General features: G+C 41.4%; 3 protein-coding genes across 3 annotated transcripts in view; 1 reads left to right on the top strand and 2 right to left on the bottom strand.

Moving 5' to 3' along the window:
• The window catches only part of LOC139656302 (mitogen-activated protein kinase kinase kinase kinase 3-like), a 52041-nt gene extending 13852 nt beyond the window's left edge, over positions 1 to 38189 (bottom strand). Inside the window, exons 1-17 of the mRNA XM_071533836.1 lie at positions 38001 to 38189; positions 21400 to 21457; positions 20554 to 20644; positions 20099 to 20163; positions 19753 to 19808; positions 18512 to 18559; positions 18131 to 18173; positions 17753 to 17825; positions 17037 to 17168; positions 15716 to 15778; positions 15446 to 15527; positions 14339 to 14455; positions 10521 to 10599; positions 9078 to 9136; positions 6192 to 6254; positions 3540 to 3592; positions 2504 to 2542 (exon numbers count right to left, since the gene is read on the bottom strand). Of these exons, the coding sequence (XP_071389937.1) occupies positions 2504 to 2542; positions 3540 to 3592; positions 6192 to 6254; positions 9078 to 9136; positions 10521 to 10599; positions 14339 to 14455; positions 15446 to 15527; positions 15716 to 15778; positions 17037 to 17168; positions 17753 to 17825; positions 18131 to 18173; positions 18512 to 18559; positions 19753 to 19808; positions 20099 to 20163; positions 20554 to 20644; positions 21400 to 21457; positions 38001 to 38099 (1220 nt within the window). The 5' untranslated portion in view covers positions 38100 to 38189. The remainder of the gene's footprint in view (positions 1 to 2503; positions 2543 to 3539; positions 3593 to 6191; positions 6255 to 9077; positions 9137 to 10520; positions 10600 to 14338; positions 14456 to 15445; positions 15528 to 15715; positions 15779 to 17036; positions 17169 to 17752; positions 17826 to 18130; positions 18174 to 18511; positions 18560 to 19752; positions 19809 to 20098; positions 20164 to 20553; positions 20645 to 21399; positions 21458 to 38000) is intronic.
• A 1661-nt stretch (positions 38190 to 39850) lies between these two features.
• Positions 39851 to 52141, bottom strand: thumpd2 (THUMP domain containing 2). The gene is made up of 12 exons (XM_071533840.1): positions 51993 to 52141; positions 50518 to 50656; positions 48695 to 49336; positions 48411 to 48559; positions 46351 to 46428; positions 45982 to 46034; positions 44344 to 44431; positions 43740 to 43811; positions 43270 to 43384; positions 41465 to 41585; positions 40789 to 40921; positions 39851 to 40740 (listed from the first exon to the last, which is right to left on the bottom strand). The coding sequence occupies exons 1-12, from the start codon at positions 52101 to 52103 to the stop codon at positions 40573 to 40575; spliced, it is 1869 nt and encodes a 622-aa protein (XP_071389941.1). The 5' UTR covers positions 52104 to 52141; the 3' UTR covers positions 39851 to 40572.
• A 7223-nt stretch (positions 52142 to 59364) lies between these two features.
• LOC139656304 (uncharacterized) lies at positions 59365 to 67160 on the top strand. The gene is made up of 7 exons (XM_071533839.1): positions 59365 to 59448; positions 59941 to 60202; positions 63573 to 63752; positions 64142 to 64308; positions 65460 to 65609; positions 65757 to 65917; positions 66126 to 67160. The coding sequence occupies exons 2-7, from the start codon at positions 60017 to 60019 to the stop codon at positions 66524 to 66526; spliced, it is 1245 nt and encodes a 414-aa protein (XP_071389940.1). The 5' UTR covers positions 59365 to 59448; positions 59941 to 60016; the 3' UTR covers positions 66527 to 67160.
• The last annotated feature ends 4929 nt before the right edge of the window (positions 67161 to 72089 follow it).

Here is a 72089-nt window from a genome sequence, read left to right as displayed (position 1 = left end):
AAAAACACATGACTTTACTGTTCAAAGCTTTGTAGCTGCAAATCACTACATAGATGCAACTGGAAACTCTGGCATCAGAATACAGTGACCCATTAACCAAGTTGCTCACAGTGTGGACGCAGGGTAAGGGCGGTGATACATAGGACAACTTTTTTGTTCAATCTAGAGCAACAAAATACAATTCAAAATTGTGGCAACAAAATGTTCCCAGGTGGTTACTTATTTATTTATTTTAACCTTTATTTTACCAGGAAGTACCATTGAGAACTAATTCTCTTTTACAAGGGACACCTGGCCAAGAGGCAGCACTGATAATAAAATATATGTATTTTTTTTTATTCAACTTTTTATAGTAACAATGCGGAGGCAACTCCTTGATGTCTCTAAAAGACGGCCCATGTATCACTAGGTTCAGGCACAAGAACTGCAAGCTTCAGACGGTCAGCTGATGGGTTTAATCAACATGCCGCCGACTGCTTCTGTCCGCCTTGCCAGACTCAGCTGTCCTGTTTAAACCCATCAAGTCCTTACAGATCTACACAGATGCGTAGGCAGTAGAGTTGAGGATTCACTTCCAATTCAATCAATTCAAATTTAACTTTACTGCAATTCACATAACAACAGATGTATGAAAATCCACTCACTGAGGTGACTAAATTGAAAGTGAATAAACACTTATGGGCAGTTGCTAAGCTAAGGGTGGGTGGAGTTATCCTAGGCTAGCGGGGCTTTCCATTCCATGTAAAACAAACTAACCCTTCCCTTGTATCCTCTTCACACTGTACAACTCTGATGTGATGAGCAAGGAAACTAGGAAAGGCTCTGGACAGACAGTAAACTACCAGACCCGGGTGTAATAGTATTTGGAAATAATTGTTAGCGTTTGTTTTATTCTCCTCGGGGAACCAGAAGGGTGGAGTTTACCATGTCGGGACAATTCAGATAAGACTGAGCTGTCAATCGCAGAAAAGAAAACTAAAACGACTTTCACATACTTTCCAGTGACGGTCTTAATTTTCTGGGACTCACTGCATGGCAAACCCCAACCTTATGCCCCCTCTATAAACTAAAACAAACCACAAAATATTTTTTTTTGCAAATACTATTTTACCCAGGTCTGTTACGAACTGGGCCCGTGCCTTTAAGTTAAGTCTATGTTATTGTTGACTCATCTATAACAGTGGTTCTCAACGTGGGGTCTGGGGACCACCAGGGGTCCTTGAGGGGGTTCCAGGGGGTCCCCAGCAAATTTAAGAATTGTTAAACTTCAGCATTATTTCATTTACAAGAAGTTAACACAATTAGAGAATGTAGAAGAATGACTGTTTTGATCATAGTTTCTATGTTATCTCTCTACCTACAATACAGACAGTCATGGAATTCTGGACAAAATCATATCTAACAATAAAAATATTCTCAGATTTGGGTCTGAGAGACTCTCATCAAATGGGGGTCCGTGGCTCTAATATGGACTAAACTAGGGGTCCTTGATCTGAAAAAGGTTGAGAATCACTGATCTATAACATAACATGGGATTTGACAGATCAACTTTAGCTTTTGAAACAGGAGTGAACAGGTAGAGAAAACCTCATGGAATGGAACAAGACCCCCGCTCTCTCCCTGCTGTTTCCTCTGTGCACCAGAGGAGGGAGACACTGAGACAAACAGGTGTAAATACAACTTTAACTAGAGGGAGAAACTACATTAACAGTGCAGATAACTTACTTATAATGTGCTAACCTGAGTGTTATTATAAGGGTATGGTAAAAATAGCAGAACTGGTTTGTAAACTTTACTAGCTTATTAACTTTCACATTATATTATCTAGATCACAGGATTAAACAAAATTGGTCTGACAATTTCATTTGTATTTAATTAAACAAAGAAAGTAAAATTTAGCCGCTAGTGACTGATAGTGGATCTGTTTACAAGACAACTTTATACCCACTGTGAGCAGACTTCAAAACTCTCTCCATCAGCTACATTACTATGTAGGCCATATAATGAAACTAAACAGATTTGTCATTCAATATCGATTCAAGGAAAATAGCAAAGCACAAAAACAGTCATCATCATTTCATCTATGGGACGAAAAATTTCTTCATCGAGCTGCCAATATAATTGGTAAGGGCACCTATCGCAGCGTTGGCTAAAAAATTGAGTGCACGTGCATGTGTGTATGTGTGTGCACGCGCAAGTATGTGTGTGTGTGTGTGTGTGTGTGTGTGTGTAAGCCATGCTTTGCAGGAAGCTCCTAAGAAGCGCAGTGTGTTTTCCTGATGTCAAAGCGTCAAGCAGCTGAAGAAAGAAAATAAAACCCAGCAGAATCCAAAAGGCTGAGAGCAGCGTGACGTTACAGCCCTTAGCGTTAGTCGCACGTGATTGGCCGGATTAGTCCTGCCGTTAACCATGATTGGCTGATGGGTGGGCGTGGTTAGAGCGTCAGCGAATCAAAGGGGGGGGGCCCCGGGTGGATCGGGGAAGTGGGAGGGGCCTGACTCACCTCTGCTGTAGCTCCTCCTCCACCGATTTGAGAAGACTCCTGTTTGGGACGAGTGGAGAGAACGAGGGAGAGGGAGGTGAGAAAAGGACAGAGAGCAAAAGAAAAACTGTACGGTTTGATTTAAAATACTTTGGAAATAAAAAATGGCTTATTCCTCATCAGTGCAAAACACCACAGATTTGTGCTAAACACTCATGCAGAGATGAAAACACACTAACCAGGGATTCGTAACTAGGCTTGGGCCAATATTTATATTTTGTGAATATCGTGATTTCTTTTAAACTTATAAACCTATAATCTTCTAGTGGTAAGATAGTAAAAAAAACAAAATAATAATAGTGGTAGTGAAAAATTTGTCATCTTACTTATTGTGTATCGCGATATTTTGGTGGGACAGTATCGCAAATTTACATTTAATTTTTTTTTACTAATACCCAAAAAACCAAACCCTCATCCAGAAAAAAAACCTTCAAATATCATCTCCTGGAAAGACACATAGACACAATTCATCCTCAACAGGAATCTAGGTCCTGAGGTTGAAAAAAAAACCATGCTTCACAAATCCTGTTAGTCCTTGACAGAATGTGGAGGACATTCTGCCGCCCTGATCTGAACCTGAGCCTTCTGCTGACACAGCACATTTCACTTATGCCTCTCTCTCTCTCTCTCTCTCTCTCTCTCACACACGCACAGCTTACAGAGCATCTTCAAGCTGCAGCTCCATTATGAATAAATCATCAAACCTACAGTATGAGATCTCTCTCACTGTCTCTCTCTCTCTGTTTATATAACTAAAACACTTGCAAGTCTACAGGAAAGAAGGGAAAGAAAGAACGCAGATATATGGTGACAAAATATAAACTTTGGAGAGAGAAAGAGAGGGCAAACAAAGAGAAAGTAATAGAGAGGGTGAGAGACAAACAGCAAGAGAGAGAGAGAGAGAAAGCAATAGAAGAGAAAGATGAGTGAGAGAGAAAGGGATAGAGATGGAGATGAAGAGAGAGAGAGAGAGAGAGAGAGAGAGAGAGAGACTTACTTGTTTCCTCCCAGTAGACTAGGTGAATCGTGACCGTACTCCAACTGCAAGTCCTACAAACCAGACAAATGATGTGATTACTGTTACAGAATACTTCATACCTGGTTCATTTAAAAAAGGTGCTATGTGTTTGATTTCTCCACTGACACACGCCGGGCTGAAGATCAATAAAACCAATAAAACCTTTCAAATAACAGCTACAGCTGAGACCTTGCTGAGTTGCCAAATTACCGGTGGGTAAGGATGGGACGATATGGCGAAATTCAACATACCGTAATACAAAAATGTGACAATACGTATCACGGGGCAAAAAAATTAATCGCGATATTAGTTTGATTTTATTCTGGTGTAGTAATCATTAATGAGACGGCTTGCCCATCACAACTTCACAAGCTCTCCATCCAAATTATATTATTTGCACTTTGTAATGACATTTTTAAATTGTTGTTTACATTCTACCAAGACAATGCCATCGCTAGAAAGATTTGTGGCTCAGAAATAAATATAATTCTGCACACTCAGACGTTGCTGTCACCGAACTTTTATTTATTACAGCATATCGTGGTTGTATTGAATCGTGAACCCACTATGGCGCATCGACTGTTTCGTGAGATAAGCACATCGTCCCATCCCTACTGGTGGGGCCGCTATTGCAGCAGCCATGGTCATGTTTTTAGTAGCCTGATAAAATCGCAACACCCTGTTAAAAATCACCACGTAGCAACCTGAACATACTGTAAATATTACACATCATCACACACATGAACACACACAGTATACAGTCAGCATAAGCCGAGCTCTACGCCCATAGATTTGACTCATGCTGCGTTCAAACTGTGGCCAAAAAAACAAGACAAACCGGTTGGCATCTCAGGATGTTAGTCAGCCACAACGTGATACTGCCTTCTCGTCTCCATGGTGATTTTGGTAAACAAGAGGTTTGACCAATAAATGCATGCCGATACAGTAAAAGCTCATTTTCAATACTTTGTTTCATTTCAAAATGTCTTACAGATTAGATTTGTCAGAAATGATTAGATATGATTCCCAATGTAAATAAAAAGGAAGCCAAACAATTTTGGTAAAAAGCAAAGGAGCCAAGCTGTGGTACAAGCTCTTGCTGATTTTCTACATTATCTTCACGGGAAGAGAAGGGGAGAAATGAAGAGCAGGTAGACAAACGTATGTGGCTGCATCCGTTCTGACAGATGTTTCAACCTCTGGTTTGTTGGCAGAAGGAAGAAGTTGGGAGAATTCAACTTCTGCAGGCATGGTAGACGCCATGTTGAGTTTACTGTCATTCTCATATTGAGATGAATGAACATCCGGCTTGCCGTCTACCGCATGCCGCCACAATGTGAATGCAGCATCACACCACAAGTTTTTATGGAGATAACTGATGCACACGTGTGCAGGAGCAAGCACACATACTGTAAACACACAGAAATACACACACATTATACACACACACACACACACGAACATACGAATAAGGCCTTGTTGCTTTGGTCAACTATGCAAAGAGGTTAGAGGACATAAAAACCAACATCAGTAAAGTAGAGAGAAACACTCTGTAGAGAGAAACATGAGGGATGTCAAATTAAAAAAAAAGAAAAATCAACAAACATCAGATACAAGATGGAAAACATTAAGAAGGTGTGTGCATTTATTAATTTGAGTGTATACAGCAGGGTTCAAACACCTGTATCAGTAAGCATCTGTCCTGCTGAAGTGTCCTTGAGCAAGGCACTGAATCCCTACCAGCTCCAGAGGTGCTGCTCCAGCTGAGCTTGACCTTTGACCTCTTGTTGGTAGGGGGTCAAAGGTCCCCTACCAACAAGAGGTCAAAGGGGGGTATTTCCTCTCCAGGGAGAATCAAAAATATTTGATACTCAATACCAATAACACTCTCTGTCACCATGTCATTTACATTTTTGTCCACAGACAGTGGTTGTGTCTGTGTGTGTGTGTGTGTGTGTGCGTGTGTGTGTGTGTGTGTGTGTGTGTGTGTGTGTGTGTGTGTGTGTACATCTGAGGTCATTGTGTTGCTGGCTGATTCAGCAAGGTTACTGAATGTCTTTCTCTCTTCTATCCAATTCGTCCTTCACCTGCTCTGCCTGCTAAAAGCTTGTAGGTGTCTGCAACACTTTATGTAAACCTGAAAACAACAACAACTCGTATCGCCACGACAACTAAAACAACACCAGTCAGTCAAAGGCGGGGGGAGGAAAAAAGGAACAAAATAAAAAGTCACAGACCAAAGATTGGTATATAATCATGGACGAAAACTGCAAAAGAATGAAAAAACAGACAAAAAAAACGACCACGGAACGATTAGACATCGAACAGCCAAAAGCATTAGCAGGGTGGAAAACGAGTGAAAGCAAGGGAAGAGAGAGGAAGAGACAGAAGAGGATGTGGAGCGAGAGAGAGAGAGAGACAGAGAGAGAGAGAGAGAGAGAGAGAGAGAGAGAGAGAAAGAGATTGAGAGAAAAAGAGGACAGACAAATGGAGATAGAGGCAGAGAGAGAGACAGAGAGAAAGAAAGAAAGAAAGAAAGAAAGAAAGAAAGAAAGAAAGAAAGAAAGAAAGAGAGAGAGCGAGAGAGAGAGAGAGAGAGAGAGAGAGAGAGAGAAGGAGAGAGAGTACTACCAGGTTAGATCTTGCTGTATAGTAGAGCTCCTCAACACAGTCCAGATAGGGTTCAGATTGACACTGGTCAGCAAGACAGAGTGAGAGAGACCTGAGTTAATACATGAACCTGAACGGACGGACGGAGGGAGGGATGGAGGGAGAGAGGGAGGGAGGGAGAGAGGGATGGGAAGATGGAAGGAAGAAAGAGGAATGATGGATGATAGATGCATTTAGTCCATAAAGGGATCTGAATTGGATCCATGGGTCAGCAAGAAAGAGAGACAAATATCGTATTGAAATATTAACCTGAAGGGGGGGGGGGGGGGGGGTCCAGGGATAGAATCGGTTTGGATGGGGGTTAAAATCAGCAAAACAGAGGAGGAAAAGGCCTTAGGTTAATATATTAAATGTGCCATGTGTAGCATTTTAAATACCAATCATTGTCAAATGAATTGTGATACCTTGCTATAATTACTGTAAACAAATGAGAGCATGGTGGAGATGATTGGTCGCCTCTATCTCACACCAGTGATACTGTTAGTGCTAGTGTTTCTCAAAATTACTTAAGACTACATTTCCCATAAACCCTGTTCTCTCTGCAAGGAGGGAGTTGCTACTTGTCTCCCCGGCAAGTGCTCTGGATGCATCTGTCTTTGTCTGTTTGTCTTCACTGAAGAGGATGGATCAACATGTTGGAAGTGGTTTTTCCATCGACCATCTGCCAGAAACTCTGAAAGCTTTAGCTCCGTTTGCTCTGGAAGAACAGAACCTCTTCCTGTTTTGTGCCGTAAAGCGATCCAGCAGATTTCCCTCCAAATCCCACCAGGTGGAGAAACAATGGAGGATGCAGAGTAGAGGCTGATAGAGGCTGTCTATCAAAGTTAAAGGGGTAATGATTTACTGATGTTCGAATGCTACATGTAGCACCTTTAACCTGGGTGGACGGATGTATGGAGGGAGGGAGGGACAGAGAGAGCTCAGAATCACACTGGTCAGCAAGAAAGAGAGAAACTCCATATTAATATATTATCTTACAGGAGGAAGGAGAAAGTGAAGGAAGGATGGATGGATTTGGGTCACATATGGTCTAGAGTCACATTGGTTAACAAGACTGCATGTCAATATATAAACCTGAATTTGGGGGGGGGGGGGGGGGGGCTGCTGCATTCAACTGTGCAAAATCATGTGAATACAGTGAATTTGATTTTAGTGTGGATTTTCAGCCAGGAAGGACAGAGGAATACAATACGGAGGGAGGGGAAAAAAAAAAAAAGATTGAAGGAAGGACTGAGAGAAAGCGGGAGTGAGTGAGTGAAGGAAAGTAAGGGAGTGAAAGACTTGGGCCAAAACGTTGTGATCATGCATGAACCCTGCACCATCTCATTAGTCCACCAGCAACCACCGCCTCTTTCAAAACTTCTCAGGACGCTCCAATCCAGAGCAACTTCCAATGACAAGCAGCTAGGGTTCGACCGATAAGCTTTCATCAAGGCCAATATGATACGGATGTTTTTGGCTTAAAGGTGCCGATATATTGTGTAGCAAGGTTATTATCGTTAACGAAAACGAAAACTAGGTGTGAAAAAACATTTTCGTTAACTGAAATAAAAATAAAAACAAGGCTTTACAAAAAACGATAACTAACTGAAACTGTATTGTGTGTTTACAAAACTAACTAAAATAAACTAAAATTATAGAGAAAATGTCTTTAGTTTTCATCTTTGTCAGTTTATTTCATACATAAGCCTCGTATTTTGAATTTTTGAATTTCGCCCCCGACAAATACCCCATATTACAAAAAAAGACTAAAACTAACACTGAAACTAATAAAAACTAAACTAAAACTAAGCATTTTCAAAAAATAAAAACTAAACTAAACTAGCAAACCCGCTTTAAAAACGAATTAAAACTAAACTGAAATTGAAAACAAAAAGTCAAAACGAAATAAAAATAAAAACTAATGAAAAATTCAAAACTATAATAACCTTGTTGTGTAGATACTCTGAACATTTTCATGCCAAAAAAAAATCACAACGATTCAGTGTTTCCCCTGAGTTTCCTTCTTTCCAGGGTGGAAAAGCCCCTGAAACTTTAGACCATCATGGGACACTAAAACTCTCCATTTAAACCCGTATTAATGAAATTCTTCTACGGCCAGCAGCTCAGGTTTTACGGTCCTCTACAGTTTTCCTCTACATAGGATAACACTACTTACAGAAGCAAATATTGCAATCGTTTGGCTACAAAACACTTGGATTATGCTGCTCGATTTTGGTTAGAGAAATTTGACGGTCATTTTATGCCCTTTTTGAAGCTCTAAAACAACTAAACCCTGTTTATCTTTGAGAGAAACCTGTGATGGGATTGCTGGAGCTAACTCACTGTGTGTTTGCCGGTCCTGCGAACTTCAGTGGAGTTTCAACTGACAGGACTGAGTAGATAATGTCAGATTTTTTTTGTTTTGGGGTGAACTGTTCCTTTAAACCATCCCCTCCCCTTCATCTACATCTCCTTCATGACTCAAGTGGGTTTAACACATGAAATCAATATGGGATTAGCCTTTACCTGGATTCATACTGGGTTGTGAAACCCCTAAAGATCCTAAAAACCCTTGTGAAACTCACTGTCTAATTTCAAAACATTTTTAACAAATATCAAAATGGGTATCACATGGAAAATTAGAAAGAGAAGTCTACTTTTTTCCACATGTGGATTTGTTTTAATCCAACCAGGGTGAACTATGTGGATGGGCTTAATGTTTGGTTCAACACAGATTGATAAAACAATGTGGATTGGCTGGGGTGCTGCCAGTGAATGAGTGAGGATTAGACATGCTGGTACTGGTGTAGTGGCAGACACACACACACACACACACACACACACACACCGCAGCTAATAACTCACCGGCTCATGATGAGGTTCTGTCTCCTTTCTCAATGGAGGATCAAACTTCACCTGACCAACTGAGAGAGAGAGAGGAAAAGAGACAGAAAAAGAAAGGGAGACAAATGAGAGAAAAAGAGAAATACAGCAGGTGAGGGCTTAATAAACAGAAACACCACTCATACAGCTGGCTAGTCACATGGTGATCCTGACGTCATCCAGTTTCCTGAAGTGTTTTGGCCATTCATTCATTTCTTGTACCCAGATTTTAAAATAGCTGTGTTCCATACGGTTCTTCTCATTCAGTCAATCAGAGAATTTACAGCACAAGAGTAACAGATAACTAAATTGGATTTGCAGTCTTGTATGAATCATCGAACAAGACTTTATAAATAACCTGAGCTTGGTAAAGGACTACAATTTCCATGGTGCTTTACGCCACAGCGCCGTTTTCGATTGACTAACTGGAGCTCTGTGATAGGGCTGGGCAATATATCGATATTATATCGATATCGTGATATGAGACTAGATATCGTCTTAGATTTTGGATATCGTAATATCGTGATATGGCATAAGTGTTGTCTTTTCCTGGTTTTAAAGGCTGCATTACAGTAAAGTGATGTCATTTTCTGAACTTACCAGACTGTTCTAGCTGTTCTATTATTTGCCTTTACCCACTTAGTCATTATATCCACATTACTGATGATTATTTATCAAAAATTCTCATTGTGTAAATATTTTGTGAAAGCACCAATAGTCATCCCTACAATATTGTCACAATATCGATATCGAGGTATTTGGTCAAAAATATTGTGATATTTGATTTTGTCCATATCGCCCAGCCCTACTCTGTGATAAAAATGGTTTTATGCCGGATTGCAACTAATTGTACGGCATTTTACAGAATCCCCAAGAGTGAACGGTTGAAATAAAGGTGGATCAGACTCATACGGGAAGATTTAATGTCTTTCAAACATGCAGGGTATTAGGATACTAGAGCTGTTACGCACCACATAGCTAGCTACCGTGTCAAATCAGCCCTGAGGAGAAAGTGGCAGCTGAACGAGCATAAGAGCTGTTCTGATCGTGTGATTGGTCGGGAGTTGGCGAGGCTTATGGGTATTGTAGTAGGTGCCATGGAAATGTATGTCTCTGACGATAAAAAAAATCTGATTTTCCAACACAGGGGTTGAAAAATTAGCAATCATTGATGATAGCGATCACATAATGGAGCCTTGTTTCACCCCTTATTAATATCAAGCCCACTTAATACAGATCGGCTGTAATCAACAACAGAATGAAGTTGGACGGGCGGCTAACATGGGGACAATCCCTTGTTGGCAGCATGTGATTAGCCAGCTCTACAACTGGCACATGGTTCTGCTCACATTCCTGGGTTTTTCTGGCTTTAAAGATGCAAATCTGGAATTTATTTGACCACGTTAACTTTGGGTAGAAACTCACAGTTAATCTCTGACAGCGTCTTTCCTTCCCTGGTGCTCCTGCTGGTGGAACGAATACGATGAGGAACAGAGACTGGAGACTGTCAGGAGAGAGAAAGACACACACACACACACACACACACACACACACACACACACACACAGTCAAACAGAAGTTCAAGGAATACACACAGAATAGTACTTTAGAGACAGACAATGGGTTTGGAGGGACACAGAGACGAAAAAAAAAAAAAATCAGTCTGCTATTTCCTGTTTGTGTGATTTGATGACACAGCAAAACAGCCACACTCTGCAACCAGACACCAAACCATGGCAACACAATCCAAGAAAACACAAAGCCTTTCCTAGCAACAACAACAGCAGAGTTTCACCTCTGACTGAGACCCTGTAAGCCTAAACACTGTATATCCCTTCACATAACATCATATATGGTATTTGGTGGATGATCTTGTCCAAAGTGCTTTATGATAAGTATATATATTTAAAACTAAGATTGGATTCCGGTACAGAAACAAATCCTGCTTCTGTTTTGAAAATGGGAAATCCATTGTACAATCTTCCATCATGTCAGTACTTCATTATGCAGATATTCCATATGAGCACACTTTTATCACAAATTTCATACTCATCACTGTGATTTATATGGAAAAGCCGGTTGATCTTCTTTAAGAACAAGAAGGGATTTGCACTGCATTACATTTATCTATAAAGCTCTACTTATTTATAAAGCTCCCGCAAATACCTTTCCACTCTGCATGCTTTTAAATGCAGTAACTACAAGACCAGATCACAGGACTGGTTCGTTTTTAGAAGCTCCACACACAAATACAGGACTTGGCAAGGTTGGATTTCATTACTATAAACCTTATAAATGGAATGATTTGCAAAGGGCTGAAATTTGATTCTAAAACATTAATTTCTAATGTCTTCTTTGATTCCTGTAATTGCTGATATGTTTGGTGTTTGAATGTTTCCCCAACGCGTGACTGCACTTTTTTTTTTTTCTCTCTCCTGAAAAAGACATTTCGATCTTAATGTGACTACCTGATTAAATAAAGGATTCTTGACGCCATGCTCTCCCCACTGAGCTAGACAAGGAAAGGAAACTCCAACCCTGTCTGTCTGTGTTAATGCCGCCTTGCTCTACCCATTAAAATAGACAGGATCACTTTAGCCAAAATATCTTTGGCTGATTGCTAGGTGTTTGATTTCCTTTGAGGGAAACACAGGATATACAGTCAGGTATGGCCCATTGTTTCATGCCCAGATGATCTGCATGTGTCTACAGTAGGTCATATCCAAATTAAACCACAGTCGTCTTTCCCAAACAAATTCAAATCATACTTGACTTAACCCGTTTTTGTCTGAGACCGACGTTGTTCCAGCAGCAAAGCTAAAAACACAGCAACCTCAAACCATGCATGTAGAGGGACTACATCCTTAAAATGCATATAACAAATCCACACATTTAGCATATCAGTGGGTCTGGATAGAATGAAACGCCACTTCTAAGCCTAATCAAGTCCATTCTGACAACACACAGGTCGTGGTTAGTAACTGTAAACGGCGGTGGATAAAGATGGCTTCCTAAACTGATGTCATTGGAATACACCGAGTCCAGCCCGTGCTTTGCTCTGGGGAGGGCAATGATGTCCAGCCACTGAGCAGCCATCTTTATGACCCCGCCCCTTTCTTTAATGGCTAGTTGGTCCCACAGAACTGATCCCTACTGATGCAGTTTAATAATCTCCTATGGCATGGCTAAGACGGTTGACAAAGAACTTGAATAATGTTGTCATGGAAGTGAATGCTGTTTTTTTGTGTGGTCAGTTGGAATATTCAGTATAACTACATAGAAATTAATAAAAAGAAATAACAGTAATAACATACAAAAACCCTTCTACAGCTGTGTTAACACCAGTGACAGAGTGTTCTGATCCACCGTGGATCTTCACCTGGACAAAACCTTCTCTGTGTAGTTTAGTTCCTCGACCATGCATGTGCAAGGCTGCATTAAATTAAAATGATAACGCCATCCGTTTTGCTACATAATGCAATCACAATCATTAATCACAAATATTGGTCTTAATGATGAACAAAAGTATTTTGCTGCACTTTTGTCACCTTGACTATTTTCAGCTACAGCAGGTGTTCCAGATGAAACGCTGAAATGTTTCAAACTGGCCGACTGCAGTAAGCATTCTGACTTCTTAAAATGTGTAAAGACTCATGGAATATACAACGCCTATGTTATACAATGCATATGTGTTTTATGTCTTATGTCTGTTATGTGTTTTTATATTCCACAGGTAACCAAAGGTAAATCTCCACATGTGTGGATTAGGCCTGCAACTAACGATTATTTTCATTGTTGATTAATCTGTCGATTATTTTCTCGATTAATCGATTAGTTGTTTGGTCTATAAAATGTCAGAAAATGGTGAAAAATGTGGATCAGTGTTTCCCAAAGCCCAAGATGACGTCCTCAAATGTCTTGTTTTGTCCACAACCCAAAGATATTCAGTTTACTGTCATAGAGGAGTAAAGAAACCAGAAAATATTCACATTTAAGAAGCTGGAATCAGAGAATTTTGACTTATTTTTCTTAAAAAATTACTCAAACCGATTAATCGATTATCAAAATAGTTGGCGATTAATTTAATAGTTGACAACTAATTGATTAATCGTTGTAGCTCTAGAGTGGATAATAAAGTTTCTAATCTAATCAGCATTCCATGATTATCAATTATGGAAACTAAAATCACGATACACAATTATACACAATTAACTCCACAGCCCCAAGTGTGTGTTTTGAATGTAAATATCAACAGAAAAGAATGGACATTCAATACAACTTCTACTGTCACGTTACACTATGCTATGATGCAAATCCATCAACTGTCTGAATCTCACATCCCAAGCCAACTTCAGCTTCCATGACAACATTAGCAAACACTGACTGGCTTCCAGCTGAACTGCAGCAGCCAAATGACTATTCAGGAACACTGGTTTGAATGGGAAGCCACTGTGTGTCTATTCAATTCTGTGGTCGGTCCGCCCAGCCAACAACAACAGGCAGCATGTTCTGGATTAGAAGGTCATCACTGCAGACACCGCAGCCCACACTGGTACCTTCCTACGCGCCGCGAAACGGGGCGCACGCCGAGCACCGGGGCTTATGGGTAGGAAATGACCCCTGTACTTAAACTGCGGAGGAGGAGGAGGAGGGAGGGTGTGAAGGATGGGAAGGGGCAAGAAAAGAAGGAAAAAAGGAAAGGGGAGAGTAGGAGGGAAAAGGCGGGAGAAAATGGGAAGTGTAGGGAGAAGGGAGAGAATAGGGAAGTGGAAGAAGAGGAAGAGGAGAGAGAGGAAGTGGAGGGGGAAGAAGGAGAAGATAGAAGGGAGATGAGTGAAAAGAGGGGGAAATGGAAAGAGAAGGAAAAGAGCGGGAGACAAGGAGGTGAAAAGAGGTGAAAGGAGAAGAGGGAGTGGTATAGAAGGAGGGAAAGGATAAAGTGCGGGAAGATGAGTCATAAGTGCAGAGAGGAAAGGAGTGATTGAGGATGAGGAGAAAAGGAGTGGATGAAGGGGGGGGGTGAAGAAGGGATTAAATAGATGAAGAGGAAAGGAAGAGACAGAGGGAGAGGAGAAGGGAAGGAAGAAGAGGTGAGAGAATAAAGGATTCAAAATAAACTCAAACCCACTGAGTGACCCTCTAAATGTGGGATCTCTGTATATCCAGAGAAAAAGGCGGTTACACTCTTGATGACTCTGCTGTGTTGAAAGGTGAAAGGTGAAAGGTGAAAGGTGAAAGGTCACCTCTGGTTCGGGGTCGTCGTCGTCGAAGTCGTTGTAGGTGCTGTGGTCGGGGTTGTTGGCTTTGTCCAGCAGCTCTATGGCCAGCGTCCTGCTGAGGGGCTGGGACACAAACGGGTGCTGGGAGACAGACAGGAGACACAGCCAATCAAAGGAGGTTTACAGATGAGTCAGAGCCTATCAGAGGAGGCTTAAGGAGGTATCAGTACCAAAACAGAGGAAGCTTAAAAATGTACCAGCCTATCGGAGGAGGTTTAAAGATATATCAGCCTTTCAGAGAAGGGTTTAAGATGCATCAGCCTATCAGAGGAGGTTTAAAGATATATCAGCCTTTCAGAGAAGGGTTTAAGATGCATCAGCCTATCAGAGGAGGTTTCAAGATGAATTAGTCTGTCAGAGGAGTTTTAAAAATGTATCAACTTATCAGAAGAGGTTTAAAAATATACCAGCCTATCAGAGGAGGATTAAAGATAAATCAGCCTATCAGAGGAGGTTTAAAGATAAATCAGCCTATCAGAGAAGGCTTTAAGATATATCAGCCAATCAGATGATGGTTTAAGAGGTTTCAAGATGTATCAGCCCATCAGACAAGGGTTTAAAGATGTGTCAGCCTATCAGGTGATAGTTTAAGATGCACCAGAGCCTATCAAAAGAGTTTTAAAGGTGTATCAGCCTATCATGTAAAGATCTGATTCCTCAACCAGTAAGTCACAAAACTATGGAAATGTATGTAAAAACATCTTCTTCGAGATGAAAATGTATTCGTTAGGCTGTGATGATGTCAGCCATGTCGACATTTGAATATCTGATTATATTTAGCCGCCTCGACTTTCAACAGGATGTGAAATGGTAGCAGCTAATACCTTAGTGCCGTTAACACCATACTAACAGACTGATAGCATCATTAGTGATTTATCTCTACTGTGGAAATAGCCTAATGGGCAGTGAGCATCTATAAATGGACAGACGGGGGCCAGTCGCCCTGCTGAGAAAGAACTTCATTTCTCTTGGTTTTAAAAGAGCATTTTCGGTGTCAATTAAATGCGAGTTAGAAGCCTTTCCACCAATAAACACTTCTGATGTGGTGCTGCATGTTGTTTCACTGCTCACCTGCAGCAGTTTCTCAGCTGTGGGCCTCTTCTTTGGGTTCTTGGTCAGGGATAGTTTGACAAAATGGTGGAAGTTATTTGTCCTGTTATGCAAAAGAGAAAGACGGAGCAGAGACAGAGATTAAAGAAGTGTTTTGTAAGGCATTGACACAAGTGAGACAAGAGATTACACAAAATTGGGTGGATCTTGTGAAACTGAAAATCTTGGAAATTGTGAAAAATCGAGAGTAACAGAGACAGAAAGACATTGATAGACAGCGTGAAGTCTTACCACTTGACTTTATCTTTCAACTTGGGAGGCTGGAAATTACTCTTTGTCATCAAGAACAAAGCCCTGAGGGGAAGAGAGGGGCGGGGATTAAACCTCAGCATCTACTACAACAGTCTTCCCACAGCAGAGTGATGCTAGTCTTCGGTAAGAAAGTCTCTCACACACCGAGCAGCCACACTGACAAGGCCACAGCAGAAGTGCCAGCTCTTCAAACCCACCTCTCTCTATTATTTAGTACTTTATACAGAACGTGTTGGAGGCTTTTTACTTCATAAAAGGATGCGTCGCAAGCTTTGCACACCAGACGGAGCTTCAAGCTGAAACAGCCTCTCTCTCACACACACACACACACAAAACACACACACACTCTTACTTCACGGGGTACAAGCCAAACCTTCTGTTCTGCTATTTTAATTGTGAGGAACTGCCAAGGTATCAAGGTGGGGCGACTGGACAAATAAACCAGGGATCAGTGATGGATTTCCCTTGCCAGTTTTTGACCGATTTAAATTATTGATCATTTAAAATGTAGCCTAGGGCGAGACACTCAAATAGGAAAGCACACAGAGGGCTAAAAATGATGGAAAAATGGATTTAATATTTATTTTGAGCCAGGCTAAACGCAGCAGACATTTCCCAGAGCCTTCCTCAGTGTCTTGTGCTACTGCTTCCTACTGGGGAATGCAACGCCACCTCCAAAAGTCAATCTTCAATTCGATATAGAGGGGTCACAGTCTGGAATCCATTTTCTTATTTAGCAGATTCATCTCCCTCCATAAATGTATTTAAAAGAAAAATAAAAGAGGTTTAGATTTCAGACAGCTTTGATCGCTTACCTAATATCCTGGAGATTTATATGATTTATTAATATTTGTTGCACCAGTTTACTAATTGCTATTATGCAACTACATTTCAGTAATTGTATTTTCATTATTGTAACTACTTAAAATAAACTTTCAATGTTTGTAAATTAATTAGTATAACCTTAGTAGTGATAGAAGCTCATCTTGGGCTTTTTGCCTTTCTTTCTTTGGTAATTCTGTTTTTTTTAGTATGTGCAACAAAACTAAACTAAACTTCATACTTGTTCAGCGTGGGTTTTTTTTTAGTGTGAGTACATATACTATAATTTGAAATGTAAAAATGGCCTTTCCTTGCCCATTCAAACGCTGTGTTTCTGTTCTAATTCCACCCTGCCATCGTGATCAGGGATATGTGTGCGAGGGTATGTTGAATGGTTGACAGAAAAATGTACATTACTGTCCAGCCCTAACAGGTATCACACACACACACACACACACACACACACACACTCCAATACCTCATGGGGTGCAGGTCGAACATGGGTGGCTGCAGTTCTGCCAGCTCTATTGCAGTGATGCCCACAGCCCAGATATCACACAGCTGGTTGTAACCGCCTTTCCTCTCCACCGCTGCTACTTCTGGAGCCATCCTACAGACAGAGAGAGAGAGGGAGAGAGAGACAGAGAGAGAGAGAGAGAGAGAGAGAGAGAGAGCAAGAGCGAGAGAGAGACAAAAGGGGAACAGAGGCAGGCCATAAACAGAGAGAAAAAGAAAGGGGAAAGGGGAAATGTGTGTTCACTTTGCCAACTAATCAATCAGGTAATTAAACAATCACATGCAAGAACACAACTTGCCCCAGTATTTCACTTGGGCTGGAGCAACAGTAGTAATGTACAGAGTCACCACTATGACTCTCAATAACAAAGAAGGAGCGCCTCCATGGCCCAGAAATGCTATTCCTTCCTGGTTTGTTAATGTTTTCCTAAAGGGGCAAACAGTCTGGTTTCCACTGCAGTCGGCCTGAAAACCACCAGCTAATGCGATGAATGTGTTAAAACAAGTTGCAAAACACATTCTGGTGTATTTCTGTAGAGTGACCCACTTATAAAATTCCCTGATATTGCCTGCGACTTCCCCAGAGAGTTTATCAAATTCCCTGACTTTCCCTGACCAGCGGGAAGCCTCTCGCATGCAGCAGAAAGTAGGACTTCTGCATCAGTACATCATACGCACCAGTATGGAGTCCCAATGAAAGACTTCCTCTTGGCTAGAGTCGCTGTGATCTGGGCTGATACACCAAAGTCAGCTGGGGAGAGAGAGAGAGAGAGAGAGAAAGAAAGAAAGAATGAAGGGTGAAGAACAGGAGGAAAGAAGAGAAGAAGCAAGAATGGGAATAATAGAGGGGAAGGAGTTCGAGCAAGGTTAAAAGAGAGGGAGTATAGACAGAAAGAAAAAACAAAATGAAGGAGAGGGATAACAGAAATCAATATAAGAGAGGAGAACAGGAGAGAGGGAAGGAGAGAAAAAGAGAGCAAGTGAGTAAATGAGGCCATTCAGACTCAGTCTTTTGAAGCAGAAGGTAATTGCGGAGGGCTTGTGTGTTCCTCTCACCTAGTTTAACATAGCCGTTGTCTGTCAGGAGGATGTTGGCTCCCTGTCAAAGACCGACACGCCATGCATCATTATCCAGCACAATAAATTACCATTCGAGTCAATTCAAATTCATTTAGCAGCACAAGTTCGGCACAAAGTGCTTTACCACTCATGTTTGGCTGAATCGACCTAGCCGCAGCTATGAATTAATAATAATTTTCCAGTCAAACACCAGCGGCTGTCTCACCATAATAATTTGGGGACCCATTTTAATCTTCTCACCACTCAACCCAGTCTCTGAGTTTGGGCTTGATAATTGAAAGCTAGCCTGACACTGTATTTATGTCACAGCCACAAAACAACAAACAGACATATTCCATATAGTGTTTCCAGGCTCACCTTGATGTCTCTGTGCATTTTGCCTTTGTTATGTAGATAGTATAAACCCTGAAAACAGAATCACATAGCAAGAGGTGCTGTTATTGGCACTCACAGCAAAACAATGAAAAAACATGTAATGAAAACTTGACAGGGAACTGAAAAACAGAATGAAAAAATAAATGGCAAGGTAAGGCAAGGCAATTTTATTTATATAGCACCATTCAGACACAAGGCAATTCAAAGTGCTTTACAAGGGCATAGAAATACATTGAGACGACACTAAGATTGCATTTAAAGGACATTAAAAGCAAGAAGACAAAAATACATTAAAATTGCATTTAAAAGACAATAAAAACAAAAACAAGCAAATTAATAGTTCAAGATTAAAAAGAAGTTGCGTATTTAATTTATTGGAAAGCCACAGTGAACAATAATGTTTTAAGCCCTGATTTAAATAAGCTGACAGTTTTAGCAGACCTCAGGTATTCAGGATGTTAAAATATTTATCAAAAGAAGTGTCGTCTCAACTCGAATTGCTCGTGTCAGAGTTTAGACACGTTTTTGGGGTATTGGCACGTTGGTGAACTTACCAATTAAGTGATGAAAACCAAAATCATCCATGTGTCCCTGGTAGATCATTGGCTCTGGTGTTCCATGCTAACACTTTAGCATTCACTATGTTGAGTGATAGTAGGCGACTAGCATTATCTCAAAAGTGAGGAAATGAGAACTTGTAGCAGCTCTAAGGCTAAATGGAAAGTAATCTTTAATGATATGCAGCTAAGTCGGTCAGTGTTGTGTAGGAGATTGGTAAAATTGACACAAATGTAAAAATCAATGCACAGCGGACAAATATGCGGCTGCTCACCTGAAATTGTTCCAAAAATAAACCTGGCTACATCAGCTATGTTGAATGAAAGATATTTCCTTTTTAAAACGTTTGAATCTGCAGGCCATAAAATAAAAATAACTTTTTTTTATAACTGAAAGGTAAGTCTTCTTACTTTTTTAATGCTAGTCGCCTACTGTCACTCAGCATAGTGAATGCTAAAGTGTTAGCATGGAGCACCAGAGCCAATGATCTACCAGGGACACATGGATGACTTGGGTGTCTGTGTTCTCATCACTTAACAGGTAAACTGACCAAAAGGCCAATCTCTCAAAAACTGGAATATTCATTTAACTTCACCCATTCACTCCCATGCATTAACCGACATAGAAACACAGCAACACACACAGATTTATACTATGCACATTACCTGCATGGTCTCCCGTGACATGTAGGCTATCTGCGACTCTGACAAAGGTCCAGTTACTAGAGAAATGAAAGGAGGGAGAAGGAGAGGGAGAGAAGGAGAGAAGGAGAAAGAGAGAGAGAGAGAGAGAGAGAGAGAGAGAGAGAGAGAGACAGAAGAGAGGAAAAAGGTAAAACCCAACATTGAAGGAACAAGAGTAAAGATTTTAAAAGCAATCCAACACTGCCAAATTCAAAACTTGTGTGTGAGGGTGTGTGTGTCTGTGTTTCTGCCTTGTGTGTGTGTGTGTGTGTGTGTGTGACTGCTGGGGTGTGTGCTGATGAAGTGTGTGTGTGTGTGTTTGTCTTACCGTGATAGATGTCCTGCAGAGAGCCTCCTCCACAGTACTCCATACTGATCCACAGCTTATCTCTCCTACAGACACACACCAAGAATACAGTCAGTACAACACACACACACACACACACACACACACACACACACACACACACACACACACACACACACACACACACACACACACCACCTCTCACAAACATAATCTCCCTCTCTCACATTATCTTTCTCTCACACAAACAAACCCTCTCTTTTACTTTCTCACAAACATCTCCTTTACTCTCTCCCTCTCACACACACACACACATACAGTGAAATACTGTAGGTACGAAACAACTCCCAACTTACTCTTTCTGCACACACACACACACACACACACAGACACACTTTAATAACACAATGACAATGACTTTGTTATACTTGTAACAGTGAGAAAACACCCCAATACACACACACACACACTCTTACCGGAGATAGCTGCCGAAATAGGCTACGATGTTGGAGTGTTTACAGTCCTTCATCATTATAATCTCCTGCTGGACGACGGCAAAGTCCTCACCTAGAGTACACACACACACACACACACACACAGTATTATGGTGGTAAACTGGTATCTTATATGCTGGACATGGTATTTGTCTCTTGTTCAATAGATTATATAATCAGTGAATTTAACAGAGCAGAGAAACACGACAGAAAAGAGGGTGTGGTGGTGTGTGTGTGTGTGTGTGTGTGTGTGTGTGTGTGTGTGTGTGTGTGTGTTTGGAGGGTGTGGCTAAGCGATGGAAGAATCATACATTTGACTATACTGGCTGAGAATATTACAGATCCTTAATAGTATATACAGTCTATCCTTGGTGGGGGGGAGTAATGTGCAGTGTGGCGCTGTGTTTCCAGACTTTTTCCAAACTTCCCAAGTACTTTTTTGTCCTTTTCCACACTTAAATGGAGTAATGGAAGACGGAAAACAGCAGAAAGGAAGGAAAGGGAAAAAAATAATAATGTGGGACAAGGGAGAGATGGGTCGGAGGGAAAGAAGCAGCGAGGCAAAACCGAGAGAGGGAAAAGAAAGAGGGAGGGTGAGAAGAAGTGAGAGAGAGAGAGGGGGAGGAAAGGAAAGATGAACTGAGAGTTTAGAGAGCAAAGGAAAGCAGAGGGGAAAAGATGAAGGACCAGAGAGAGAGAGGAAAGAGAAGAAGGGAGGGTGAGAGAGGGATAGAGGGATAGAGAGAGAGATAGGGAGGAAGAGAAAGCAAGTTAGAGTGAGATAAAGAGATAGAAATAAAAGAAAAGAAAGAGAGAGAGAGAACTCACCAGGTTCCAGTTTGATGACTTTGATAGCAGCCAGCTCTCCTGTGTTAACGTTACGAGCCTGAGGGAGAGAGAGAGAGAGAGAGAGAGAGAGAGAGAGAGAGAGAGAGAGAGAGAGAGAGAGAGAGAGAGATGTCAGGCAAGTATTTACTGTTATCTACTGTTTTGGCAATATTGTTCATGCAACATTAATCTAGATAGAGCACACTCCAACTGAAATTTCAGTTTAAGGGAGTAAATCAACTTCCTGAACATACAGAAAAATGTAAACAAAAACAAAAACACAAAAGGAATGGCAGGCATGTAGGATGTTTCTGGAAGTCATGGTGGACAGACACTCTGCAGACATTTCACAGCCGCCAAATCTACTTTTGAACTGTCATACATACAATGACATTAAACCATAAAAAATGCCAAGCCTACATCATTATTTATTCAACTAATGCATTTCCATCACTATTTAATGCATCATTTCTTCATGGATAATAAAAAAAAAAAAAAATCTTTTTTTTTTGCGATATTGAGGACATTTTATAAAGGTTCCCCTTTTGGGTCCTGATGTAAAATTCCATTACTTTTCCAATTTCCATGACTTTCCATAATCAAGTCAGCAGCGCGCTTCCATGAACTAAAATTTTATTCCTTCCTGATTCGTTAATGTTGTTTTTCTGAAAGAGTGAACAGTCTGTTATCCAGTACAGTTGGGCTGGAAACCACCAGCTAATGCAAAGAATGTGTGCAACAAGTTGTAAAACACATTCTGGTAAAATTCCTCTAAAGTGACGCATTCGTAAAATTCCCCGACTTCTCCAGAGAATTTATCAAATTCCCTGCCATTCCCTGTATGAAATACAACCTCTCTGAATTCCATGATATTCCAGAAATTCCATGACCAGTGGGAAGACGTTTCATCCCATTTTGTTGTTTGCATTCAACTATTTTCTATCCCATTTTGTTGTTTCCATTCAGCTTTTCTAATTCATTTCAAAATATCATAATTCATTCACAACTTCACATAACAAAATACTTGAGTGGAAAGTCAGCTAGAGAGAGAGAGGGAGAGAGAGACACAGAAAGAGAGTCACAGAGAGAGAGAGAGAGAGACACACAGAGAGAGAGAAGAGAGAGAGAGAGAGAGAGAGAGAGAGAGAGAGAGAGAGAGAGAGAGAGACAGAAAGAGAGACACAGAGAGAGAGACAGAGAGAGAGAGAGAGAAAGAGAGAGAGAGAAAGAGAGACACAGAGAGAGAGGGAGACAGAAAGAGAGACAGAGAGAGAGAGTGGAGAGAGAGACTGAGAGACAGAGAGAGAGAGAGAGAGAGAGAGAGAGAGAGAGGAATGTATGGACTGCAACAGGAAATCAAGCCTGTTTTTCCTGTATTCCTCAAAAGCTGACATTTGTCGAAAAGCAGGAGGGGTTACAAGACACTGAGGCCGGCTTCTATAAATAGTGAGCTGTATTTACATTTAGCAGCAGGGTGGGAGAGGAATTATATATGAAATATACATGAATAAAAGATGGCCTTTCAGAGCAGAGATGAATCGCTGGCTTCTCTCAGTCTGAAAGTGTGTGAGTATGACTGTGTGTGTGTGTGTGTGAGAGAGAGAGAGAGAGAGAGAGAGAAAGAGATCTGACAGACAGAGTGGCAGCTGAGGTAAAAGCAAAAAGTGTGACATTCAAAGTCGTCCTTTTATCATAAAAAAATGTTTTTGTTTTTTTTTACAATACAAAGATTCAGTTTTAACACCAAGAGCAGGCAATTCTATGGTTTCACTGTTTCCAGCCTCCATGAAGACAGAGACAGACAGAGAGACAGACACACCCTTATCTACCCCGATCCTGGCTGCAGTCTCCCCAGCATATTTATCCAACATTAGGAGAGGAAAGTCGTGACATTTAACAGTCTGGTCTGTTCACTTCAGTGGGAACATGTCACATAGTGGAGGTTAGAAGTTTTTATTCTGGCTCCTCAGTTTACCAAACATCTATCAGAGTGGATTCTCTTTCAAATTCAAAAAACTTAAAAATAAAATAAAACTATAAGACTGTTTTCCGGGAGGTAAAAGTAGTGGGAGTTCATTTCACGGGGACTTCCAAGTGAATTGATCCCAACCCTGACAACCATAGAGAAGAGAGGCGAAGAAGTAATAATAGTAACACTTGATTTACAGGTGAACTCTGGGAAATGCAGTGCAGAAACACCACATCAATGAGCGCTTTGCACCAAAGATGGAGACAAAATAAAAAAAACAAAGATTTCAAGGATTGCCACTGTAACAACCGCTACCGCAGTATAATGGCAGCGACAATAACTCATCGTCAACATTCAAGCTTGTAAAAATAAGTTGTCAGTTGGGTCTTACAAGAAGACCGAGTTTGTTCTTGGTATTTTCTTCAAGAGAAGAGCGAGACCGAGAGAGAAAGAGAGAGAGAGGCAAACCCAAACCAAAACAAAGCTGTGGTGGGAGGGAGGAGAGACAAAGAGAAAAGACGAGAGAAGAAGAGAAGAGGAGAAGAGAGGAGAGACAGTGTGTCTTCAGTCAGCAGACAGACCAGAGATGAGTCATAGCGCTCAGTGCCAGTGTTGGTGGCAACAAGGCAGAGCCTGACTGGACTTGACTGACTGGCTGTTCTGACTGACTGACTGACTGACTGACTGTTCTGGCTGTTCTGACTGACTGTTCTGACTGAAAGCAGACAGAGCGTCCTGTACCCGGGGGTCACAGGTTTGATCCCCGATGGCCCCAAGAGTCACTGGACTGGGTTAGCTTGCTGGTGAAAACAAAACTACATCATTCATTCAACAAGGCAACAGTAAACAAGTTGTCCCCCCATGAATGACGCAGTCCCCCTCTGGGCCAATCAGAAACTAATATGCCACCTCGCTTTGACATTCAAATCGTAGCTCTGCTTTGGGCCAACCAGTGTAAGTCTTGTTAAGATGCATCACTCCTGCACATCTTATCAAAAGCCAATCGGTTTTGTCTGTGATATTGCACAACACACAGATGAATGAGCGAACACACAAACAAAGTGCCCCACCTAAGCTCTGAGTGGCAATGCACAATGCACTTTTTACATTAATTTGCACATTAATAGCAATAGCTTGCCTTACAGTTAAAAATTCTACTTTTTATTCTATTTATTTTTATCTGGTATAGTAGTTGTAGTGTAGTGTAGTATAGTAGTTGTATAGTATAGTACTTGTAGATGTATAGTTTATAATAGTTGTAGTGTAGTTTTTGTGTATATATATATATATATGTATATATATATTTTGTAATTTCGTGTTCTGACTTTTTACCTACCTCATTGCGTGTGTTTTTCGTCATTTATGTGAATTGCTGCTGCAACACTGTAATCTCCTTTTGGGGATAAATAAAGTACTCTATCTATCTATCTATCTATCTATCTATCTATCTATCCATCTATCCATCTATCCATCCATCCATCTATCTAATCGATGTAATTTTAAAAATGTAGCAATGTGAGAGTGGAGAGAACAAAATGTTTTTAAAAATTGATCAGGAATGTCTGAGTTATCTCGTATGATGATGATGATAAAACAAACAAACAGATGGTTTTAATGTTGGTGATACAGGAATTGAAGTTTATTCTACACTCACTGTAAGACACTCTGGAGAGGAGCGGCAACTCAACAGCTAAAATGCAAATGAGCGTCTACTGACTGGTGACATCACTACTACATCAACAGCCTGGCTGTTTGCTGACCAGCTGGCTGACTGGTTGAGGCCTGAATGACTGAAGTGTTTGGCTGCTGAAACAGAGGAGGAGGAGGAGAAGTCAGATTAAGATGACAGAGTAGATGCTGTGCTGCAGGGACTTGGAAGAATTTCCCCAGAACAAAAAAAAATAAATAAATAAAAAAAACAGTAAAAGAAATACCAAGTGACAAATGTTTGAAGAAATGTGTGTTTTCCCCTCAAAGCCTAAGTTCTCCATGTTGTTTCCATGCAGCGTGAGGCCAGATCAGCATGTGGGCTCACACTGCACAGCAATGGAGAAGCTTAGGTCACACATCAGCCATTAACACCTCCATTAGAGATATGTGTGTGTGTGTGTACAAACTGTGAGGTAATCTATTTGAAATTGCACCCAGAGAGAAAGAGAACAGGAAGGAAGAGATGAGGCAAGAGAGCTCCTCCCTCTCTCTCTCTCTCTCTCTCTCTTTCATACACACACACACACACCTGTCTGCAGACTTGTTAGGACATACGTAGCATTAACAGGTCTAACTAATCTTCAGTGATAGTCAGACATGCTAGTAGACCTAGCCGCCTAAATGCTATCCCAAACAGTGACATCATCATTTCACTGAGAGTGTGTGTGTGTGTGTGTGTGTGTGTCTGAGCGGTCATTTGAGCTCTATTTTAAGTTGGGACTGAAAGATCGAGGAATGATTATAATTAACATGGTCCTGTGTGTGTGTGTGTGTGTGTGTGTGTGTGTGTGTGTGTGTGTGTGTGTGTGTGTGTGTGTGTGTGTGTGTGTGTGTGTGGTATACTCAGTATATGGCCAGCTCAATGGAGGAGCAGTGAGGCATTTCACTCTCTCCTCTCTCTCTGACCGAGAAAAAAAAAAACATGAGTAGCACACCATGCTCATCACCCATAACCCCCCTCTGCTTGGGCTGTTAACCTGCAGCTGGTTATGAAACAAAACAGAGATGTAATACTTCCATTCATTTCCAGTAGGAGACTCATGTTTTCCTTTTTTGTGTTTTGGTGTTGCTCATCACATCTCACTGTAATATCCACAAGTTGCAGGACTAGCTCGTATTTACTGCAAACCCAAGTAGGTTGCTAGGCGATTATTCAATATTATCGCATATCGTCTTTCAGTGGAATCATATGGTGATGACATGGTGATTTTTGGGATATCATGACACACAATTCTGCTGTCCAAACTGATGATAACAACCAAATTTTATTTAAAAACTCTGACAAAATGGAGGTATGAAACATTTTAAAGGAATATTATTTAGAAATTTCAGTTTCATTTGACATCACAGCTAACATTGCCATTGTGTTCAGTGGGATGAATATTAATTTGAATATTTAACAAGTGATTTTGCATACGTGACACATATTGTGTTATCGATATAAAAAAAAACAACAACAACAATGTATGATTATCGTGATCCAATATGACATGAATGTGGCATAAGGGCCGGCACCAGAATTCAAACCTGGGTGTTTCCTGCTGTGAGCCAACTGAATTTTAGTTATTTTTCTTACTTGCTTGTCACATTGGAGGGGGAAATGGCTTGTTAGCATTGAGAGCATTCCTCACTGAAAGCAAGAGTGGCATAATGAGCCTCAAGTTTGCAACTAGTCGCACCCCATGGTTTCTTGGTTTCATGGTTCCAATGAGAAATGCTAAGAAAGCTAACAAGCCGTCTCAGCAGCAGTGGACAGAAGAAGCAGAATCTCTTCACCCCAATGTGACGAGTGTCTGGGGGGGAAAAATAGCCAAATAAAATAAAAAAAACGTCTCTGATTTTGGGGATGACAGCTGGTGCTTTCAGAAGATATTTACGAACATTTTGAGAAATGAGTATTAGTAGACTAATGTGAATATGATGGAGAAGCAGGTCGAGGCTTTCACTGTTCATTTCACTCTGGAACACTAGAGTGAAAACAGTCAAATAAGTTCAGAAAACTGTAGAACTGTGAACAATAACTGTAATAGAGTTTAAGACCAGGGAAACCATGATATTACGATAACCAAAATCACAGAGGATCTCTAGTCTGATATCACAATATTGATATTATATCGATATATATCGCCCAGCTCTCGGGCATTTGATTCAGGGACTAACTCAGGCAAGGTCAGAGTTCACTCCCCGCTTATTTACTTCAGTCTTCTAGCTCTCCCCCGTCCTCTTCCTCCCCATCCTCTTCCTCTCACCATAACCGCTGCATATTCAGAGTCAGAATCGCTTTACTTGGTCGATATTTTACATAGTAGCACAGTACATACGCACACACAGTGAGCGCAAGGGTGCAAAACATACAATAGACAGTAGGCTACACATATCATGGTGCAAATGTACATTCCTCATTCAATTACTATGTCCATTCCTGTGGCATGGAATACACTTTAGCTGCAGCGGTACAAGAGGTATGGCGAGTCTCCAGCAGTGGAAACTGAATAAGAGCAGATTCATGAATTAGCCTAAACTATGAGCTTAATTCAATCTCCTTTCCATCTTAATTCAATCTCCTGTCCAGTCACACCCGTCCCGCACCTGTATTTTATCTACTACTTTTATCTACTCTTGATGGGGAAGCAGGGTGTCCTGGTTTTCAGTTGCACCGTCCCGTGACCAGAGGGTCTCACCTCACGTTTGATCTCCACAACAGACAATGTGTCAAGCAACAGTATGTCTATTCAAACTGACTTCAAGGAAGATATTGAACCTCAACCTGATAACTTTATCTAAATCACTCTGAGCGTCAACTACATGCAGAGCTGCACCAGTTTTGCTAAAATGATAATTCGGGTTATTTTGCTGGATACTGTAATCACAATTATTAATCTTATTGATTTGAGGAACAAAAGTACTCCACTTTTTGTATCTTATATCAACATCTTGACTACTTACTACAGTGGATACTTGGTAAATGATATTAAAGCTGCCCTAGGCAAGATTTTTATGTAAAAATACACCTGTCTTAAATCACAAACTGCGGCTGCAACAGAAGTGTGTCCCATCCCCCTAACTGAGATGCTGTAGATTCATCCCCATTTGCCCAAATTAAATTCTGGTGCCGATACAGTCGCTGGTGACGGCATCAAAGACATGTATGTTAGGGTTAATACTCCTGTCAGTGCCCCTGACCAAGGCACTGGCAAAAGAACTGGAGTTGGTCCCTGGGCGCTGTACTGCGGCTGCCCACTGCTCCTAGTGTGTGTATAAGATGGGTCAAATGCGTCAAAAGTTCAGAGAAAGCTGGACTCACCAACGACGGCTAAAACCCTTCACCACCTCCACCAGACACTAAGAAGAAGGTATGCAGGTTACTGACATAACCCATGCATGATTTATGGGTGATGAAGTCCTTCAAACTGTCAAAAACATAAACCGTCATCTCTCACGGGGCTGCTGTAGTGCAGCTTTAAATGTTACAATTATTATCTTAAATCACAATTTACAGTTACATGATTGTGTGGCCCTAGCTAGATTCCTAAAATGAAAATTTAAATGTGGTGAGGAAGGCAAAAAAGCAGAAAAAAGGGCAGTAAAACTGATCTTCCATTAGTTAATGAATAGGTATTGTATGCCAATAAACCCTAAAATCCTCAAATTAATCCCAAAACCCCCACATCAATGGCTCTCTTGACCCATTCTCTCACCTCCACTCCTCTCATAGTGTCATATGTTTATCCAGACAAACTCTCCTGCTGAACTTTCCACTGTAATTCCTATCTCACGCTCACTTACCAGCTCTGTCTCTTGACAATTTTCAACCCTTATTTGAACAGACGAGCTGACTAATAGCGCATTCTCATTTACAGCAATTGCCTGGGGGCAGGGGGTGAGCTACTTGCAGGGGGAGGAGAGTTTCACAATCACACACACACACACACAAACAAGCCATGTGGGAGCTGCCCAGCACAACCACAGTCTTCTGCTGCTGGCTGCTGAGCCGCTCCACTGCAGTAGCTGGAGGTTAAGGGCCTCGCTTGGGGCGACTACTTCCACAGCAGCTAGTTATGCACTTTCCCCCGCCGAGATTTTCCCAGGCGATTTGAGGTTTTGGAACAGGCGTCCTTCCAGTCAGCAGCACGCTTCTCTAACCTTTAAGCTAACTAAATGCATTAAGCTGTGACAAGCACTCACTCTGTCAAGTCTCTCTCTCTGCCTTCTTGTCCTCCCTTCTCAAGAAATTTACCATTTGCTTCTTTCCTGCTCATTTCATGACTGTGCATTTCCCAATTTGCATACGCATTGTTTAATTATGTCACTACCATCCAGGAAATTTCAGTAGTTAAAAACTTCTTCAACAGGTAGGCCTAGTGTCAGCAGAGATATCTGATTGATCAAAGACACGTTCCAACTGCCATGCTTTACTGGAGTCTATGCCAACAAGCAATTTATCTCATTTTCAATCTTTTATCCTTATGTATATGCTGCTTTGAAACATTTTTTAATTACTACAACTGTTGGCAACCCACAAGTTTGTTCTTCCCTGTGATTTTGGGTACTTTTGGTACTGCAACAGAATTCCCTCACAGATATTTTTACAATTTTCTACAACCATCCTGACACAATAAACTGCTTGCATGAATCAGACGATTACACAACAAAGTAGTACAATGAAATTGCGTTCGCAGCTCCCTGAGATTGATGCACAACAAGTAAATTACATAAAATAAATTTTAAAAAACAGTGGGAAAAGTGTATTGTCAACTTAAGAGTTGTTAATTTAAAAATGTTTAAAACTTAAAAGCAGTTAGTTCAAAAATGTGTTTGCTTTCGCCTATGCCAATGGTTCTCAAACTTTACTTTCACTTTAGGCAACTTTATATACTTTGATATTTCACTAAAAATGATTCCAAATGAGAATGTATAACAACAACTACTCTAATCATAGGTGTTAATCTCACCACTATTATCTTCCCATGCACAGAGAGTTATACAATTCAGTGCAGGACAAGCTCAGTCTTGACGGCTGCAGCTCAGTTAGAACAGACACATGGCCCAGGGAGCAGAACAGGTGAGGTGAGAAGCTGGATGCAGTGAACTGATTTTAACTAGTGCACCTGTCTTTTAACAAAACACAACACACACACTTACTCATGCAAACATCAAGAAATGCACACACACACACACACACTCCACAACAGTCCCAAAACTCTAAAGGCCACTTAAATTTAGCAGAGCAGCTTTTCTTTTCAGTACACAGCAAAAAACATTCACCTTGACAAGCCATTTAATCCTGTATTCAGTATTAAAACCTTTCCTTTATTAAATGATAGGGTTTGCCAATTGTAATATAATAGCACTTTCCAATACAAATCAAGGAAATTCTTGAAATAAGTGGAGCTGCAGTGGAAACTATTAAAATGAATGCCAACGGCACAAGATAATTTCACTTGTGTCCAATGCAGTTTCACTTATTTCAAGAACTTTGTCTTGAAACGAGGCAGATGATCCCATTTGTTTCACAACAATGTGACCTGATTCAAGAAAAGTCTTGAAAGAAGGTTGAGATGCACTGAAACATGGGGGGGGGGGGGTGTTATGATTGTATTTGAGATTTGAACTGGTTTTGAGGAAAAATTGGACTTTAAGACTGAAGATAAAAGCCACAAAGTATGTTAGGTCAATACTACAGTTATTGTATTGTTAATTCATTGGTGGTACGAATGGTGCGGTGTTTGATTGGTGCTGCTCATGTTTATGTATTATGAAAACTATTATTACCAATGAAGAAGAAGTATTTCATAACAATGTTCAGAACAGACATGAAAGACAGAAAGTAATTGTATATGCATCTCCTCCAAGTTGTATGTTCTCTGTATTATGTGCGTTGAATAAAAAATCAGTTCGAAAAAAAAAAAAAGACTGAAGATAAGAATAAATAACTTGAGATGGATATCTTTTGCATTGTGAGAGATTATGAACACTTATGAACTGGTTTCCTCTGGTTATCATAGTGTACTGCATGTCACTGCATGTCTGTCACTCTTCAAAAACACACACAAGAGTCATGTGATAGGATTGGATCACTGGATCAACTAATGCTGCAGGTTGAAGGTTTGTGTACTCATGTTACAAACTGTTCCATTTCTAAATGTTCAAAGTTATTATCGCAAATGATGTTTAATAAGATATAAGAATATGATCGCCTCTCTCTCCACAGCAGCCACATTTAGTGTTGACCTGTGAAGTCACATAACACACACTTCACACACTCCTGCTACACTGACCCACCCCAACAATGTGTGTGTATGTGTGTGTGTGTGAGAGAGAGAGAGAGAGAGAGAGAGAGAGAGAGAAAGAGAGAGATCATCTGGGCGACGTGTTCGTACACTCAGAACACACACACAGTTCAGTTTTCTTTGGCTTCTTCAGAAAGTCCGCAGTACTTCCTCCTGCTCTGCACAGTATGCCTTGTACACAGTACACACACACACATACACACACACACACACAGAGTTCTGTACTGAAGCACGCTGCCTCTGCCAGCCGGTCAGCGTAACCCCAGAAGAAATCCTGAGGTTTCAGAAAAATCCTACAGCACTGCACCTGGGCTTGAGCAAAGCTAAATTATTCACATTTACATACATTTTATATTTTAAGGATTTAGCTGATTCTCTTATCCAGAGAGACTCACAGTAGAATAAGCTTAACTTCCTGTATCACCAACATTACAAGCCACCACAGCGCCCAGACAGGAGATATGACAAATATTCCTGTCTCTCTTGATTGTTCATGTAAATGTTTTTCCAGAAGTATTCAACCTGTATTAAAGTACTGTATTATGTCGCTCAGGCTTGATTGGTGCACTCCCAGCTCTATCACATGAGCACACAATCTCAAAATAGGATTTGACACTTAGGCTGTAATGGTTCCAAGATTTATTCAACTAATTCAGTACCAGAGTTTCACTCTGCCTGAGGTGCTCCAAACAAGCCTCGCTGAAAAGTTATCCCATCCTAGTTGCATGTTCATAAAGCAGATTTTTGTTTTATTGACAATTATTACCGTGGCAGAGGGCAATATTGCCCATCACCATTGACTAAAAAAGTTGCCATTGCCAGTCACAGCCTGGTTACTCAAATTATGGGTTGGTAATGTAAATGAGGCCAGGCCTATTTCTGGTGTGGCAACATAATTTCACCATACCAACTCCTCAGCTGAAGCCTGTAGCGCTGTCATGAAACCTACATTTCAATACTGCTTCAATGACGTGTAGGACTGAATTCAATATTGACCTTAATAAACATTTCAGGATATATCGCATCGTGAGATAAGCATATCGTCCCATCCCTAATACTTTGACCAAAGGTGTTCTGCAGGCTGAAACACCACGTAACTGTCCCCTGCAGAGGGCGTATACATGTGCAGATGGCATGCAGACTGGAATAGTTATAAGGAGGAGGAGGACTGGAACAGACAGAGCGTCGGCCTGGCTCTCGACGGTGAACTGTAGCAGTCAAGAGTCAAACAACTAAAAACACGGCAACAGCATCAAACGGTCCAGCAGGTCTTGAACTGAAGCCCAGTTCACCTACACTGGCTGATGAACTGGTGAACTGCCAAGAGCCAAATACGGCACTATTTGGCTTACAGGGACGACAAAGACGGACACCCAGCCGACATCAAAACCCAATGTGAAGGAGCTGCTACAGAGCGTCAAAGTCCAGTGTGTAACATGCTGCTCTGTGGTGCTTTGTTTGTTTACTGTGGCATCGCAGTGAAATTGACGTTTTAGATATTAAAGCTCCCATATTATTCAGTTTTCATGATTTTGTTTTTAAATCTATAGCTCAGGGTAAGTTTAATGGTCTTTGTGATGGTTTGCAAATACATGCATTTTAGTTAAAAGTTGAACTGAATTAGTCATAGTGAATGAATGTGAATCTTACCATTATTATGATTGATGTGATGATCTGCCAATAATAATATCTGACTCCCACTGCCTCTCCAGCAATCAACAAAGCATCATCACTGTTTTTGAATTTACTGTTTTAACCTCAATACTCCTGTCATTATTTTATTATCTTCATTTATTTATTATCATCATGATTGTACAAATTGTTTTATATATTTGTGCTTTCTTTCTCCCTTAGTTGTTGTGAAGTGTCTTTGCGTGTCATGTAAAGCGCTCCATCAACAAAATGTATTATTATTAAGTCCTCATAATACTGGACCCTGATTGGCCGACACCAGCAGCTCCTCTAATTCAAACGAGGTCTGCTGATTGGAATTAGTCTGAAACTGTCTGGAAAGTGCAATAAGTTTAGATTTAACCACTCCATCTTTGATCATATATGTATTAGAATTCCCTATAACATGGGACCTTTAAACCTGGTATAGGCATTGAAGTTAAAATTCTGATGTCATGAAAACTGTACAAACCAAACTGTACGCCTCGCTGCCTGGATACACAGTGACTGAACACTGACTGTATGAATGCAGAGTGACAGGTTAAGAGTTATCATTATTACTGGTTCGTCTTGCTTTGTCCCCGTCCGTGACATTGTGTCAGTCATTACTGTGTGTAACTGTGAAAATTATCAATATCTCTGCAACAATGGCGCAGAGACAAATCCTTGTACAGTGGGTTTATTGTACTTGGCGAACAGAAACCCCGAGTGCCAGGACGGAGACTAGATTTCCCATTTGGGTCTGAGGCCAAGCGGGTTTAAGGTTTAAGGAACGTTTCTCTGCTTCGGAGGGTTTGTGACTGCAGGCTCAGGTCTGTATATCCAGCTTTAATGAGCAAACAACTGGAGGAACCGCCACAAAAACAGGATGGTTCTGGGCCACTTGCTTCAATTGTGACTCTACAGCCATCTGTGCGTGTGTGTATGTGTATGTGTGTGTGTGTGTGTGACGATACAGTCATCTGGGTTTGTGTTTGTGTGTGTGTGTGTGTATATGCTCCAGCTTTCTGCTCTACCGTCTTCCTCTGCTGGAGCAGTCTGAAACAATAGGACACACACACACACACACACACACACACACACTGAGGAAGTGTGGACCGCTGCATTCCAGGACCACGGCTGCCCAGCTGTGCCACACACACACACACACAGAGGTCTGGCCAGAGGAAATCGTTACCACCGCCACATTTATCACACTGTTAACTACATTGCGACAACATTGCATTCATCATGCATCCGATCAATATTAAACCCAGGTTAATCAGCAACTTCTTCTTCTTCAGATACTCCGCTGAAGGCCATGATAAACTGGTAACATTTTAAAGATATTATATAGGAAATGTTGCCTGCAAATGTGACCAAAAGTATTGTTTTACTGCATGTTTATTTCGGATGGCTACGCTCTGCGAATAGCCGTGTCCGTTTTTGGATATTTGGCTGTCTCCGCTGGCAACAGGCTCAAAAACAGCAAGAAGAAATAACTTTGCAGTGTTAACAGGCATAAAGAGAGAGACTGGTGGCGCTGCCTGCCAGTTAACTGTACTCCATAAGCACCCAGATGGCTGCTGTGTTTCTGCAGCCCGCTGTGCTATCTACATTGATTTGTCACATTAGCTGATCTCTATCCCCACTGTCTCTACTTCCTCAAACACGAGCTGCAAGCGTTGTCACCTTGAGAAGACGAGGCAGTCCTCCTATTTAGACAGCAGGAGGGACAGTTACATCATATCCTGTGTATTGGTAAATACATAGTGTGTGCCCATGTCATCTGAAGGTACAGTGAGCGAGGCCAGGCGTTAATGCAGTATCCCTGGAGCAGGTTTTCATGACTTTGGGCTGATATTTTGTGCTGATATTGGTCTTTTATTAAAGCTTTATCGGCCTAAATCACAAAGAGGGGCTGCAACATAGAAGAGCATCCCTTCCCCCATAATTGAGACGCTGTAGATTTGTTTTTTACTCAACAGCTTCAGCGGTGACAATCTGTAAAACCCACAGTGAAACCTGCCTCACCCTGCCTTAAGGAGCTGCTGACCAACACAAGAATTTCATTACTCTGGGCCTCAGCTGAGAGTTTTATGATCACTGGATGGTCTGAATGCTGTAAAAATCTGGGGGAAACACTGAATCCTTCAAATTTATTGGCAAGAAAATGGTCACATTTATAGATACTGAATATCAGCACAAAATATCAGCAGCTTCAATCAAAAAACACTGGGACCTGCCTTAGAATAAAACAGATATTGGTCAAACCCCACAATGCACCGTTGCTTGGGGATCAAAGCTGTGACTTTGTGAGGAGACCCGTCTCTCTATCCAGTGTTCACCCTCAGTCCTCAGTCCTACTTCACAGTTTCTAATAGAAACAGACAAGGAGGCGGGGCAACAAACAGGTGGAAAAACATGCTAGCAGGGCACACACTTGCTTCCTGCTTGCACATTCCTCTCCAAGCCGCACATTTTCAGATGGCAGGTGAACCAAAGACAAACACCGATGAGGACCGTCCTACAGCCAAGAGGAAGCAGGTTCGAGCTCCACAACACCCATGACCAAAAGCCCTGCCTACTCACTTATTGGTCACTTTGGGACCAATAAGAACATCAGCTACATGCTCAACTTGTAGTTTGCATAATATCAGCCTCATCAGAGTTTACATATCTGGAGGCCTCTGCTGTCAGCAAACTGTAAAATGGCAAGAATTTATAGTTGTAATGCTGCCATGCATAAATAGATTCACTGGTAGCTGCACTAAGAGGTTAGCTGTACCCTGCAAGTGCCTGTTCAGTAAATCTGTATCAGCTAAACCTGCTCTTTACTCCTTACATTAGTTTTTTTTTTTTTTTACAGGTATAGCGCACATTAATCAGCTGTGACCGCTCCTAGTAGCCACCGAGTTAGTTCTCAGCTGCCGGGGAGATTTTGGCAGGCCCATGTGTCTGGAACAAGGCAAAGATACTAAACTTAAATTAGAAACAAACAAGATTAGTCCTAGCAGGGATACAATATGGGAAACACAAAAAAAGGGAAGAGATAATGAGAGACAGCAGGAAATTTGCGATCTACTTTTGGAACTGACGGCAGCTAGCTGCGTGTCCAAGAGAGCCTGAAATCTCTCACATCTCTGGTTTTTTAGGCTATTTATTTGGCTCTGTAATTACCACAACGGGCCTGGAGGTTAACCAAACACCATCAAGTCCCATTAAACTGTTTAATGAATTCCCAGTCTGCCAAATGCCTCTCCCTCACATAGCAGTGAAATTAAATTCCACGACAGAGTGACTGCTGCACACACAACTACAGAGCTGGGAGCGTGGACGGCTAACTTCGTACAGCCCGACACTGTACACAGTTCACATGCAAATCAACAGGATAAACCTGATCTAGCATGATAACCACAGAACCATCCCACATAAATCAGTTACAATAATATTCCTATAAGGCCTTATGTGTCTGTGATGTTCAATAGTGAGTTAATAGTGATCTTATGATACTTACATTTATTTTTATCTCCTATGGTATGAGTATAATATTCTTCAGTTATGTCTGTGGTACTCAATTGTGAATTTATAGTGACCTTATTGTGCTTTATGGCATTTCTGTGTATCTCCCAATGTATTACTATAGGATTTTGTGATATATTGTTGTGCTAGCTGCATGATATGTGACAGTCTTGTTGTGTTTTTCTTCTGTATTTTACTAAAATGCATTATATGATTCCTATAGTTGTTTTGAGAAGGGGTAAAATGAGTGATACCCAATGACATTATGACATTAAGTTGGGTTGTAATTCAGGAATTGCCTTTCCTTGGCTGTATGCGCCCAGCACAGGGCCTTGGTAAACTATGTACCAAACATAACAGCTGTAAAGCAACAATAATCAGACAATAAACATGGTAACGAGAATCCCCCTTCACTAATAACTGCACAGATACTGCGTAGTGTTGTTTGCCACTGAACAACAACAACAAGGGGGGGTAAATATTACTGTTGTTGTCGTTGTAGCCCGCTGAGCCTGAGCGCTTTAGCCAAACTGGATTTCCAGGCAGGCAGGCAGCTGTCATTCTTCCCTGCCTCAGTGTTTCAAAGCAAAACAGAGACGGTTCAGCAAATTCACCGCCGGCTCCGAGATATTAACCGTTTAAATGAGAACCGAGTAGTGTTTCGTCGCTTCGGTTTGTGTCCCCGTGCTTGTAACAAGTCACTGCGTGTTGTCGTTTTGGTACAATGTTGCCACGAAACACAGCTACAGCCAGGTTAGCCGCTGGGTGCTAACCGTCAATGCGTCCGTTATCGGACAGCTAGTGGCTACACATCCATTATCGGACACGTCTCCGTCTGTCGTTTTTCTTTAACGTATTCACTGCAATATTTCGACGTCGACCTCCGACAACCAGTCAGACCACAGTGTGTAACCAGATACACCACAGCATAAGCCGATATTTGACACGACACACACTTATCTGTGAGTATAAAGTCAATTTGATGTCTGCTTTGGCGAAATCGGACAGATTCATCCGCCAAGCTAGCTAGGGCTTGGACGTTTACTGGTGATTTCTCGGCTCCTCAGCCTTGTATTAGAGGACAATGCTGTAACCAGATGCCCATCTTATCAGCAGACCGTTGGGGAAGACAGGCCAAAACAATAACAAACATAAAACATTAGCCGTGACCAGTCTTTTGCTGCGTGTCCGACAATGGAATCTGAGCAGCAGGTTTAATGCGCTGCATCCGATAATCGTCAATCACGCGAAAACGAGACGCGGGTTACATAAACAAACTGTGAATACATCATTTTGCAAATACTTTGACACCGTTTAGTCATGTTTTGTTTGCTGCGATTCCGACAAAATTGACAGGCTTACTGGAAAGCAAACGGGAAGGCTGAAATCTCGCCAGAGCTAGCTAGCTAACACCGTGTCCGATAATGGACCCCGCGCCGTTCTCCTCGCTGCAGTTTTACCTTGTACACATCTCCGTATGTGCCGCTTCCTATCCGCTGGATCAGCTCGAAATCCTCCTGCGGATTCCGCCGGGACAGGTCGACACTGGAGTTCATCATTTGACCTGCCGTTTGGGGTCCCGATCGCGCGCGGTAGACGGACACCAAAATGTGTGAAAACAAATGTTTAGGAAAAACATACGGCGTCAGAAAATCTCAGCCTGAGCCCACTGTAGCTCCAACATGGCTTCCACTGCGCAATGAGCATGCGCAATGTGCATCATGGCGTACCCTCCCCATGGAGCCTGAGCAGAGAGAGAGAGGGAGGGAGCTGCTGGAGAAAGTGATTGGTTTTCGTTTATTTACACTGTGATAAAACACAGAAGCAAAGTGATAAAAAACATTGTAAAGGAAAAAAAACATGAGAAATGAATCACCAATTTGTGCAGGTGAGATTAAAAAACCCCAACAGAAATCCATCACACCTAAATACCCTAAACAAGTAAAAAGTAGAGGCCAGAGCCATCCATAGCTGTACTCTGACAACAAAAAAGATATTGAGACCAGCTACAGTTTCCATGAAATAGACTGAGCAGGTGAATCCAGGCGAAAGTTATGATCTTCTATTGATTTGTCTTACTGGATCCGCGTCAGTCATGAAGAGGAGACAGATGAGTGGGAGGAGACCGGGTTAAAGGATTCCTGAGCCTTGAGAGGACTGAGATATGGATTGTGCAAAAAGGGGGTGCAGCTCAGTGTGAGGTGGGTGGATGTCTACTTTCCAACAAAGCACTTTTCCAAGTGGAGCTGGACAGCACCGAACCAGGACCAGCTCAAAGTGTCCATAAAATATCATTTATACATTTAATCAAAAGCACTATTCAGGGGCATCCTGGTGGCTCAGTGATCTAAGATGCACACCATTTGTTTTATTCCATTGTTCTTGTTTTATTTATTTGATTATCTTATCTGTGTTTCCTTTAAATGTCTCTTGATAACATACTTGTTTATAATAGCTTCTAAGATTTTATAGCCTGTTCCTCGTAAACCTTCTCGGTGCTGTGTGCATTATTTCTTTTATTCTCATTCCATTTTTATTGTAATTTGTTTTATTCCTGTAAAACAATTTGTAACTCGTGTTAAGAAAAGTGCTCTATAAATAAAAGTAACTATCCTCCTCTCTCCCCCAGTCATTCCTCTTTCTCTCCACCTCCAATTATCTAATAAAGGCAAAAAATAATCTTTAAAAAGTGGTATTGGTTCATGTGGAACTAAGACTCTAGCCCTGTTTTAAAATCTTCTGTACAGGCAGCAAACACATGCAAAGAATCACAAATGTTTTGGGGTGGAAAGTGTGACATATTGTATATAACCCATAAGCCCTGTTTGGCCCTGTCTGGCCCTGCAGTGGAAACTGGGCTAAACAGGGCTAACAGTGGCAGATGGCTGCCTGACAATCTAGCCAACGGGCGAATGTGACAGGCAGAACAGAAGTCATGTTACAGAAGACTGCAAAATCTTCATTTCAGTTCACTTAATAACACAAATTAGGGATTATACCAAAAAAAGAATAACTGTTTCCAACTGCAGTTAGGATGCTGTGACTGGAAATTAAAGACAGGAGAGAAAAGTGGATGTACGATTTGCTTCGGTAATGGTAAAATATTAGTTTTTCAACACACACTTTGAACACACAAGACTCAAAATTCATCCTTGTTTCAAAAATAAGCCTTTTAATCTTCACTAATCAGTACTCAGATTACTCTTTTGTGGTAAACTAGTAACGTAACAGGTTAGTTTTTCAGTTCTTGTAACCCATTATTACTTTTTAAACATTACATTGTTACTTTCATTTTTCTTTCACAGTTTAATTCTAGGGTAACACCTAAGATTAGGGAACACATTAACTATTAATAAGTAACTTATTAACATGAATATTAGTAGTGTATTGGTTCATTATTAGTCATAACAAACCACTTATTAGCACCTTATTCTGCACTATTGTATTCTACAAGTATAGCCCGTTAACTATGGGCTAATAGCCTCCTAATTAGTCTTACAGCAGTCAGTAAGGAAGTTGTTGCACATGAATTGGGCTCCTAGTCTGCTTTGCTTAGTCTGGGGTTTATAAGGTGCTGTATCACATATTATTGAAAGAAATGATTACACTACTGAGGGAAAACCCATAGTTATTAGCTAATATGTGTTCCCTAATCTAAAGTGTTACCAATTTTTGTTATGGCAAATTTTAAACAAAAGAAGAAGAAAGTGAAAAGCGCGCTGCATCTCGTGCAGACAACATGCCGCTAACTAAAAAAACACAAACTCTCAGTCTGCTTGATATGAATGAGATCAGCTTGTTGTTTTAAAACCAGAGCCACAGTGTTGCATTGCATTTTAAAACAGTGATCAACAACACACTTGGCAGAAGAAGCCATACTGCTACAGCATGTTTTTGAAGTGGGGAACACAAACGGACTCTAAGGAGTAACTTTCAATGAAGCGTAACTTTGTAACGTAACCAATTGTTTTCAAGGTAGTTAAGGAAGTAAAGTAACTGATTACTTTTAAGTGTAACTTCCCCCAACACTCATCAAGTCTCTGTCTTGACATATTTATGGATAAGTCCATCTATCGCCCCTAAACTGACTCTGTGTGTGGCCTGGTGCTTCAGGGAGGAGAGAGGGGGAGGCAGTCCACGCTGCAGCCCAGTCCGAGGCTCTGTTTCCTGGGTAGATGTTGGTTTGATCCCTGGGTGGCTCTGGAAGGTCTCCTGCTTTATGGAAGAGAGAGGGGGAGATGGGCAGACCGGTAGCCCAGCCTGAGGCTCTGTGTCCTGGGGAGGGGTTGGTCCGGTGCCTGGGTGTGTCAGGAGCTTTTTCAGCAGACAAGATAACTGAGGACTCAGGAGGAGAACCAGGATACCACCAACACGGAGGACTCTAGACACACACACACACACACACACACACACTTTAGATGAATCAAATCAATAAGACTTAACATTTTTTAAACATTTTTAAGGAACTATTGGAAACAGAACATGAGCGCACATGCACACACATACACACACACATAATTGATCAAATCAATGTTTTACTTTTTTACAATTTTAAAGAAATGTTGGAATCACACAAACACACACAGGCACGCGTACACACACATTTTTGGATGGAACAAATCAATAATATTTTCCTCATGCTTATTTGAACATAAATACTGGAAATATAGGAAACACTCAAACACATGTACACAGGTGTGAGCACACACCTACACTAATACACACACATACACACACACACACAAACTTAGACGTATCAAATCAATATGGTTTATTTAAACAATTCTAAAGAAATATTAGAAACACACACACACACATTTTTGGATGGACCAAATCCATAATATTTTCCCTATGTGTCAACAATTTGAAGGAAATATTGTAAACACACACACACACACACACACACACACTCAGAGTCTCATACCTCTCCATCTCAGTGAGGATGAGTGGCAGGTTGGCAGCCATGTGCGTCTTGGTGCCAAACTTCCTGCCAAACGGCAGGTCGGAGACCACAGCGTCCACACTGGCACTGGGCAGCGGCAGCTCTGCAAACAGAGGGGGAGACGGACGAGTCAGGAGCGCTTAAATAACAGGAGCTTCTTTAAAACACGCCAGCAGGTACACACTCAACCCTCTCACTGATTCCCATCCAAAATACATAGTTCCAGATCGGCGGTTTACCAAATGAAGAGTTCATTTCTAGCGCTAATATATTCATTTAGGGAAAAAGCATCATTACCTGAAGTTCATCATTCATCACTTGCACGAGTCAACACTATATGTGGGGGGGGGGGGGGGGGGGGGGGGGGCAGAGCTTTACCCTGTATGATTCTCATCCATCTGTGGATGGTGAGGTTTTTGACCAAGAGGAGAATCTATGATTCTCGTCTGCCTTGGGCAGTGAGATCTGACGTAAATATCAGATCAAGAGTAGAATCAGGAAGGACAGGGGAAAAGAAAATTCAAGAAAAACATATGGGTTCACTCACAGTGTGCATCTAAAAGCGGGAATATTTGTTGTGTTCTTTTATACTTGATTTGATTATTTTAATGCAATGCATTTTGCTTGTTCTTTTATATGAATTTTATCTTTTTATCTGTCTTTTATCTGCCTTCTATTGATGTAAAGCACTTTGAGCTGCATGCTGTGTATGAAAGGTGCTATACAAATTAAGGTTATTATTATTATTTTTATCATTCAATATGACTACAATATAATGAATTTTACCATTTTGTCAGTCAATAACTGAAGTTATCTAATATCCTTTAAAGTGACCACAATGCATTTTAATTTGAGCTATTAGTCATTTTGTAGGACTACATGTCACTTTTTTCAAACAGTGGATATCTCATTTTGTAGCAAGTCAGTATTTCAGAAGTATGATCCCATCTTCAAAAATGTTTGTCTATTTGTTCCCCACAGTGAAATCGAGTGAGGGACTGTGGATCGGCCCCGGTCCGTCCGTCTGTCTCTCTGTCTGTCAGACTAAATCTCAAGACACCACTTTTGTTGATGAAACATTGAGGAATGATACATGTCATGGCTCTGTTCTGGCATTTTCTAAATTGATTGACCTACAACGTTTGTTTATTTGTTACTGACTGCATCATTTGTGGGGAATGACATGTTTACATGCTTGTAAATAGTGTGTACTGTACATACTACTGTACTAAAGATAGCCAATACTTTTAATATTATTTTACCCGCATTTCTGTCACTCATGATACATTCAAGGGACCCAGGAATATTTATTACATCTTTATTACATCATTATTTTATCCGTACTGTTTATTTTGGTTTTTATCTTACAGTTATCCTTGTATTTACTTGAATGTTGCTCTTTTCCACCTCTGTCCTCCTCTCTTAATTTATTTAATTCCTGTTTCACACTGTTCCATTGCTTTTTAAACTCATTTTGAGTATTCCGCTTTTATTTTGACTGTCAAAGCACTTTGTAAACTCTGTTTTTAAAGGTGCTATATAAATAAAGTTATTATTATTATTATTATATTATTATTATCTACTGTCAGGCTTTGGCTCTTCACCTCTTTACTACTGGTTGCTTGTAATGTTGGCAATCTAGGAACTGAAGCTGATTCTACTGTGTTACCCATTGTAGGTCACTCTAGATAAAAACCTCAGTTAAATGCCTAAAATGTAAAATGTTTTACATCACATTACATCATTTTCACTTTATGCCGATGATCATTTGATGCAAGTTTTCCTACCGATAGATGAAGCCTTTAGCAGGTGTATCCTGTTCCTCAGGTCTCCAAACGCTACGTTCTCATTGGCTCTCTGCAGCTGTCTGTCATCGATGTCCATGCCCAGGAAACAGGCATCCTGATGATCCCGATGAGACCGTGGTTCAAATTACAATATTTTCATGAAACACAAGTTTTGATGTCATCAATGAGACAGAGATATGTCAAAACAAAAAGGAACCAATCAATCAACCAATTAATTGATTTTTGTTCACTATGATGTGCACCGATAGTGACTGGGAAATATGACAAATAGACCAAATCACTCCATACCTGAAGAACATTGTCAACAACAACACATAATACAATATGAGAAAAAACAGCAGGTTAATACTGTATAAAATAAGCAGTCACGTGTATCGAGATGTTTTGTCCAATTCCAAAACTTTCCAAAACCTGAAAATGGTTAATTTTACTTTTCAACTTTTCCTGACCTTGTGTTCCTGTGCTGCTTCTATTAAGATGGTTCCCACTCCACACATCGGGTCGACCACACAGGAGCCTGGCTGGGAAACAGGAGATAATATAACACAATGTGAATCAAATGATTTTAAAACTCACACTAGTTTAGAACTAGCATTGCCTCTTCAGTAGGGATGGGACGATGTATCGAAATTCAAATATCGCAATACAAAAATATGACAATACGTATCGTGGGGTAGAAAAATGTGATATTAGCTTCATTTTATTCTGCTGTAGTAATCACAAATGAGATGCTTGACCATCACAGTTTCACAAGCTCTCCATCCAAATTATATTATTTACACTTTGTAATGACATTCTTAATTGTTGTTTACATTCTAGCAAGCCAATGCCATCGCTAGAAAGATTTGTGGCTCAGAAGTAAACATAATCTGCACATTCAGACTTTATCGTCATTGAACATTTATTTATTACATCATATCGTGGTTGTATTGAATCGTGAACCACATATCGCGTATCAAATCGTATCGTGAGATAAGCAGATCGTCCCATCCCTACTCTTTAGCAGTCACTAGCAAATAAATGTCACGTGTTATAATGTAAATGTGTTAGCACCTGTATCTGAGCCAGTGAGCCCAGAGCCCAGGCTACAGTAGACCTCAGTCCTGTGGTCTGAATGTAGCTCCGGTTAGCCAGAGGCAACCTGAGGGAAAGACACAGGAAAACTATAAGGCAGTGTTTCAGGAACTATAGACTGCTTCCACTTCCATGCATGATATTAACACCCTTTTTGGATTAAAGCTGCAATATGCACATTTGTTTTTACGTCTGTGACCCACCACCATGCCTAAATCCTCCTGTGTTCCTGTTTTGGGGCCATTTTGGGGCGTATACCATTTGCTGTGGGCAAGTGGCTGAGCTGTGGCTATCGAGGTGAGGCTAGCAGCCACAGCACATGGAAGACAGCGGTAAGGAACGAAATGGAAGTGAGATAAACGTGCGGCAGACAAGATTATTGTGTTTTTTATTACAGATTGGCTGCGTTTACCGGCTGCTTCTTCCACACCTGCGATGGCTTTACGGATGCCGGTTACCTCATCCTCAGGCTAGGTGACAGCTCATCAAGACAGCTGACAAGTGCTGGTAACTAAAATTACCAGCTTACTAAAAGTAACTAAGTACATTTACTCAAGTACTGTACTTAAGTACAATTTTGAGATACTTGTACTTTACTTGAGTATTTCCATTTGATGCTACTTTATACTTCCACTCCACTACATTTCAGAGGGGAATATTGTACTTTCTACTCCCATACATTTATTTGACAGCTTTAGTTACTTTTCAGATGGAGATTTGACACAATGGATAATATAACAAGCTTTTAAAATGACAGTGCTGGGGCGTGAACTTGACCATCAAAAAAGCTTGTATGTTGTAGCGTTAAAGTGAAAGCTTATTAGGAGGCAAAATGGTTGCACATGAGTAGAAAAAAAGGACAGAAAACGGGTTTTCAGTGTCTGGTCAAGCTGCACATTCAAAAAGTGCTGCATCTTTGAAATTTAATGATCAAAATATTTTTTTTTTCTTCTGTGTTTAATGTTAGGGAAAGGCATACGGTCTTCAAATGAGGTTATATTTAGGGCTAAGGTTATCAGTAGGTTTATAATCAAAGCTGTAGGTGTAAATTCTGGCTTTGCATCAACAGAATAACAACAGAAGGGGGGTTGAGGGTCTGGTGGGTTAGTTTGAGTAATTTTTTAAGAAAAATAAGTAAAAATTCTCTGATTCCAGCTTCTTAAATGTGAATATTTTCTGGTTTCTTTACTCCTCTATGACAGTAAACTGAATATCTTTGGGTTGTGGACAAAACAAGACATTTGAGGACGTCATCTTGGGCTTTGGGAAACACTGATCCACATTTTTCACCATTTTCTGACATTTTATAGACCAAACAACTAATCGATTAATCGAGAAAATAATCGACAGATTAATCGACAGTGAAAATAATCGTTAGTTGCAACCCTAGTTCACACACAACAACCAACAACAGTACTAGTATTTTTTATCGAGCCTGGCTCCAGGGTGAGAGACTACATTCCTCATTTGGTTCCCAAGACAGACAAGCTTAAGAAATCCCTTATTTGGCTACTTATGCATAAATTTCCGAGGCAAATTTGGCCCCTCTGAGAGAAGGGATACAAACATTTCGCACTGATCTACAGGTAGAACTGTAGAAGTGTTTTGGTCGACAACCTGGTCAGCGGCATCCCGATCAGGCAGTGATCGTCACTCAAATAGACGTTCACCTGCAGAGGAGAGGAAACACACAACTAATGATGGGACAGTTTGACAGGAAAGCAAAGTACTGGAGCAGAGAATCCCTGACCCTAACCCACCACCACAGTCCCAGGACGGGCTTTTCACACAAATATTCACAGGAATATTCACAGTACACCCAGTGAGTCATAACTAACTGAACACAACAAATCCCAAATGAATTCAGGAATATATTTTTTAGCACAACAAAATGTACAAATTGTTGAGGAGGGTCAACACTGCTGTCAGAGAGAATATGGATCCGTGTATCTGTGTGTGTGTGTGTGTGTGTGTAACTGTGTATACCTCCAGCTGTGGATTCTTCAGGTCAGCCTTCCAGCCCAGCAGTCTGCTCAGACCTGCTCCAATCACACGGCTCAGCTCCTATATATATATATATTTATACATAAGATGCAAGCACATAATAATCCTATGAACATAATATACAGTTAGTTATATGCTAATGATGCTTTACACTGAAGGAAACCAAAGAGAGGAGAGAGGAAAAGATCTAACGTTGGTGAGTCCAGCTTTCTGTGCTCACTGCTGTTCAGGAGACAGTTTGGATTTCACTCTTAAGTTTTGATTTGTTTCTTACTGAGGGCCGAGAAGATTTCCCACCAGTGACCGTATACCTGACTCCAGAATTTAATTTGGGCAAATAGGGCGAATCTACAGTGTCTCAATTAGTGGGGATGGGACGCTCTTCTCTGCTGCAGCACCACTTCATGATTAAGACTCATAAGATGAGTGTATTTTTACATAAGAAAGCCTTATACAAAGACCAAAAAAAAAACAACCCAGTGCGAGTCACCCTTCTTACTCTTTTATAAATAATCAATCTAAAAAAGTGGTAGACGACACAGCAAGTAGAGAGCAGTATGTGACTTATGCCTGCCATACATTAGAAGACATTTAGTCTGACACACTTTCACATTTAACAACAATTTGTCTCAAGTCATGAGTTTTTAGTTCTAGATCTGCTCACATTTTAAGATTCTGTTAAGAATCATCACATTAAAAGACTCCAGCAGGATTTTTCAGTTTTGGTCGTAGTTCCAGGCTTTCAGGGCAACAGGGCAAAATCTAGGGCAACACTCATCTGCACTGTTCTATTTATTTATTGATATCTTTTTTATTTTCTTTTAAATGTGATTTTAATGCACTTATCACTTTTCTAATCCTCTTGCACTGTCTTTTTATCTTTCGATTTCAATTGATTTGAACTGCACTAGCTTACTTTTTAAGTCTTTTATCTTGTGGATCTCTTGTCTGTACTAATGCACTTTTTAATTGTACATTTTTTACCTTTACTGTATTTTTTATTACACTGTAAAGCATTGCCTTTGAATTGCCTCAGTGTATGAAATGTGCTATACAAATAAAACTGCCTTGCCTTGCCTTCAGTGCATGTGAAGGATTATACCGGCTCAAAAAAACGATAATGATGACTATGATGTTTGAGTGTGAATAAAGCTACAACATCCCCCTCCTCCGCCATCTACACACACACACATATAGCAAACCACACACACACAACGCAGAGAGAGAGAGAGATAAAGAGAGAGATAAACTCTCGCCCTCTCCACAGCTCCACCAGTTTCTCCTCCAGTTTGACGGTCCAGTGGAACCGGGACTTGCGCTTCCCTGCCGGTATCGCCATGTTTACTCCTCTGTCTGTCTGTAGAGCCTTGTCACCTGTCACTAGAGGTGACTATGTGATTTTTTTTACGACTTTATTCCGCCTAAAACTCTAAAACTGTGAAATCACAAATATCGTCTAGCGTAAGGTCAGCATTATTCGCTTTTACAAATGATCAATCTAACATTGATTTAACCAGACAGGTCAGTTAAGTTGAACTTCTACTCTGACAAGGAATACAATATACCAGTGGTTCTCAGCGTGGGGTCCGGGGACCACCAGGGGTCCTTGAGGGGGTTCCAGGGGGTCCCCAGGAAATTGATCAAGTGTTAAACTTCACCATTATTTATTTCACTACAAGTTAACACAGTTAGAGAATGTAGAAGAATGATTACTTTGATCATAGTTTCACTGTTATCTCTCTGCCTGCAATACAGATAGTCATGGAATTCTGGACCAAATCATATCTAACAATAAAAATATTCTCAGATTTGGGTCCAAGAGACAAAATCTCATCAAATGGGGGTCCGTGGCTCTAATGTGGACAAAATTAGGGGTCCTTGATATGAAAAAGGTTGAGAACCACTGATCTAGCGTAAGGTCAGCATTATTCACTTTTACAAATTATCAATCTAACATTGATTTAACCAGACAAGGTCAGTTAAGTTGAACTTCTACTCTGACAAGGAACACAATATACCATGTCCACCTAAACTTCATCTACCTGTGTGCTGAAGCGTCTGGACAGAGCTCCAGTGCACTTGCAGCTGATCCTAAAAGAGACGATGGGGACAGGAGGAGAAAGCTCTGGTTTGTCCCCGCCGGGTTCCCGTAGTGTCCCGTCTCCTCCTGCAGCGGTCTCCACTTCAATACCTGGAGAGGTGATCGGGACAAAACAGTGGGGAGCAAAGCAAGGACAATGGAAATCATCAACAGAAATGAACAAGAGGAGATGTCTGCATTAAAAACTGAGATAACTGAATAAAAAAAACATATTCCTATTATTACCATGTTCCACCTTGTCTGCATCACCCGTCTTACTGCAGTTCCTCTCTGCATTGTGGTCTTGTCCTGGTCCGTGGCCACGAATCTCTGCAACCGCCCCCCTCTCCTCTTCTTCATCCTCCTCTTCCTCCTCTCTCTTTCTCTCTCTCTCTGATGTCTCACCTCTCTCTCCGTTCTGCTTCTCACGACTAGACTCCCAAACCGCATCCCTCCTCTCGTCCTCCTCTTCTTCATCATCATCGTCCCTCTTTCTCTTTCTCTGGGTTCCACTTTCTCCATCACCGCGGGTTTCTCTGCTCCTCTCTTCCTCCCTCCGTCTTTCCATCCCTCTCTCTCTTTCGACCCTGTTCTCTTCCTCCTCTCCCTTTCTCTTCTTTTCCGATGTCTGCGTTTCATTTTGTCCGTTGCTCCGTTGCTGCCTCCCGTTCCCACTTTCCTCCTCCTCCTCTCTCTCAATCCCTCTCTCCTCCTCCTCCTCCTCTCTGTTCGTCCTCTTCCTCGTTGGTCCCAAAGCAGTGCTTGGTGTGCAGGCGGTAGTTCTTCTGCCGGCCAGCTCCCTCTGCAGGCGGCTCCATGTCATTACAGCGCTGGTCCACTCACTCCTATCGCCCAGAAGTCTGGACTGCAGCACAGAGGCTGCCTTTGCTACAAAGACGGTCAGAGAAAATGCACAATACTAAAGTCAATACAAAAAGATGGCTATTAGCGTAGGTATGAAGTGGTTGTGCCCTCATTGGGAGATTACCATTCTACCTTAATTCACTTTTACACTGGAATATTGGAGCCTACCAAACACGCTCCCAGGACTGTCTAATACTTGAGGTCCTGCGTGTCTCCACGGACCTCGGAAAGACTGCTTTTAAGTTTTGTGCTCCGCATACTTGGAATATTTTACAGGGTTTGTTGAAATATGATTCCCTTGTTCCCCTGGGACATTTTCAGTCAGAGATATCAACTCTGGTTAACCTTAATTGCACCTGTTTTAAATGATGTACTTGTGAGGATGGACTGATCTGTGTGATTCTCTTTTTGAATTGTCTTTTTTGTTTGTTTATTTAGTTGTTTATTTATTCATTAATTTCCTCTTTTGTGTTATTTGTGATTTTCTCTACTTGTAATCTTGGCACCACTGGAAAAGAGGGTCTCAACCCTCAGTGTGTCTTCCGAGAACTAAATAAAGGTTGATTGGTTTTCCCTCTGAGATTTTTGTCATGGCAAGGTGGAAAGGTCATTGTTATGATACTGTGACTGTAAATTTGGAAAGTTCATCTGATAGAAAGCTCATATTTTTTATTTTAAAAACTAAAAATGCTTGTCAAAGGTGCCTAACAAAGGTTATGGTGGCAGGGTAACATGTGACATTCCCCCTAGTGAAAAAAGAAAAAGAAAAAAGCTATTCTATTCTATATTATTCTGTTCTAATATCACCAAAGCACCCATAACTCTTGTAAAGAACAACCTTTTTTAGTATTACAGCCTGTCTACAATAGTTGCCACAGCATGTGAGCTTTCTGCAAAGTTGTCCTCAAAGTAACGCACATAAATGAGAATTAAAAAAAAGAAAAGAAAAGAAAAACAGGTGAGTAAAAGGAAGATAGTTAACTCTGTCCTTGGTGATCACTAGAGGACTTAAAGACAGTTTCATTTTGATAAAAGGTGGAAACTGCCCATCAACTTCCCATGAAATAGACCGACCCAACTGTTTAAAGAAGGATTTCTAAGCTGCTGAAAGACAGATTGTACAAACAGGGATGCAAGTCGTTATTAGAGAAGGTGTTTTGTACGATCTGTGTGTTTTCACGTGTCAGGTTCAAAAGGTCGGCTACCTGGGCCGCTGTGGGTGGGTAACGTTACAGGTGAGTCTCGTCTCAACAGGAGGAAGAGTCTCTCCGCAGCCTTCAGCTCTCTGACTCTGTGTATCCCCGCGGAGCAGCTGAACAGCACTTTACCTGGGATCTGACACACCTAGACAAACAGCAGCAATGTCAACAACAACAAAAAACGGTCACAAATGTAGCATCATATAGTGATATGATAATGACAGTCCCACTGAGCAGTCTGTGGATGTACAAAACAGGTTGACATGACATCCATTCGGCCAGGCCAACTTCTGTACGTCCACTGATGAACAGAACTAGTTGATAAACGATGAAAAGACCTAATTAAACCAACTTGCTGTGATAACCATTAATGTGTTCATTGGTTTGTTCCTCTAGATTAATTTTTGTTAAGGTTCACTGATTGTTCTTTAAAAAAACGGTCATGAGAATATAGGGGTGAAGTATACCATTTGCCAAAAAAGGGTCTTCCCTGAATGTCAGCTGATTCTGTATGTCACTGGACATTGAGAAAAGCCCTTTTGCAATAAACAGATACTTGTTATTTTTGTTTTATTTATTTTGACAGATTTAACAGATTCTTAACAATAAAAAAAAATAAGAATTTAGAAATGAGGAAGATTGTATACGCTCACTCCACAAAGCAGCCTAAACTCGCTGCTCATTTCTTTCAGTTTCAATAAATCATCCTTCAAAAAGATTATGCAGAGGCATTTATTGGCATGCAGATGACAGACTGAATAGTAGGAGGTATAACTCTGTACCAGTTTTCAATATTCATGTTCCACTTCATATGGGTTGTATAATTCTCATTCTTTTTAAATATTATCTATATATTGATTTTTAATTAGTATTCTACCTAAATGTACGTTCAGTGTGGACTGGCTTTGAATTGTATATGAATGTAGTTTTTTTTTTTTATTGCATATATTTTTATATTAATGTATATTGATGTAATTTCATGTTTAGCATGTAATGTGTTATGTACAGTATGTCAGGTGTGGACCCCTGGAAGATTAGCTGATTCTTTAAATAAACAAATAAACAAATTTCTAACCAATCATGTTCTTCTATCATTGTTACCCGGTTCCCATATCCCTCCGCTGTGAAAAACAGTTCTAGTTTTATGGTTATTGTGATAACGTATAGGGACTTGTAGTAAGTAAACTTGCTAAGTAAAATTGCTTTAAAAAAAAATGTTTAAACTTTTATGACTACTGACCACATGATTGTGCCGCAGACAAACACTCGGCTAACCAAAGTTAGAAACATGGACGGTTTTTTAATCTATTCAGACAGCACTAAACTTTTAATTTCTGGTTAGAAGCTGTTTTTAACATTTCTCTCTATTCTAAGGCGCACAGCTGGCTGGTAAGACAGTGAAACGACAAGCCGGAGTGACAGCCGGTGGTTTAAAGAAGCTGACGGACATCAATCTGAATCAGAGCCGAAAATCCACTCACATTTTCAGCCGCGAGCTTCGTCTTCACCTCCTGAACCAAGAAAGGCTCCATCCCGTTACCGGCGGTGCAGTAGTACCGAACTGAACTCCGCTCACCTCTCGGCTCAGTCATTATGGCAATATTATTTATTCAGTGATGACAAAACTCATATATCTGCCTGTGAAAGTGGAGGTTGGTCGTGTCGGTTCAGTGCGCCGCCATGTTGGCTTGTTTGTTTACACCGGAAAAGGAACTATTTAACCGGAACTATTTAAGGCTGCAGCGAATATTCCGGGCCGACAGGGGGCGCTGTGACACAGAGGAAAAGTCCCTGATACACTGTAAGCATGGCTTTATGGATTTTTACAAATGTGCAGCAATTTACATATTCATGGTAACATTTATCATAGTCTGGATGTATTAATGTGTCAGTGTTGCTCATACTTGTTAATATCGATTTGCTCTGTAATAATGGAGTGTGAATGTAACACAGCAGCACAAAGGCGACGAAAACAAGCCTTCATTTTGTGAGTCACTGGTGTTAAATACATGGATCGCACTGAGAACTGGGCTTCTCTTCATCTGTCTCTGTCACACACACACACACACACACTGCACACACTTTCTCTTAATACCCAAATGCACAGGTGCACACACAAGCAGTATTCAGGCACACACACACACACTTTTAATAAGAAACTACAAAATGCACTGATGCACAAAAACCTGCACACACACATGCATACTACACACACATTTAATACAAGGAAAGCACACACACACACACACACACACACACACACACACTCCTCTGCAGCAGTGTATTTGCTGGAGGCGGGTCTGAACAGGTGTTCCTGCTAAGTGAGGAAGAAACCTCTAATAAACCCTGCAGCAGATATAAGTGCATCCACACAACTCACTTTATCCCTCTGTCTTCTCTCTCTCTCTCCCCCCCTCTCTCTCTCTCTCCCTCTCTCTCTCTCTTTAATCTCCGTCTTTTCACTCTCTGGCACTTTAATGACCCCCAAACACATTTAATCCCTTTACTTTATTCAATGAGCAGCATTACTCTTGTTGCTCTTCTTGCCATAATAAACCCCCTGAAGCCCTGACAGGAGGGAGCGACCTGCCACAGCGCAGTGCAGGCTGATATAAATGTGAAGAATTATGGTGAGAAGAAATACATTTGATATTACAGTGAACATGGGTGTTACTTCACATTGTGGTCCTGGCACTAAAGCTGCCAGGGTTAGGGCTTATATTCCCACTGGAGCCACCCATACACAAAAATCAATGTACCTCATTGATCAGTGTTTTAGTAAAAAATGTGTGTATATTTTCTCTAACTGAACACATTTTTCGGAAGCACACATTTCATTCGTATCCATGTGAATATGATACTCTAAATACCAATCAGTCATAATTAGTAAGTGTATACGCATTTTTTATTATTATTATTATTTGCATTTATTTGCATTATTTGCACTGTCTCTATAGTTTAATATTACCTTTATTTTATCTTATTCTTCTTGTTATTATCTTCCTGTACTTGTTTTTCCTTGGTACTGTTCTGCCACTTGCGGGATTAATAAAGTGCTATCTCACCTTAACTTATTGAAAAGTGTGTTAATGGGACAACTGATTAGGTCTCTGGTAAAGTAATGCACTGCAGAAGTAACATGGACCTTTTCTAGAAGCACGCAGGAGCAGAAGTGACGTGATGAAGTCAGTGTGTGTGTGTGTGTGTTTCTCCGACAGCTGTCACTATAGAAAAAATAATGGGAATCGGTGCTGCCTTTCCAAAGTTACTGAAAGAAAACTGATTTGTCATGGGTTAAGTAAAAATTTAAATTCTTTCAAGTATCAATATCCACCTTAATGTGGATTTCTGAACACATTTTCTGTCTCAATGTCAAGAGACAGGCTACCGTCACTTGAACTGGTTAGGACCAATTCTCAACCAGTAGATGTGCAGGTTTAACATGCTAATAGCTTCTACCGGTTGAAACCACCAGAGACCAGTTAAACCCAGTATCACCCTTTAAGCCCAGTAGCCATATCAGTGGACATATCACCAGTAAAAAACAGTAGACATGTTCCAATTTGCTGGTTTACTCCAATTTCCAGTAAACCAGTTCCCTACCAGTTACAAATTAGGTGAATTTTCTACTGAAATAATCAGGTGGAACCAACTGGATCCAGTTGGTTTCTATTACTGGACTTTCTGCCAGTAGTGGAAGAAGTATTCAGATCTTTGACTTAAGTAAAAGTAGCAATACCACAGTGTAAAAATACTTTGTTACAAGTAAAAGTCCTGCATTCAAAATCTTTCAGAAAATGATTTCAGAATCATATATATCATGTTATTGGACTATAATTATTGATGCATTAATGTGTTCATCACTTTAATGTTGCAGCTGGTAAAGGTGGAGCTAATTTTAATTACTTTATATACTGCTGGGTAGCTTAACCTATAAAAATGTATCACAATTTATTAGTTGATTTATAATTTGCAAAGTAACTAGTAACTAAAGCTGTCAAATAAATGTAGTGGAGTAAAAAGTACAATATTTCCCTCTGAAATGTAGTGGAGTAGAAGTATAATGTAGCATGAAATGGAAATACTCAAGTAAAGTACAAGTACTTCTAAATTGTACTTAAGTACAGTACTTGAGTAAATGCACTTAGTTACATTCCACCACTGGGTATAGTGGATGTTAATGTGGTGTCAACAGAGCGCAGCCGTTGTGAAGTGAAAAGGAAATTATTTGACCCACACAGTGACTCAAAGAAGAGAATAGCAGTGTGAAGTGTTTCAGCCACCAGTGGAGGTGAAGGCACTCGAAATCCATCAAAGATCAATGAGCAAATCAGTCACATTATGGAAGAAATCATCATCCAGTGTTTCAGAGTTAGAGGCCCTGTTTGTTCAAGATACTGTAGAAATAAACCTGATAGAGCGCAGGATGGAGAAAGCCCTGAACAAAGTTAAAGCTGGATTTACAGGGTTTCTACCTGACAGGACACTATGCAAGTTTCCCCCTTTTTGTTTGTCACTCTCCTCCTCTTTAAAGTTTCATTTGTGACCGTCTTCATCAGCCCGTAATATTGGATGTATCCATGTAGAAAGGAGACATTAATACTCCTTTCACCAGCTGCCATTTCGAATAATTAGCCCCACCGCCGCCGGATGAACGCAACAGCTTCTCAAAATGGCATGATCTATTACTGTACGTTAAACTTGTTTTTATTCTCCTCCACGCCCCATAAATGAAGGAGGGAAGGGGGAGGGATAGAGACCGAGAGGAGCAAGGATAAGGAGAAATACAGAAAGGAAGGAAGGATAGAAGGAAGGACAGAAGAGAAGAGAAGAGAAGAGAAGAGAAACAAGGAAGAGGAGACGATGCACAGAGGAGAGAGACTGAGATAAGAGAAAGAAAGACACAAGTAGACAAGTAGGGTGAAAGAAAGAAAGAAAAAAAAGGAGGGAGAAGGATAGAGAGAAAGAGAAGTGGGCGTAATGGAGAGCAAACAAAACAACTTCATCATCATGGCGAGCTAATTAGCGCAGCCTTGGCTGTAAAGTGTGTGTGGCGCTCGGGGCTGATGGGCTCTAAACGGGACGGGACTGAAAGCTCAGTGTGGGCAGCATGACAGACACACTGACTGAGGAGCACAGCTACAACACTGTGAGCTATAATGACACACAAGGGGCCACACACACACACACACACACACACACACACACACACTTGGCCATGACTTGACACACTCCCATGTGTAGACTGGATGAAATTGCATATTGCTGCTGTCCAAATGATCAACTCTTTCAGAAACTGGTGTTTTAGTTATATAAGCATTTCTCAGTGATAGAGCGGCAGAAATAATCTCATTGGTTGAGTTAAACCTCTGTGGGCGGAGCCAAATAACCAGTTTTTCATGGTCAAAATATAAATGTAAATATAAATGAATATAAAATATAAATTAAGTTTGATTTCCGCCATTTTTCTATAGAATCAGCGCCTGCAACGCCTACCTGGAGCGTCTCTCTCTCTCTCGCTCTCTGTCTCTGACACGAGCGTGCACACACACACACACACACACACACACACACTCACACACACATGCACAGACATTGGACCATAACTTTACCACCTCGTCCAACTGATTGCATTCAGCATGTGTTGTTAATCCAGAAGAAGTTTAAAATGAGACCATCTCCATCTCTCATTCTCCCTCAACTCCTCTCTCCTCATCTCCTCTCCCTTTCCTTTCCTTTCCTTTCCTTTCCTTTCCTTTCTGCCCTCCTTCCGCCTCTCTCTCATTTAGTTTAGTTTAGTTTCCTTTCCTTCTTTCATCTCCTTCCCTCATTTCGTCTTTCCTCCCCTCGTCTTTCTTGTCCTTTAGTCTTCTCTTCTCATTTTCTCATTTCCTTTCCTTTCCTTTCCTTTCCTTTCCTTGTGTTTCCTTTCCGTTCCTCCTCTTCTCTCCTCTCTTCTTTCTTTCCTTTCTGTTCCTTTGCTGCTCTTCTCTCTATTCTTCTTTCCTTTCCCTATCTCCTCTCAGTTCCTCCCCTCATATTCCCGTTCCTCCCCTCCTCTTCACTTCTCCTTCCTTTCCTTTCATCTTCCCTTCACACTTGGATGGAAATGAGACCTTTAGAAAGAGACAGGGAAGGAGAGGGAGAAAATCAGAGTGAGAGAAAGAGACAGATAGAGAGAGAGAAAGCGAGTCTAAGGAGCACTGAACCTTCACCACTTAACCGTGTGTGTGTGTGTGTGCGTGTGTGTGTGCGTGTGCACTCGCATCTGTGTAGTCTCTAAGTGTGTGTGTGTGTGTGTGTGTGTGTGTGTGTGCATTGTGTGAGTGTGACGTGAGCACATTTAAATATTTACCCCTCTCTAAGGAGTGTGAAGTGTGTCAGCAGGGCCACGCATCCTTGGAGAGGGAGAGAGACAGAGAGAGACACACATACACACACACACACACACACACACACACACACACACACACACTCCCTCGGCAGCAGAGCTCACCCAGCAAACACTGCATCAAACTGACAGAAGCCATCAAAATCCACAATAACAGGGAGAAGAGGAGGGATGGAGAGGGGGAGGGGAGGGGGGAGGGAAATACAGAGGGATGGAAAGAGAGAGAGAGGGAGGATGGAAAGAAGAGATAGATGGAGGGATGGAGGTAAGGATGGAGAGAAAGATGTAGGGACAGAGATGGAAAGAGGAGGAGTAAGAAATGAGGTGTGTTTGTGTGTGTCCGTGTGTGTGTATGTGTGTAATTTAAAGGCAGTGTATCAACAAACATGAGTATGTCACATTAATAGTGCTACCTTGGTATAAATACCATAAACAAATGAAACCATAGGTATTACCATCTGTAGTACCATCTGACACCAGTGGTATTATAGTGCTTGTGTTTCTCAAAATTAAGACCACATTTCCCATAACCCCCGTTGCTTCCTGCCCTGGCATCACTCTGGGTGCGTTTGTTTTCTCTTAAACATGTTGGAAGTGATTTTTCCATCCATTTCTTTCACTCCTTCCACCATCTGCTGGTGCCAGAAACTCTCAGAGCTTTAACTCTGTTTGAAGTTTGGTTTGATTTTGAACAATGTGAAGTGAAACAGATTATTATTTGACTACAGCAGATTGTTTGAGAATGATATACTGTATATTGAGAGAAAATCCTCTGTGGGTTGCCTTTAAATTCATCATGAGACTAACACGGCTCAATCATGATAGGGGCAAGAATATTCATGAAATCTACTCACTATTAACTGCTAATAATGAACATTTCAGTTGTCACACAAACGATTTTGAAACCTTTTGATAACTGAAACATGGCTTGTGCAAAAGAGGTTATGATATTAGGAAGGTGTTTGAGTTGGGTGTGTGTGTTTTGATGCCTCTACTTCCACCTCTGACTCAAGTTTAATTTGAATTTTTACACACTTTGCCTCAGCTGACTTGAGGAAAAACAGCCAAGACATCCATGCTAATCTGAGCCACAGTCCGCGCCCCAGTGTGCCAGCCATTGTATTGGACTACAGCTGTACTACACACACACACACACACACGCACACACACAACTCTGAAGCCTGACAGTGCAAAAGCCCTTGTCCCAGTTAACAAAGAACAGCTCTCACACTATATCAAATCCCAAATCCCCTTGCCCCATATTTCATCAAGTAAAAAAAAACAAAACGTCAACATCACACCACCAAAGCCTCTGTTCCATTTAGCTAAATAAAAGACCGTCAGTGGAGTCGAAAGCCCTTGGCCTATTTTTCAATGTTTAACGCAGTCATAAAGAGCTGGTAGCTATTACACTGGTTCCCAAGGAGCCCCGGAGGGCCTTGAGAGGCTTGCAGGGCGTCCCCCAGCACAGCGGAGATTAGTTTAACTTCAGTATCAGTGCCGAGACTTGAAGGTAGGACTAGGAGAGACCGCATAATAACTACTGTTTAGTTTAGTATATTAAGATCCCCATTAGCTACATCATTGCAGCAGCTATTCTTCCTGGGGTCCACAAAACAGACTTTACACACTAGTGACAATGCAACCATTACACTTACATCGTAACACATAACATTACAAAATAGACAGGAAAAGGACTAGAACACACACACAGACAAGACAAGCTCCTGACAATCCAATAATCAGCATATATGAAATAGACCGTTTCACTCTCAGTGTCCCAACACATTTCAAATCATAATACGGTCCATTTCACACTAGTATTCAATAAAATAATCAAAATACATTAAATTAGTCCATTTCACTCCAGGTTCCTGGTCCACAACTCAGACCCTCCACGGCCACAAGAGACATCAACACAATCAAACTCATATTTGTATTTTATTTAAACTTAGCCAAACCTAGTTCTAGTCAAAAGATGCTGTTTTACTAAAATTTTAAATCGAATTTTACTGTTTTCTTGTGTGATATGTCTAGGGAGTAAATTCCATTCATGCATAGCTCGGTACATGACTGTTCGTTTGATTGCGTTTGTCCTTGCTTTCGGTAATGTAAAATTTCCTCCTATAGCATGTCTGGTAGAGTGGTCATGTCTATCTAAACTGAGAGATAAATTCTTATACTGTGATCAGGGTTTGACTCTTTCTCTGCTGATATCTCCACACCGACAGGAGAGACGGAACAAAAATCCTCTCAAAAGGAGATCACAGGGACAAAACTTTGACAAACTGGAATCTACGGTTGATCTATATGAGAGTCCTTGACTATTACAGTATATACATGTATATAAGACCCTGGAGCAGCAGTTGCATTACCTCGTCTCCACAGCTAGAGGGAGGTCTAGTTTTACTGCTGACCTACATTCTGCTCCCTTGTTGTCTTGTTTCATCTCTTCGCTGCAGCAGGCAGGGGGACAGAAGAGGAAGAGAGAGAGAGAAGGGGGGAAGAGACAGAAAGGCCGGCTGCCTGAAATACAACCCGCTGCAGTAAGAGGGAGATCACATGTGAATGTAATGCCACCGAAATGTTAGGAGGCTATTTTGGGCTCATTTAGAAAATGTTACGTTCTGCTGATGATGAGTTTTAAACAGATGTATTTCGCATGTGTCTACAGCTGTGTGGAGACATTCACAGCTTGAGTTATAACCCATGAGATCACATAAGGTTTATAATAGTGTGATAAATTCAATGTTGCAGCACATGCAAAAAGCAAATGTATTGGCTCTAATTATATTGTTATAGTGAGTATGTAGGCCATTACTGCAGCCATGCTCTCAAATGTTGCTTGAAGGTTTGTTATCATGTAAATATGTAACTTACTGCATGTCACATGTCAGTAAATCAGTAAATATACTGTATGAGATGCAAATATGTTTCTGTGCTGCATAATTTGAATGGCAGTCAAGTTGTTTCTGTTAGGGCAGATCAATGGATTTCATCACAGATTGTCATTCTGTCTTTTCTGTCTTTGTCTTCAGATGCCACCATAAAAAAGGATTTACTGGTATATCATTAACAACCCCTACACACACACACACATAAATACACCACATCATGGGTCAGCTGTTGTCGTCAGAGGAGGAGCTTTCTGAAGCAAAGGACGCTATTGGCTCGCTCCTCTACGACGCCATGTTGGAAGGCGGTGCCGTACCTGACCTGGGCGTCGTCCATCCGCTCCTCCTAGCCAATCAAGATGCGAGCTTGGACTCCAGGGCCCGCCTCCAGGAACAACTGCGCCAGGTAAATAAGATAAAAGAAAGGAAATATGACAGTATGTATATCAGAATCAGAATCAGCTAGGGCTGCAACTAACGATTATTTTCATTGTCGATTAATCTGTCGATTATTTTCTCGATTAATCGATTAGTTGTTTGGTCTCTAAAATGTCAGAAAATGGTGAAAAATGTCGGTCAGTGTTTTCCAAAGCCCAAGATGACGTCCTCAAATGTCTTGTTTTGTCCACAACCCAAAGATATTCAGTTTACTGTCATAGAGGAGTAAAGAAACAGAAAATATTCACATTTAAAAAGCTGGAATCAGAGAATTTTTACTTATTTTTCTTAAAAAATTACTCAAACCGATTAATCGATTATCAAAATAGTTGGCGATTAATTTAATAGTTGACAACTAATCGATTAATCGATTAATCGTTGCAGCTCTAGAATCAGCTTTATTGTCCAAGTATGTACACATACAAGGAATTTGACTGGTTTTTCGTTGCTCCCAATGTACTTACACAGAATAAATATACAGCTAAAAACAAGGACAACAAGATGACAGAGGTAAACCTAAATGTTTAACTACTATGTACAAATATGCATATATATAAAAAAGTATATATATATGTAAACAACACTGGAATTTGTAAGCAAAGGACAATAGTGCAATGGTGCAGAGTGTAAAGATGCTGGAATAAATATGGAGTTGTTGTTGTAACAGGTTACATTATATACATGAGTTATTACACATTACATACATTATACACACATTGCAAATTATACACATTAGAATCATTAGAATGTATATGAGTGATTATGTATATGAGTGATGATGATACTGAATGTCAGCAAAACTTTTAGAGAATGTATTCCGACCATAAAATACATTAGAACGAACTGTTCCTGAGCATTCCTATTGATTTCACCTTTAAATCCATTCAGTCGTGAAGTAGCGATGGAGATGAAGAGGGGAAGACAGAAACATTTTGAAGCCTTGAGACGGTCGAGACATCGATTGTGCAAAATGGGGCGCATCTCAATATTAGGAATGTGTTCCTGTTGGGGATTATAAAGAGGTTAAAATCAATACAATGGGCTACAAGGAACAGTATTATGATGACAAAATGCTGTTCACAATTGTTCTTAAAAAGGAGGGAGGGCAGTCCACTTCCCCCTTATTGAGACAGATGGCAGGAAGCGGCACACCGGGATCTCACTGATGATGTAATGCCTTTAAGTTGCTGCAGTGCTATGAGAGGAACCAGCGGCTCAAGCTTATTGAGTGAAGCTGATGAGACGTGATCATCAAGTGCAGTGTTGCAGCAGGATTCACTGACAAAATGGTCTCATCATAAAACTTAAGAAGAGAAGAAAAACATAATTTGCTTTAGTTTCAGTGTGTATCACCAGTGCATAAGTAGGAGAAATCCAAGGCATGCAACACTTGCAGCTGCAAACAAATGATGCAGTGGATGCAATGGGGAGCGTATCTATGTTCCCAGGGTCCTATGTTCCCCAGATTTATATGGCACATAATGGGAACATGACAAAGGGTCCTATGTTCCCCAGTTCTACATATGTGCTCTCCCAGGGTCCTATGTTCCGAGGGTCCTATGTTTAACCCTAACCCTAACCCTAAACCCTAACTCTAACCTTAACCCTAACTAACCATATTAAGCGAATACAGAGCTGGGGAACATCTTTTTCAGATTCCCAATATGTGCTATATAGAGCTGGGGAACACAGGACCCTGGCAACATAGGATCTTTGGAACATAGGACCTTGGGAACATAGGACCCTGGGAACATAGGATATTTGGAACATAGGACCCTGGGAACATAGGATCTTGGGAACATAGGACCCTGGGAGAGCACATATGTAGAACTGGTGAACATAGGATCTTGGGAACATAGGACCCTGGGAACATAGGCTCTTGGGAACTTAGGACCCTGGGAACATAGGACCCTGGGAACATAGGACCCTGGGAACATAGGACCCTGGGAGAGCACATATGTAGAACTGGGGAACATAGGATCTTGGGAACATAGGATCTTGGGAACATAGGACCCTGGGAGAGCACATATGTAGAACTGGTGAACATAGGATCTTGGGAACATAGGACCTTGGGAACATAGGACCCTGGGAACATAGGCTCTTGGGAATATAGGACCCTGGGAACATAGGATCTTGGGAACATAGGACCCTGGGAGAGCACATATGTAGAACTGGGGAACATAGGATCTTGGGAACATAGGACCCTGGGAACATAGGACCCTGGGAACATAGGACCCTGGGAACATAGGACCCTGGGAACATAGGACCCTGGGAACATAGGCTCTTGGGAACATAGGACCCTGGGAACATAGGATCTTGGGAACATAGGACCCTGGGAGAGCACATATGTAGAACTGGGGAACATAGGATCTTGGGAACATAGGACCCTGGGAACATAGGACCCTGGGAACATAGGATCTTGGTAACATAGGACCCTGGGAACATAGGATCTTGGGAACACAGGACCCTGGGAGAGCACATATGTAGAACCGGGGAACATAGAACCCTGGTAACATAGGACCCTGGGAACATAGTAATGACTCCATGCAATGTAATGGATTCTCCCAATGGATTCAAAGTGTGATCCTGGCCTGAGAGGGACACAGAGCCTGAGAGGGAAGTCTCTGGTGGGATCCAGTCCTACACCAGCAGGGAGCATGTTTGGATCCAGAGCCTGGGATCTGAACCAGGAACTGTAGAGAAGGAAGAACAGTGTTTCAACCAGCTGTGAGCAGGTGCAGCCAAAAATACAAAAAAACTAGAAAACACTGAAGAGGCGGAACTCTTGCTCTCAGTAAAAACAACATTATTATTTACTCCATTTTTGGAAGGACATTGTTAAAAAGGTCAATGATGTTTTGGCCCATTGCAAGGCCTTCATCAGAATGCAGGAGAGTGTTTGAGTGGACAGGCTGTACAAGCTCTTGATTTAATTAGAGGCAGCTGAACCTAATCAGCAGAGGAGGTGGAGGTTTCCTTGCTGGTTCTAGAGTGGAGACAAACAAACAAAATCCTTCAAATATATATACAGGCAACTATCAGTGTGTTTGAGTAATGCACAAAGTTAAGGAGACGGGTCATTTATCCATATTGAACAAAATAAAATGTGTATCTAGAGTATATAGTATGTTTCTCTAGCCTTACATTGTTTCTCAAAATCACCTCCAAGTATCTTAAGCAAGTACACCATCACTGGACAAAACTATATAAAGCTAATTTAATCATAAATTAAAATGATCTAAATTACTACAAATCACATGAGCAGATCAACCGAAGCATCTCTAATCAGGTCCCTGTCCCCACTGGGCCGATGTTTCTTCTCGTCTCTCCTCTCCCAGCTGCAGGGTGACATAGGGAACCGAGCGCCGACCTACCTGAGGGATCTGATTGGCCGATTGTCCACGTTCTCCGACGAGCCCCGCCTGGCCGGCCTGGTGGGATTGGCGGTTACTATGGTGATGGATATGGCCTATGCATCATCTAAGCGGTCATCAGGGGCAGGGTCATCGTCAAGCCAGGTAAAGGATCTGATGGAAAGTAATGAATAGAATTTCTATATGAATACCAATGGAAATAAGGATTCTAATACATGTGGATGAAGAAAAACTACATTGAATGCATTGCAATGTACTGTATATTCCTGTATATATTCACTGGTGCATTCCACAGGTTTAAAAAGAGGTTTAACAGCGTGTTCATGTGCTAGCTAACGACTGTTTGACATTTAGTATGAATACTTAAATTCAGCCTATCAGAGAAGAGTAGCAAAGCTGCAGGAAGTGATGAAGGGACACTGAAAGTTTAGGATCCAAAGTTCTGGATTCAAAATGTAGGAGTGTTGCAACCTAGCTCTTCTTTTTTTTTTTTTTTACCACGCTGAACTGACTTCCATGTGTGACTCCAGCAGAGAGTGTGTGAGCTGCAGGAGGTGATGGAGGAGTACCTGAAGCGCTGCAGGATCAACCTGAGCGACCCGGGCCGGCTGAGGCAGGACAGCCTCAGACTGGAGGCCCAGATCAGCCTCAGCCTCACCCAGCTGAAGACCTGCCTGCTGGGGGGGGGCTGCGACTCCAGGTGACCCCACACAGCAGAGAGGAGGAGGAGGAGGAGGAGCGGAGCACAGTAGAATACACTAGAGTAGAGAGGCACAGAGGGGAGTAGCATAGCATAGAGCAGAGTAGCGTAGAGTGGAATAGAGTAGAATACAGTGGAGTAGAGTAGCATAGAGTGGAGTAGAGTAGAATACAGTAGAGTAGAGTTGCACAGAGGGGAGCAGAGTAGCATAGAGCAGAGTGGAATAGAGTAGAATACAGTGGAGTAAAGTAGCATATAGTGGAGTAGAGTAGAATATAGTGGAGTAGAGTAGCATAGAGTGGAGTAGAGTAGAATACAGTGGAGTAAAGTAGCATATAGTGGAGTAGAGTAGAATACAGTGGAGTAGAGTAGAATACAGTAGAGCGGAGTAGAGTAGCACAAGAGTGGAGTACAGTAGAATACTGTAAATTAGAACAGCATAGAGTGCATTAGAGTAGCGTCAAGTAGAGTAGCACAGAGTGAATACTATATATGTATACAGTTGAGTAGATTTGCAGTGGAGTACAGTAGAATAGAGTAGAATACAGTAGAGTAGCGTAGAGTAGAATACAGTAGAATACAGCAGAGTAGGGTGCAGTAGAGTACAGAAACATAAGTGGAGTAGAGTAGAATGCCTTCGAATACAGTAGAGCAGCATAGAGTAGAGTAGAATACAGTAGAGTAGCGTAGAGTAGCGTGCAATAGAGCAGAGTAGCATTGAGTGGAGTAGAGACAATGCAGTAGAATACAGTGCAGGGTGGCTAAATAAAATAGAATGTCAGAGCAGACTGAAGTAGAATACAGTAGAACAGAGTGAAGTTGAACAGAATGGAATATAAGACAGTAATCATGTAGAAAACAGTCAGAGCAGGACACAATGGAGGAGAATACAGTGATGTAGTGTTAATTAGAGATGGATTACAGTTTAAGTAGAATAGAAAAAAGTGAGTGTGATATAATAGCAGTAATAGAGGTTAACAGAGTAGAATAAGCAACAGTAATATAAAGTATAGAATAGGAGGAATTTTGAGAAGGATCAGAAAAGATACTGTGATACTAACAGCCTCACATAGCTTTCAATACAAACTGCCTGTGTGTGTGTGTGTGTGTTTGTCATTAAGTGGTGTTCTTAACACTGCCCGTCCCTCCAGGTCTGTGAGGCAGTGGGCCAGTGGAGCAGCCTTTCATACCCAGATGTTGGTTCACCTGGCTGGGCTGGAGGGCCAGGCTGAGCCCCTGGCTGCCAGGGCCGCGCTGGAGCAGTACCAGGAAGACCTCACACACATCATACCCGCCTACAGGTAACACATGCAGGAATAGAATAGAAAAGAATAGGATAGACATTAGGAGTGGCCAGTGGCATGTATAATATTAACTCTGATTGGTTGTTGATTGAATTTTTTTTGTTTTTCTTCCCTCAATCTCTTCTACTCTCCCCCCCCCCCCAGGCGTTATAAGTCTGGTACAGTGTGTGTGGTGAAGTGTCGGGGGGGGCTTCTGGGGTCCAGCGAGGTCGGGGAGGAGGGGGGCATGACGGGACTCACCGTGACAGACAGAGAGACGGGAAAGAGTGTGACCATCCCTCTATCTGCCATGGAGAGAGTGACAGGTACACCGTCCCCTTTGAGTCCTTATTCGAAGAGGACTATATCCTAAATGAAAAGGAACTGAAATGCATTGAGTTGAATCAAGATTAATTGAATTCAGTTAAATTTTGTCAGTATTTTCTTTAGTATTTCCTACTGACAAAGCCCAAATGAAAGATGAAGCCTTACTGATAGACTGAGTAATTGAACTGCATTTAACTGAACCTACAGGGAGAAGAGGGAGAGACCCTGGGCCTGACAACACCTCTGCGCCTGTGCACTCCTCCGTCAACCTGGACCTGATCACCTCAGATCAGTACGCCCAGGCATACCTAGACCGCCTGTTCTCCGATAAGGGGCCCGTAGCAGATCTAGAGAACTACTTTACTTCGTCCCTGGTCTCTACCAAGGAGAGGGACAAAGACAGAGCGGAGGGAACGGATGGAGAACAAACAACGAACAGAGGGAAAGGGAGCGATAGAGATGAAATAGATGGCAGGACAGAGAGGAGAGGAAGACGAGAAGAGACGGAGGGATGCGAGCAGAGAGATGAAAGTTTGCAGCTGAGTATTGTGGAGACGGAGCCAGTTGAGAGCCTGAATCACAGCCTTCATCATCCAACCAGTACATGAGAGCCATGGCAGAGAACTGGTCAATCCCAAACCTCACTGGGGTCACATTCCCACTGCGGCCACCTAGGCTGTAAATACATGTGTTCAAGTTTTGGAATAGAGACTTAGTACTCAGTTCTGATTGGCCAATGAACGCATTCTGAGGGTTTTTATTTCTGAAAAACAGATGACTGTTTCACATCTAATCACATCAATCCTCAGTCGAGATGTTTGGTCAAGAAGTTTGTTGATTTCTAATCTAATGAACTGGCGCCACCCTGTGGCAAAAAGACATTACTGCTTAGTCACTGCATACAAACACTCAGCTAACCGAGTTAGAAACATGGAAGATTTTTCCAACTTTTAATTTACAAGCACAAAACTTGTGATTGCAGATTAGAGGCTGAACAGCAAGCTTGCCACATTTGTTTACGTTGCTGTGGTTACAGTTCTGCTACAGTGTAGCCATGTTTGCTAGCTACAGCGTTTCCATGGTTATGCTTCTGTTACAGTGTAGCTCAAGGATGCTAGCTACAGCGTTTCCATGGTTACGCTTCTGCTACACTGTAGCTCAAAGATGCTAGCTACAGCGTTTCCATGGTTACGCTTCTGCTACACTGTAGCTGAAGGATGCTAGCTACAGCGTTTCCATGGTTACGCTTCTGCTACACTGTAGCTGAAGGATGATAGCTCCATGTTTCTATGGTTGCACATATGCTGAACTATTTATTTGTATTTCTTGTAAATTACTTCAGCTTGTAATAAATAAAATATATTTAAATGAATCATTGGTGTCAAATGATTAATGTCTTTGGTAAGTAGCCGTGTAATAAGGAGGATAAGGTACAGTGAGCAGGTCATTATTGCAGATAACCCTGCAATCAAGACCTGTCAAGGCTTATTTGCCATAATGACCGGCTCGCTGTACGTTATTCCTTACAGAACAACTGTAGTCGGACAGGCTGAAGTGGCAGCTGCCACTACAGCTGATGATATGATTTGATGGTGACACACAGAAAAGTAATTTTATCCTTCGAATGGTAATCTGCTTTTACTGCATCACACGGCACTTGAGGAAAAGTGTTGACATAATTTTTTTCTATTCATCCTTTTCATGGATCTGTCTTTTCAAAAGTTCTCTTGCTTTTAAAGATGGCAACATATTGATTTTTTGGTTAGTTCACTTTTGAAACCATCAGAGTAACTGTACTTTAGAGGTAGAAAAATGGATTCAAATCAGACGACTGTGATTGTCCAGTTGAACCAAACTCCTTTAGAGAAGTCAAAAGCACAACTACCGATCTGCCAGCTTCACAATAACATTCATCTGCGTTTGCGTCAGGAAACGCTCGCTCTGAAAAAGACATTCTGAGTGACGTTCGCAGGAAAGACGGGGCGTTTTGCCGCTAAGTGTTTCTCAGTCTTGAAAAGGTTGAAAAGGTGCTTTTTCTCTCGTTGTGATGGCGAGCGATGGAAGGAGCTCTTATGCGGCGTAGCTGGCAGCACTGTGTGAATGTCAAGCCGGGAGAGTGTGTGTGTGTGTGTGTGTGTGTGTGTGGGTGTGTGTGAGAGAGAGAGAAAAGGAGTGGGGGGGGGGGGGTTGTATGTGATTGCATGTGTGTGTGTGTGTCTAGACTAGAGAGAGGGAGATGCAGCGGTTGTGTTTGACTGTGTGTGTGTGTGTGTGTGTTCTGTTTGTGAGTTAGAAAGAGAGAGAGTGGTGAAAAAGGTAGAGAGGTGTGTGTGAGTGAGTGACTTGGAGAGAGGAAGAGGGAAAATGGTGGTGTGTGTGTAAGAGCGACAAGGAGGGAGAGTGGTGGTGGTGGTGGTTAGTGGTAGTGGTATATGTGTGTGTGTGTGTGTGTGTGCGGGTGCGTGTGTGTGTGTGTGTGTGTGTCTCGGGCCTTGCTAGCTGTCGATGAGTCACACTTCACGGCTCCAATTACTGGTCTCTGCTCTGCTAATGCTGTCTGATTGGTGTTATTAGGCTCTCTCTCTCTCTCTCTCTCTTTCTCTCTCTCTCTCTCTCTCTCTCTCCCTCTCTCTCTCTTTCCTTTTCTCCCACTAGATCAGATTAGTCTGACTTTATTATTCACCATAGTGTAAATCCGGCTGGTTTCTCCCACACACGCTAATGAAAAGCAGGACATATTTTACATATACACCATTACAGCCTACAACAGATGAAGCTGCATTAGCAGCAACAGACTCATTTTATTGCAGAAAGTGCAGTTGTTATTGTGTTATTGGCCAATTTAATCTCCTATCGCTATTTTATCTTCCGTTTCCTGTCTCTCCTTCTTTATTCTTTCCTGTCTTTCTCTTTTTACCCTTTTCCTCTTTTCTCTATATATTTTACAGCTGTCTTTCTCTCTTTCCCTTATCTGTTATCTATACATATTTCCCACTACTATAATTGGAGAGTGGATTGTGTGTTTGTGTGTCCCACCATGGAGGAGAGGAGAGGAGAGGAGGATACAAGGAGATGAGAGGAGAGGAGAGGAGGAGAGGAGAGAGGAGAGGAGAGGAGAGAGGAGACAAGGAGAGGAGAGGAGAGAAGGAGAGGAGAGGAGAGGAGAGGAGAGAGGAGATGAGACAAGGAGACAAGAGGAGGAGAGGAGACAAGGAGAGGAGAGAGGAGATGAGAGGAGAGGAGAGGAGAGGAGGAGAGGAGAGGAGAGAAGGAGAGGAGAGAGGAGAGGAGACAAGGAGAGGAGAGAGGAGACAAGGAGAGGAGAGAAGGAGAGGAGAGAGGAGGCGAGACAAGGAGAGGAGAGGACAAGAGGAGACAAGGAGAGGAGAGAGGAGACGAGACGAGGAGAGGAGAGGAGAGAGGAGAGGAGAGGAGGAGAGGAGGTTATAAATTCTATTTTTTTTACTAGCTGTCTTTCTCTCTTTTCTCCCCCAAGTCTCTCTCTCTCTTCTTCTCTCTCTTCTTATAGCTTACTGTCTTTTCCGATCAAATCAATTCACTTCACAGAGCTTTACTGGCATGCTAAGATGTTTCCAAAGATTGCCAAAGCAGTTATACAACAGTAAATATAAAAAATCTTTATATATAAAGACAACAAAAAAAAGACAAAACAAGGATATAAGCCATCAACATTTTATAATGAACATTCGGTCAAGAAAAGAACCCCAAACATGCTGATATATCATCATTATTTTTTATTATTAGTGAGATGCTGGGATTCTACTGTAAGCTCTATCGCTCTAAATTCCTGTAACTCTTCTTATCTTTTCCTCTCATTCTCTCTCTGTGTTTCTTTCTCCGTTTCAATTCAGTTTCAATTCACCGTGCTTTATTGGCATGCAAGCTGAGAACAATGGCACAAACAAGCGTTTAAAGATAATCATTTGTACATTAAATTAAATGCCTCTCGCCCCTTGTATCAGTGTGTGTGTGTGCGTGTGTGTGTGCAAGTGTGCTTGTGTGTGTGTGTGTGTGTGTGTGTGTGTGTGTGTTTCAGTAGCTGGACCACGCAGTGTGTATCAGGAGTCTATGTGTAAGCATTTAGTGTTTGTGTAGAGACAAAAAGGTTCAACTGGTAATTACTGAATACAAAAAACAAGAAAGGAAAAGAAAAAGAGAGAGAAATCTGGTTCATTCTGAGGTGTTTTGTTTGTGTGTAGATCGGTCAGGTTGCTCTTTCTCTCTCTCTCTCTCTCTCTCTCTTCTCCTCTATCTCTCTCTCTATCTTCCTAACTCGGGCGGGACATTTGCGAACATAAGGTCAAAGGTCACTCCCACATCTAAAATTAAAGTGGGGTGTCGTCAGATTGTCCTTGTTAAAGTAGGTGAACTCCACCTGAGCGTCTGCTGCTGCTGTGCTGCTGTATACTCAAACTGTGCTGTGTTTATGTGGGAGGGCATAAACACATAAATAGTCAAGTGCCTGAGTGTTTGGGTCTACGTGTGTGTGTGTGTGTGTGTGTGTGTGTACTTCTTCAGTGTATGCTGTGTGCATGTTAGAGTGCAGTGAGTTATGGTTAACTGTCTGTCTGTGTGATTGTGTGTAGAGAAGTGTGTTGTTTATGTGCGTGTCTATGCACACACACCTCTAAGTTAGTATTTCTGTGAGTATGTATGCTTGTGTATGGTGTCAATGTGTGTGTGTGTGTGTGTGTGTGTCAGTAATTGAGAGCATGTTGACATGACTTGTACACTGACCTATCCGCTGCTTTTCCCGCCTCCCCTCTCCAGTCCAGTGTAGGTGTGTGTGTGTGTGTGTGTGTGTACTTGGAGTGTGTGTGTACGCCCCGGTCGGTTGTCGTAGACACGTCGCTGTGGCAACAGAACATCGCCACGGTAACTCGGCATCATCACGCCGCCCACGGCCTCTCAGCAGAGAACAGTCGCTGACACAGAGTAACCTACTGCTGAGTGAGTGTGTGTGTGTGTGTGTGTGTGTGTGTGTGTGCTCTTGTGTGGGTGTCTGCATGTCAAAGAGAGGAGGACTTGGTCATCAACTTCTGCCAAGAGAAAGAGTGGGAGACGAAGGGAGAGCGAGAGAGAGAGAGAGAGAGAGAGAGAGAGAGAGAGAGGGGAAGGAAAAGGCAGGAAGAGATGCAGGGAGTGAAAAGTTGGAGAGAGAGAGAAAGAGAGAGAGAGAGAGGTAAGGTAGGAAGAGAGCAATAGAGAAATGGACTGAGATTGCATAAGGGAGAGAGGAGGAAAGGTAGAGAAGGGAGGGAGTGAGGGAGGGATGAGAGGAAGGAAAGAGAGAGAGAAACTGAGGAAAGGAGGGAGAGAAGGAGAGATAGACAGAGAAAGAAAGAAAGGTGTGAACAGAATGACAGGAAAACAGATGGATGCTGGAAACGAGATGAAGGAGAAGTTTCTTAATAACTGAACAATGAAAAGTTATTGTAGTAATCTTTGGGTTTTACCCCACCTAGTGGCCAGGTATATTTATACAAAAGAAGAAGAAAAATCCAAATTCTAAAAAGAATAAAAGTCCAACTTTTGCGTCGTCTCCAGTCCATCTTGACTGGAAGTTGTATTATTGAGTGGATTTGTGAGCTATTTCCCAATTTTCTTTTAATACAATAACATATCTTACAGTAGATGGCATAATATTTCATTCTAAATTTACCATTTCAAATCTGAACAAATGTCTGATGATTTGGTGACAATGATGATGTCATGTATAGGTGGTCATCTGGTGTATGACGGGCTGTTACTGTGCTGTAATGAATAATATAACCTCCCTCCAAAGTGGACTGGTTATGGCAGCTGTGGGCCGGTTAATCATAAAGGCACAGATGAGCCGCCAACCCATCCTCCATTTTTTATTTTTTATTTAACCCCTCCACCACCCCCTCATTTTGGAGGACATATAGCACTTTGTTTTTACATTATTTTTTGATTTTACAGCAATTCTTTTTACACATTTTGAGATGAGGTACATTTTGACCTGATCTATAGATACACACATACATCTGCACATGCACAGTCACACATAATCCCATATACGTATACATATATATCTTGGCAATGCAAAAAATACATCACCATTCACACATATCCAACTATCTACATACATACGTAGCATAATGGTCCTCTTAGTCACGAGCCCAACTC

Source organism: Centroberyx affinis, unplaced genomic scaffold (assembly GCF_046629955.1).
Source record: "Centroberyx affinis isolate AG114_WGS23_722 - 3 ecotype Tasmania unplaced genomic scaffold, CSIRO-AGI_Caff_v1 ptg002439l_1, whole genome shotgun sequence".
Classification (NCBI taxonomy): Eukaryota; Metazoa; Chordata; class Actinopteri; order Beryciformes; family Berycidae; genus Centroberyx; species Centroberyx affinis.
The sequence above is the reverse complement of the archived record's forward strand: the minus strand, read 5'-3'. Positions and strand labels throughout refer to the sequence as shown.

Coding starts and splice junctions, on each gene's coding strand:
- LOC139656304 (XM_071533839.1), top strand. CDS start 60,017: ATGGGTCAGCTGTTGTCGTCAGAGGAGGAGCTTTCTGAAGCAAAGGAC. Junction 65,610..65,756: donor CACATCATACCCGCCTACAG/GTAACACATGCA, acceptor CCCCCCCCCCAG/GCGTTATAAGTCTGGTACAG. Junction 65,918..66,125: donor TGCCATGGAGAGAGTGACAG/GTACACCGTCCC, acceptor CTGAACCTACAG/GGAGAAGAGGGAGAGACCCT.
- thumpd2 (XM_071533840.1), bottom strand. CDS start 52,103: ATGACTGAGCCGAGAGGTGAGCGGAGTTCAGTTCGGTACTACTGCACC. Junction 40,922..41,464: donor ATCCTCACTGAGATGGAGAG/GTATGAGACTCT, acceptor GTGTGTGTCTAG/AGTCCTCCGTGTTGGTGGTA. Junction 40,741..40,788: donor AGCCTCAGGCTGGGCTACCG/GTCTGCCCATCT, acceptor GAGACCTTCCAG/AGCCACCCAGGGATCAAACC.